The sequence below is a fragment of the Malus sylvestris genome, chromosome 12, assembly GCF_916048215.2.
Source record: "Malus sylvestris chromosome 12, drMalSylv7.2, whole genome shotgun sequence".
In the NCBI taxonomy this organism is placed as follows: Eukaryota; Viridiplantae; Streptophyta; class Magnoliopsida; order Rosales; family Rosaceae; genus Malus; species Malus sylvestris.
Window position 1 is genome coordinate 16,104,941 of NC_062271.1, and position 51,668 is coordinate 16,156,608.

General features: G+C 38.3%; 1 protein-coding gene and 1 pseudogene across 1 annotated transcript; both read left to right on the plus strand.

Moving 5' to 3' along the window:
* Positions 1-23,337: 23,337 nt before the first annotated feature.
* Positions 23,338-25,448, plus strand: LOC126591937 (expansin-A9-like). The gene is made up of 2 exons (XM_050257653.1): positions 23,338-23,596; positions 24,569-25,448. The coding sequence occupies exons 1-2, from the start codon at positions 23,353-23,355 to the stop codon at positions 25,195-25,197; spliced, it is 873 nt and encodes a 290-aa protein (XP_050113610.1). The 5' UTR covers positions 23,338-23,352; the 3' UTR covers positions 25,198-25,448.
* Positions 25,449-35,869: 10,421 nt separating this feature from the next.
* On the plus strand, positions 35,870-38,896 carry LOC126592185 (expansin-A4-like; annotated as a pseudogene).
* Positions 38,897-51,668: the final 12,772 nt, after the last annotated feature.

Sequence of the window (51,668 nt, forward strand, 5' to 3'; positions counted from 1 at the left end):
ATGTGTTTTGTATATAGTTTATATTTTGCATTATTATTTTTTATATTTTTTTAGTAGGCAAGAAAAAAAAAGAGCTGCCCTTGTGGTCTGATACAGTTTTGGTGGGAGCCGCTGGCCCTCCTCCTACATGGGGTACTCAGTATTCCCGATTCCATCTAAACCCTATTCCCTTCTTCCAGTTATTGGTTATCCACATGCGTCCCCTTAGTTCTCGACGTCCACTGCCACACTCCACCCTCTCTTCCTATCGTTTCAACCCCACCAACAGCCCCTTACCCTTCCTATGGAACCGCCCACCTTCAATGCTCCTAAATACATGGTGGTACAATATTACCTTTCATTCGGTCACCCAAATGACTCCCTTTGAAGCTGTCTATTGTTACCCTCCACTGCGAGTCACGTCTTATTTACATGGTTCACCAGTTCACCTTGTGAATGTTGTGCCGAAAATTGGTATGTTTTAAATTTATACTCGCAAGCGCACGAATCTATTGAAATATAAAGGAGTTTAAGTACGTGGTCGAATCCACAAAAGATTTATTAAAATGATGGAAAACCTAATCAAACCCGAATTAACTTAATACTAACTTAGTTGTAGAAAAGTAGTTGTGTTGAGCAAGCTAATCATGTGAACATGAAATTAGTGAAGAAAATAAATGAGAAAATTAACCAAGGTATCGGCCACTCCCATTAATCCATAAATTCCTAATTATTTATCTAACAATTCCTAGCTCACAAAGTAGCATTAATCATATTAAATTCTTCTTCGCTTAAAGATATAAATTCGAAGCATCACATGTAAACTAATCATTGAACTGCATAAGATCAAAGCATGCTAAGCATCCTATGTGAAGAATAATATTTGAATGATACATGATCCAAGTTTGATAAGAATTACAAAACCAAGCATGGTTCAACGAAGTTTGGCTTCAAAACTATCAAGAATGCATGACATTAAAAATGAAAAGAACAAAAACTTCCTTTAACCATTTGAAGCAAGAATCATAGGCATTAATAAGATCATCAAGGGAATTGAAGAGATAACGGAAAAACTTGTTTCATAATGGTTGTTTCCTCCTTAACTAAGGTTAAGGATAAGGAGTTTAGCCACTTATAGTAACAAAATACATAAACTAGAGTGTTTGTAAGACATGGAAAAAGAGATAAAACAAAGGACAAACTGAAATAGAATGGCTCTCCTCTCCCCCGTTTTCTGCAGCTCCTCTCCGTTATAAGAGAGCTGGAGCCTGGAAGTCCAAGTATTGCAATTATTTGGCAGCTACAACTTGCTTGTAGCGGGTGAATTTTTTCCTCCGTTTCTTTTACTTCCATCACTTCTTGTCTTCACGCATGATGAATTCCACCTCCTTTAACCATTTAGTGAACAACCACTGCAGGTTTATTACTCCCTCTCGTTGCTCCCAACTCTTCTTTCATCCATAGAGGCTAGAAGTCCAACTTATGCATTTATTGGGCAGCTGCTACAGTTTCCTTAGAACAAGCTTCAGTATTTTGAGCACACAGAACGCTACAGTGAATAGATTATCCCCACATTTGGATATGTTACATTAGACACAATTTGGAGAAACTTTCATGACAAAGTCGTTTTCATTTGAGCATTTTAAGTTGACATTTTGAGCCCCTGCGAATCTGAGCATCTGTCGGCGTGGGATGCACTGGGAATGCTACAGAGCTTAGATTGGCGCCAATTTTGAATATGTTGGAGTAGACATAATCTGAACCAACTTCCATGGATAAGTCATCTATATCCGAGCGATCTACATTGATGGTTTGAGGCCTGGGAGTTGACTGATGAACAGGAGCTGCTAATTCCAGCTTGCTGCCACAACTTGCATGCAGCCATGCATGTATCAATTACCTAAAATGAAAAGCACCTTCTATGAATTTGATATCGGAGCTTACAAGTGTGAATGAGAAGAAAGAGAAGTTTATTTATACTTGACATAAAATAAGACAAACTATCTTAAATTAACTGAACAGAGGACTAAAAATTCTAAACTTAGCTGAAGATGTGACATAAAATGTGCTCATCAGGGGACACCACCCTTCGTGACCGTGATGCCTTGCTCCGTCACCTTCGTGAGAACCTGCAGATGGCTCAAGACAGAATGCGCCACTATGCTAGAAATTGTTTTTGAGCGAGAATTCACGGTTGGCGATTGGGTCTTCCTCCTCTTACAACTATCGCCAATCCTCTAGCAGTCACACCAACTGCCCCAAACTGGCACCCACGTATTATGGTCCTTACAAGTTTATGCTTCTCTGTTATATTTGTCAATATTCCAACATTTCTGGATAAAGAGAGCATAACATGATCCATCAGGTTGAAGAGTTATATATATATATATATATATATATACACACACACACACAGAGAGCTTAAGAGGAGGGATCCCCATTTTTTGAAAAAAATGGGGATTAGGTGTGGGGCCCACTTCACATCTAATTTCAACGATCCGAACCGTTTATTTTGTTAGTCTCGATTCATAGATCATCATTGCAAAAATTCAATTCAATCCGAAACCATTTGCCTATTTAATTATCAATATCAAATTTCATATTTTCTTATATAACAAAGTATTCGTTCATTTCCTTGAACCCAATTAGATGTCTTAAACATTTCCAATTTAGCTAATATTTTGCAAGGATGATTTATGAATCGAGACTAACAAAATAGACGGTTCGGATCGTTGAAATTAAATGTGAAGTGGGCCCCACACCTAATCCCCATTTTTTTCAAAAAATGGGGATCCCTCCCCTTAAGCTCTTTGTGTATATATATATATATATATATGTATGTATGTATGTATGTATGTGTGTGTATATATATATATATATATATATGTATGTATGTATGTATATCAAATATTCTTCTAAGCAGCCTGTAATAATTAATTAAAATGAGAATCATAGAGCCAATGCTCTGAAAATCGAAAAAGATTTTTGTATCTAACAAAACTTAGAAGTAAATCTTGGATCTTGATCAGAAATAATATTCACTGGAACTCCATGATACTTCACAATCTTCGGGATGAACAACTTAGCCAATTTATTCAGAGGATACTTTTCCCTCACTGGGATGAAGTGTGCTGACTTGGTAAGCCGATCTACAATCACCCAAACGCCATCAAACCCATTCTGAGTACATGGAAGCGTATTCACAAAATCCATAGTTATATTTTCCCATTTCCACTGAGGAACAAGAAGTGGTTGTATTCGTCCAAAAGGCTTCTTTCTTTCTACTTTGACTTGCTGGCAAACAATACACCTACTTACATATTCTGCAATTTCCCTCTTCATACTCGGCCAATAATAAAATGGTCGAATGGTATGGTACATTTTAGTCTCTCCTGGATGCATCGCATAAGCCGAACAATGTGCTTCATCCAAAATTTCCTTCTTTAATTCCTCATTATTCGGCACATACATTTTGTTCTCCTGCATAAGCCTGCCATCTAATTCTTGAATCCTGAGGTCTTTCTTTTTCCCTTCAATTCTCAGTTGGATCATTTCCTGGATCTCTTCATCAACCATCTGAGCTTCAAGTACACGATCGACTAAAACTGGCTTGACTTGGAAACTAGCAAGAAAAGCTTCTCTTCGTTCTTCTAACTCCAACTTTACTCCAGTAGCTCTCAAATCTGTAAGAAGAGGAACACGAGAAGCATTCAAAGCATTAAGTCGACCTTGAGGTTTCCTACTCAGTGCATCAGCTACCACATTTGCACGACCCGGATGATACTCAATAGTGCAGTCATAATCACTAAATAACTCCATCCACCTTCGCTGACGAAGATTAAGATCATGCTGAGTAAAGAGATACTGAAAACTCTTATGATCTGTGAAGATCTTACACTTCGCACCATAGAGATAATGCCTCCAAATCTTCAAAGCAAAGACAATGGCTGCCAACTCAAGATCACGAGTAGGATAATTCCTTTCATGAATTTTCAATTGTCGAGAAGCATAGGCAATCACTTTATTATGCTGCATCAAAACACATCCCAAACCATTCAAGGATACATCACTGTAGACCCCATAATTACCGTTATCATCTGGGAGTGCTAAAACAGGGGTGTGAGTGAGATAATACTTCAGTTGCTGAAACTTTGCTCACAATTCTCGTCCCACTCGAACTTAACATCCTTCCTGGTTAACTTCGTTAGTGGCAAAGCAATCATAGAAAAATCTTGAACAAATCGTCGATAGTAACTTGCTAGACCAAGAAAACTCCGCACCTCAGTGACGATTCGTGGCTGTTCCCAATTCTCCATTGCTGCAATCTTTTGAGGATCTACTTGAATTCTTTGAGCGAATATAACATGTCCCAGAAATGTCACTTGATTTGTCCATGATGTGAAAATTAACTAGCACTCAAATTAAACCCTCTTTTTATCAATTGTAGCAAGTATGTAAGTAAGGATCGTTCTAGGCCGGGGATTAGGAGGGATTGCCAAATCACTTGAAAACTGACTCAAAAACTTAAAAACAAAGTTTAAAACACTAAACTAGACTCAAAGAACACAAATCTAAACTTTAAAACACGAAAACAAACCAAAAGACTCAAAACAGCAAACAAACACTCAAAACTGCCTTAAAACCACTTTCTGGGCAGTTTTGAGCACTAGGGAAGAATTTGGACGAAAATTGATTTTAACTTGACTCAAGACACCTAAAAACACAAACTAAATGGATTTCTAACTAATTTGACACTTGAAACTAAAGGGGGATTGATTTTGGACGAATTTTGAAAACAAAACAAAACTTTGTAAATTGAAAAGACTCTAAAACGAATTTGGTTTAAATGGATGGATGGAAGGCTAGCTAAGGGGTTCATCTCCACACATGTCACACTTGCATATAAAACGATTTCCAATTGCTTTTCAATAAACCATGAATTCCCAACGCCTCAAGTTAATTAGGTCCGCTTAAATTAACCTTCAGATTTTCCTAATGTTATTGAATTGGATGATTGCATACGACAACCCAAAGCATTCCCCACAAGTCCCTTACATGATTGCATAATAGAGATACAAGCAAGAATCATTAAGTTCTATGAAAATCATAAGCATTGACGAAGCACTTGTTACTATGATTGCATGAAACTTATGCCAAGAATTTACTTAACGCGATTGAGATCATCAACCTTTACTACTTGTGAATATAAGTTCATAACAATTAGGTGAAACTCCCTTATATCCTAGCATCAAATTCATGCATGCAAATTAAGTGTCGACCCTCAACCAACATACACAAATCAGTTTTAATTCTTGTAGATAAGTAAATTGAATTCACAACTTATGAAACGCAATTAGAAGTAATCAAATCATATCGCAAGCATAAACATGTATTTCGAATCCCCCCCTAGCCAAGGGGGGGTTTAGTTCCTCATGCGTACAAAACAAAGATAAATAAGTTTAAACATTAAAATCCAAAGAAAGAAAACACCTAGAATGCTCCAACTTGACAGCAAGTGCATCCAAGAATCCTCCTTCCTCCTTGCTGCGCAGAGAACTTGTGGACAGGTTTTTGGGGTTATTTGTGATGTAGAATGGATGGGGGATGTGTGGTGGTGTCTAGGGTTGATGGGTGGTGCGGCTAGGATGGTTTTTGGGCAGAAATTATGGAATATGGTGGTGCAAGGGTGCGGCAAAAGGTGAGTGTATGTTTCTGGCGTGAATGATGAATTGTGAGGGATGGTGTGTATGAATGGGTGCGGCACATCCTTTATATAGGCTCTAAAAACCCTAGGGGAATCAGATATGGACTTCTAGAATCCAAATCCACAAGGAAAAAGGCCTAGAAATCAGAAATTCAATGGGAAAAAGGATAAAAGGTGCGGCACTAAAGGATAGGGTAAGATAAGGCTTCTAGAAAGCCTTGCAAGGCAAGGAAATAGGGCATCTAGAAGGGATATGTGCGGCACCCTCTTAGGAATGTGGATAGGGCTTCTAGAAAGCCTCTAATGCAAGGATAAGGTGTCCTAAAGTGTTTGGGATTCCTCATTCTTCTTGGAAACCTTTTCCTTCTTCAACTTGGAATACTTCTTTCTTCTTGAAACTTGATGCCATTTGGATTTAACTTTCCTACTTCAAGTAGGAAACCTTGTTTGAGTAGGAAACTTCATTCGTCTAGGAATCCATCTTCAATTAGGAATCCATCATTGATTAGGAATCCTTCTTCAACTAGAACTCCTACTTTGACTTGGATTACATCTTCAATTAAGCACTTTCCTACTTCAACTAGGAAACCTTGCTCAAGTAGGAAACATCATCTTCAAATCTTCAATTCCGTCCATTCTCTTGGCTCCAAGCATATGTTGTCCATTCCAAGCTCTAAATTGCTCCAAAAGGCTCCAAAATACATCATTTTGCATACTTTGCCCTTAGAACCTGAAAACACATAAAACTAGCTTAAAAGACTACTTTACTAAGGAAAAACACTATAAATGCACAAGAACAAGCTAAACTAAGGCGCATAAATATGCTCCTATCAGTCCAAAATTGACATTTGTCAAACTTTGCATACTACCAATGTTCCCTTAAACATTGCAACACCAACCCAAAATGACTAGCATACTTTACTTTCAACTTAAGAGTATACCAGACCTCAACTTTTTCCTTGAAACATATAAGCACCTCTAAGCTGATCAAACAGTCATCAATGCGCGGTAATGGATAACGGTTCTTACTTGTTACCGGATTCAATTACCTAATATCCATACATATTCTTAAGGTCCTGTCTTTCTTCCTTATAAACAAAGTTGGGGTTTTCCAAGGTAACTTACTGGGTTGATTGAAACCTTTATCAACTAATTCCTGTGACTGAATTTTCAATTCTTTTAACTCTGTAGGAACCAATCTATAACATAAAATCTGTACTTGGAGACAATTCAATAATGAACACCACATCTCTGTCTAGTGGCAATCCATGTAAATCATTCTGGAAACACATTAGGAAAATGTCTACCACTCGTACGTCATCCACAAATCTAGGAGTACGATCCTGCAACACCATATGAGCTAGGTATCCTTGGCAACCTTTTGATAACAATCTCTTTGCTCTCACAACAAAAATAACGGCATGCATCACTCCACTTTGCTTACTCACAAAAGTAACCTCTGATAATCCAAGACAATGGAAAGTAACTGATTTCCTATAGCAATCCATATTGGCACGATTATAATGCAACCAATCTGTGCCTAAAATCACATCAAAATCCACATTGTCTAACAGGATAAGATTCGCTGGCATAACTACTTCTTCCACCATCACTGGACACCTTGAATAATCATAACCGACATAGAATGACTTACCTGTTTACTTGCTTAACGAATCCAACAAATAAGTTATGGATATTACGGTCTGCAGCCCGCAATAACAATAACTCACTGTTGTCTCGATAAGTAAGCAACAATTCTTAAGGGTGCAATATTATCATCTTGCTCTTCATTAGAAATACATATACACTCCTTGATCGTGCTTATTCACTACTTTCTTTGGCAACATCGTCAATAACATAAAATTTCTACATCACAATAAATTAAAACTCTAGCAAAGTAACCAAGAATGTTTAACGTGCCCATGATCAAGTCCGAAAGATTTTGAGTATCTTGTAGCTCTATGTCCCATTTGTCCACATGTAAAGCATCATCTGCTTTCCCGCCTACACTCTCCAAAGTGTATGCTATTGTACTTACGGCACAAAGGTACATTTCCTCTACCAGAGTCACCTCGCCTCTGTAATCTAGGATCTCCAGTAAATCTACCACCTCGCATCTGACTAATGGTACAAAAATCTCTGCTGACAAAACTAGAATTAACTCCACTTCTTTTGAAGTTCTAAGTCTTGCGAGGTTCTTGAGACACATGACCTTTACCTTGGTCATTTTTCCTTTGATTCTCATTCTTTTCCTTGTCTCAAATTGTAAACTCTTGTTTCTTACCGTCCATATATGCTGGAGGAATAAACCTTTTCTTAAACAACTTTTTAAACAATTCTCATTCAGCTGTTTCCTCCGGTGACATCGTATAAGACTCATATCTCCACCAGGATGCAATTTCAATACTCAGAAACCAGATAGTCATCTCGACCTACCTTTCAAAAGAAAGATTCCCTTAACTTGCAGAATTTGAAACGCCTTTTCCAATGATTAAGCCATCGATCTACTCCCTCCGGTCTTTCATATCCATAAAGTGATTCAGATTCAACTTATAACCATTCTCAAAATGAGTCATTTGGGAAGGACGGATAACAGACTGAATCACATTAGTAATAGTTTCCCATAACTAAGTTAAATCGGGGAAACTTAGCTCATCTGAACAAAGTGGCTATCTATAAGGCGGTAAAGTTCTGACAGAAGACACTAGGGAATTCTCAAGATGTCCAGGACTGCAACTTAGGCTCTGATACCAACTGACACATCCTGCCCCGAAGGAGGGCATGCTGGCCGTCACGTGAGAGTGATGTAACCATTTACACAGTTCGGAAGCTTTAAAGATACAATTACTAAGATATAACACCCGAGGGTGAATCCTACTTTTGTGAATTCTGTCAGAACACCGATGGATTCCTCGTGGCCACCAAAGCTCTGCTATCTTGAACCTAGAGGGGCGCAAAACAAAGTTGAGTGGGTCAGTAAAACAAAGTTTTTTCGAAAACATTTCATTTAACAACATTTCTAACCCTTCACTGTAAAACCTATATACTTTCCCAGAAAATAGTATATATATAACCATATATAATCTCAAAACTCAAATCACAAGTCTTTAACACTTTTCAAGAAAATATGCCATGCTATGCATCAAAACATAATAAAGATGCATCAATAACTAGGGGTGGGTTCGGTTTAAATCGGTTCGGTTTTTTGCCAAAACCGAAACCAAACCGAAATTTCGGTTCGGTTCGGTTCGGTTCAATTTTTTTTCGGTTCGGTTTTTTCCAGTTCGGTTTCGGTTCGGTTTCGGTTTTTTGTTTTTATTTTTTTTCAAAAAATGAAAAACATTGAAATTTTAAATTTTAACATATCCAACACAATCATAACATAAACATTCTAACTAGAATCAAAGACAATGAAAATAAACATTTAAAGTTGAACTAAAATCATCAATCAAGTCTTTCAAAGTCCAAACTAACAACCTCACAACACAAAAATCACACAAAAATCGTACAAATGACTTAGAAAAGTTAAATTGTATGATGTTGTTCAAAGATCAGTGTTGTTTGCTTGTAACTGCATGTTGACAACTTGATTAGTAAAGGTAATGCGTGGGTGGATTTATTGAGTGTGTGTTGGATTCTTTTCCATCACAAATTACCCAAGTAATCTACCCGAAATAAATGTTTATGGATTATGTTACATGTTATATGAGAGTAGATTTGGAAAAGAAAGCTGGCACAGAAGTAGACAGTGCTATGGAGATGGATGTAGGTACTTCGGGAAGAGGTTTGGTTCCGGAACCTTATATGGGGGAGAAATAATAGGTTAGGGTTTAGAGTTTTTATAGGCCTTTTTTTAATATTTTGAGCTTAAAGTTTGGCAACACATTGGGTTAGCACATTTTAACTTACAAATTGGGTTTAGAAAATAATACCCAAAACAAATAATTAAATAAAAAAATTAATTTAATTAATTCGGTTCGGTTCGGTTTGGTTCGGTTTCTAGATCACTAAAACCGAACCGAACCAAAAGAATTCGGTTCGGTTCGGTTTTTTTCAATTCGGTTAGGTTTTTTCGTTCGGTTCGGTTTTTTCGGTTTCGGTTCGGTTTGGTTTTCGGTTTTTTCGGTTTTCGGTTTTTTGAACCCACCCCTATCAATAATAGGTGAAATAAGGAATCAATCGGAGACCCTGCAGTTGGTCCTGTACGGTTAATTTTATAGCTCAATATCCAGTCCAACCGGAGTCACCACTATGACCTGTATGGCACTACTCTGCACATAAATCGGAACTACCTAAAGTAGTCTGTACGACAAGAATGGTGTAAGAATACGCTCAAGTGCTTCTCTCATCAACAACTGTATAATAATCTAAAGTCACCTACAGGTCAGAACCACCTCTAGTGGTCTGTACGACATGTCGGAATCACCAATGTGATCTGTACGACATGCACCTACTTGGATCCAAGGTGAGCGTGTGGTGCAGGGTGAATAATATAAGCACTAACACCATGGGTGCAGGTTATGAGCTCTCAACATAATTCACATCATCATTAAATCACATGAACAACATAAAACTCACCTGATACTCACCTGTGCGTCCACAGCACCATTTAACATATATGCATCAATTACTAACTTACATATTTCATATCTATGTATGCATGGCATTTTAAAACATACTTTCATTTAAATTCAATTTCTGGGAAAAATCAATAGTATATAGGTATATATAGAAAATAAATGCCCACTCACATGGAGTTCGCCCTACAACTCCCTAGCACAACACATCGAGGCGTCATGACGATCGACGACTAGAACAAACATCAAATCAAACCTCAGAAGTCATATCGCTAGAATATATAACTTATATAAAACACGTCACTATGCAGTTTGATCCGAAAGATCTGCAACTCAGATTTCCAATCCATAACTTCCAGAGCTCCACAATATATCCCTAGAACAACATCCTAAAATTTCCTTACCATCCAACGGTCGGATCTCCGTCAATTGTCAAAACCAAGTGACGGTTATCATTCTATTTTATGAACTTACAACTCCAATTCCGGAAGATCCGTAAATCGGATTCCCAATCCGTAAGTTCCTATAATCCTCAAATATTACGTATTACAACGTATCAAAGTTTGGTGACGATCCAACGGTCGGATCGTCAATTCACATTTTCACCTAACCACGAATCGTAACGAACTTAGGTTCAATTATTCAATTTACGTCAATCAATTATCAAACTGAACCTAGAACATTAAACAAATGCTAAGAATGACATTGGCGGGCCACTGACCACATGCCGCCGCGGGTGGCGGTTGGCCGCCCCGGCTCGCCAGAAAATCCAATCATCTCCAAAAATTACCAAAATTTACAAAAATGAAGATCCCAATGAGTAGAGTAAACTTTATACCTGAGGTCAAGGCCAATTTGGCTTGGAAACACTTCAATTTTGCCAAAACCGTGAAGAACCTTAGAAATGGGTGTGTTTCAATTCGACCTCGAAACGTGTTCCGACGCCTCCACCACTGATTGGGCTTTGTTCGTGGGTTCTAGGGGAGTCTAGTGGTGGTAGCAATTTGCTGGATTACCTTCACGATTGTCGGATTTTGCCATAGCACCCTCGGAACCCATATTTTCATTCTACTCGAATTCAAGCTCAAATCCCATAAAATTAGGTTGGGAATGGAAGAGGAAAGTACTAGGGGATGATTGGGAATGGTTTCTTAGTCCAATTTCGAAAGAAATCCGGTGGAAAACCACCGAAAAATATGAAGGAAAGGGAATGGGTGCACACGGGTCGCGGGTTGGGGGAACCCATTTTCTTCCTTCTCTTCTCTGCTTCTTGCCCTCTCTCCTTTCCTCCTTTCTTTATTCCGATTGGCCGGTCTCCTCTCTCTCTTCTCCCCATTCGCTGGACTCCCTATTAGACCCTCCTGTTCCTTTCCTTTCTCTTTTACCGATTGGGCATTCCTGCCCAGTCTCTTTTCTCTGTTACTTCTTCCTCTCACGCACACACACACACACACAAAACCTTCTTTCTTCTCATCCCAGCCATCCATTTATTTCTTCATTAAATTTGGCCCGTCCACTTTCATAAATGAAATTCCAGATTTTACTAAAATTATAATTCCTAAAATGCCCAAATTTCAAATGTTAAAATCTTTATCGTTGTAACTCCAAATCACGAACCGTCTGCGCCCACGCGTCCGTAGCGACTAGTACTACGAGGATATGTCAAGAAAACAATTCTTAGATGGCATGACACAACGATTAACCTCGAATAATGCGCGTGCCTAGAAGGGCATTTTTGTAAAATCCTTTATTAAAACTTTAAAAACTCTTAAAATCAGGGACGGGCTGTCACAAGTAGGCCATAAGTGACAAAAGTTTCCACACATTAAAATTACCAAAGCGCATTAACAATTTCATAATAATTAATTTACAAGTGTGAAAAACGTGAAAAAATAAGCAAACACTCGTAATTGCATACTATACGCTTATATAATGGGTACATCCAGTGGCGGATCTAGAATTTGAACCTTGGGGTTTCAAATGCTAAATACAAGTTTTTTTAGATAGGAACAAAGAACGAAGTGCATAAAAAAATCAATTTATTCAATTGGTGGGTTTATTGTGCACATGTCCACAAATATCGACATATGCTGAAGCAATCTTAAGAGTAATGTAGAGAGAATTTGTCAAGTGTTGTTAATGCAACATGTCAAAATATGCCTAGTATGCATTACATCAAATATTTACTAGGCACAAGAAGGACCCATACCAAACATTCGGAAGGTCCTTGAAAGACCTTCACATGTATATTTTTCATATTCGGGTAGTCTTGGGACCACATTGGTCCCTATTTCCATGTGCCTCTGGGTACATCGTCTTTTGGATTTTTTAAACCCTACAAATGCTCGTGAAAAGTGTTTTTAGGGGGGATTCAAAATTACAAATGTGCGTGGTTGCATCATCTACGCTTAGATTATAGTTATACCGTCGTTTAGATTTTTAAAACCCTCCAAACCTTGATGAATGGTGTTTTTTTTTATTTGAGTATAAAATTCATAATAATTAATGCAGAAGTGTGAAAAATGTAAAAAACATAAAAATAAAAATAATACAATCACTCGTAATGACAAAGCTTTGCAATTTTCATGAAGGGGTCAATTCCAAGATTTGACACCATAATCCATAAACCCTAGATACCGTCGATTGGCTTTTACGCTGTATTCTTCTTACTGGATTGCATTTTCATATTTTATTTTTTGAAAACATGATATTTTAGCAAATGCAGAAAAATAAATAGTTCGGATCGTTGATATCACGTTTCCATGTTTACAGTTAACTGCAATATTAGTTGAATTTTTTTTGGTTTAGAGACTTTATAAACTCTAAGCAATATTTTCACTAATCGTAAAAGCCTAAACGTGATACCAACAAACCGAACCATTTATCTTTCTGCACCTGCTAAAAGATCATATTTTCAAACAAAAAAAAAAAGCAAAATTCGATGAGACGAATGGAGTGTATTGTAAAAAAAACGACAATCAACAGTTATATTTAAAGGAAATGAACACAAATATGCCATTTTTTTGTTCTTGTGACCAAAATAGAACAAACCGTGTAACATCCCACATCACCTAGGGGAGTGGATCTTTTAAGCCTTATATGTATATTCCAACCTCTTCCTAGCATGAGGCCTTTTAGGAGCTCACTGGCTTCGGGTTCCGTAGGAACTCCGAAGTTAAGCGAGTTTGGGCGAGAGCATTCCCATAATGGGTGACCCACTAGGAATTTCTCGTGTGAGTTCTCAAAAACAAAACCATGAGGGCGTGGTCGAGGCCCAAAGCGGACAATATCGTGCTACGGCGAAGTAGAGCTTGGGATGTGGTGGGGGCCTGGGTCGGGATGTGACAATTTGGTATTAGAGCCAATCCCTGGCCGGAAGTGTGCCGACAAGAACATCGGGCCCTTAAGGGGGGTCGATTGTAACATCCCACATCGTCTAGGGGAGTGGATTCTCTAAGCCTTATACATATATTCTCACCTCTTCCTAGCATGAGGCCTTTATAGAGCTTACTGCATTCCAGATTTTTTAACAAGAGAATTTCTGCAGGGGAAGAATGTCAGGTAAAAACAGCAATAGCGAGAGAAGGCTTCTAGCCACTTTTCCACCTCCACCACCAGTAAAACAGGAATCTATTCTTGATTCCTCATCATCGGCCCTAGCCATTACCAACATATTTGTTTCCTTAGGATCTCCTTTAAGATCAACCGTTGGGGAATTCCGACCAAATTACCAAATGGCATTAGCCAGCCCATATGATCCATATTCATCAATGCCCTCACCTTCAACCCCAAAAACACCTAGCTTTGCTAAGACATCTCCATATGTTAAGAAACATCATATGGAACAACTTTTCTGCATCCCTCACCACATTAATAAAAGGCAATTGCCAGACAAAATAGCCAAAACCATACTACCCCCCAATTTCCATTATGTCCTAACTGAATCTTTCAAATCCTTACAATATTACCAAGCCATTCTTAGTGAGATCGAAGGTGTTTCCATTAAACCTATCTATAACACCACTCACCAAAACAAACTTCTTTACCATTCACTCCACATTGGCAAATTTCTTACCAAACAAGAATGGGGAATCCCCTTTTATCATACCAAACAACTTCACACCAAACATGGTTAATTCCCAACAACAAATACAGTTATTTTGACTACATTCAAGCATGGACCAATATATTTTTACACCAAACATTCGACTTTAGTCATTCTTGGTTCATCACATTTGATAAAAGTTTTAGGTTAAACTTCCCAGCTTGGTTTCCAAATTGGTGGTTAGCTCACGGCCCAATAACCAGTTTACTACCAGAAGATCTCATGCAATTCCTTTCATCTGGTTTCCAGAAGCATTTTGACAAAAGCCGTTTCGATGACAGAATCACTCTTCTTTCCTTGTTCATGGAAAAATACAAAGTCCCTTGGATTTATAAGTGGAATTATGAGTATGAAACAGGTGAAATTTACAGAGCCAGGTGGGTCAAATGGTGGGACAAATTCGACTATGGAAAAATTGTCAGTTTAGTCTCATCGGAATTTCCAACTACACTTGTTCTAACGATATCTCCACCAACAACATCAACACAGGCATTGCCAGAAATCCCAGAAAATACCCAGTCACTATCAGACATTAGTCTTTTATCATCCCTCAAAGGAAAATCCAAATCATCAAAAACTTCAAGTTCGAAGAAGAAAAGGAAATCCTCACAATTATTAAAAATGGCAGCTAAGCTTATAGCAAAAGCAGCATTGCTAAACAGTGAAGATGAAGATTCAAGTTCAAACTCATCAGATGCATCATCACAACATCCGACCAATCCAGCTAGCCAGAAGACCTCATGGGCGGATTATCAGGATTCCCAAGACCCATTTGATTTGTAATCAACATGTGAATAAATAGTTTTTACCATGTAATAATTGACAGAAAAAGACATCAAAAGCAGTAGCAGTCAGCATCGAAAGCAGTAGCCATCAGCAACAATAATTCCAGACAGTTTACTATTCATGAATAGTAAAATCACATTTTTCACTATTTATCAACAGTAGCCATCATTTCAGAAAAGAGGACGCGTGATTCCACAGTAATCTCACAACATCACTAGTCTCCACAACCTCGAGCACGATGGTTGGCTTGTTATGACGACCCTTGAATTGGCTAGCCCAAGTAGTAGGAAAATTCTTCCACTCCTAATGCATACAATCAAGACTTTCTATCAAGCTAGGGAAGCCTCTTTTGTCTGCCTTGCGTAGAAGCCTCTTCAAATCTTCATGATTTTGTGTGCGAAGGTGTTGGAAATGTGCCCTAAAACCAACCATATGATGATACTTTATGGACATTTCACATGTTAAACTAATCTAGTTTAATATCAAGGGAAAAGATTATTGTTTTAAGCCGTCTCATATAAATGTTATATGCTTAAACGATAAGTCCATGAAATATGTAATTAGGAGAATGTAATTTAAAGAAGTTAGATTCATGAGACAATTCTCTTTCGTATACATATCCTAAACGTTCCTGATCATAGGATTGCCAATTGGGCATTGACAGTCCGTCAAGATCAGTACGTGATATGTCTTCTCTCAGAGAGAGTGACTAGTCTCGAGTCATTGGTGTGATTGACACCAAGACAAGCATGTAGGTGCTCAATAGAGAATGAGTCCACTGAACACGATCAACGAGGAGTTCTCATACTCATGTCACATGAGAACTCATGGTTGGGATAATGCAAAGTAGTCATTTGACCTGAGGCATCATAGTTGTCTTGTGGTTAGGTCCTTGATCTTTGACTATGTCAAAGTCACTCTGTCAGAGGGTGTCCACGACATAGTTGGGGTTAAGCCACTTAGCCATGGAGGCAAGTGAATGCGCAACAAGGGATCTCTAACCTTCAAACCGTTTGAGGGTGAATACTCTATGATATGATTAAGAATCTATGGCCAGAGTATGAATAAGATTTAGGAAGTCGTTCCAAATCACATTCAAGGTAATCATATAAGTAAATGAATCACATTGGATAGTAGACATGATTAAACTATCAAACCAAACAATGTGGTCAAGAGTATTGTATTAGAGAAAGACCGTATTGCATTGTAATTCTAAACTGAATAGGTTCTCCACCTCTTCTGATTAGCTTGGGTAACCATGACATACTGCTAGGTGTCACTCATGGTTTGTTGAAGCCCTAAACGTGTATAATCACTAAAGGGAGAATTGAAAGTAAGTTTCAATTCACAATCGATCGTTAAGAGTAACAATCGCCCACTGCCTCGCTAAAAGGAACCTAATGGATCGTACACCGTGTAAGGTAGAGATTGAAGAAACAATGGAAATGAGTAAGAATAATTAAATGGTTTAATTATTTATGGCTAGGATTAATTAATATGTTAATTAATCAAACGAATAAGTACGTTATAGACCTAGGGTTAGTTTTGGGCCGCAAGGCCCAATGGGATTTGAATGTCAAGCCCATTAACTCAAGTTGTATGACAACTTGAATAAACAAAAGGCGTGAAAGCCCAATAAACCCTTAAGGTTGGCCAAATAGAGGACGGTAGTGAACTTGCTTTAATTGCAAGTTTGCCACTCCATTGTGAGGTGGTATAAAGGCAACTTTATAGCCATTTCATCCTTAGGGTTTTTTTTAGGGAAAGGATGAGAACACAATGCTCTCTTTTTCTCTCTAAGAGGCCGGCCCCCTTGGAGGAGATTAGCTAGCAATGTTTCATCCTCCAAGGTCACTCATCTCTTCTTCAAGTCCCTAGAGGTTCTCAATTTTTGGAACTTGGAGAATCCTTTCTAGCATCCTCCTCCAAGAAATCGATGGAACTAAGAAGCAAGGAATGAAGGCCCTCTCCTTGGGTGATTAGCCTTTGCTTATGCAAAGAGGAATCAACAAAGGTATAAAATATCTCAACTCACTATGTTCTTGAGTTGAGTCTTGGTTCACCTTTCTACTAGGCTTTGAATTTCATGGGTAATGTTTTGTTTTGAGTGCATACAAGCATGATTCCGCCTTTAAATGTTAATTGCATGCCATAGATGTTGCTCAAATGAACATGTTTTCCACAAAATTTCCTTCAGAAGGTAATTGGCTCCATATATGGCTTCAATTACCTTACAGAAGCACTTGAGGTTCTCAATAACAGTACTCTCCGCATGTCAACAATATTTGTCAGTTGAGTCTGTAGAGCACCCATTTGCTAGCATCTGAAATGTAGATGTGAGCTTCTGATGAGGTAATACACTTTGCCGGCCTACGACATCTATGTTCCTTGCAAATTCAGCTTTTTCGTTGTTCATTTCTGCATCTGCAGTTGCAAGGCTTGCTTAGTATTGTGCCATCTACATTGCCAAGCTACGCATTCTTCTATCACCCATTAATGAGATGTTGATGATTTTGAGGAAACAAAAACACTTTGAAAGGTTGAAGATTGGTGAATATGTTGTGTGATGGTTAGATATTCAACCTATACTTATATAGAGGATGATTGAAGGTTTGCGTGTTTCATGTGTGTAGGTTTGTGTTTCATGCGTTTCATGTGTTTTGTATGTATTTGGTATGTGTTTCATGTGTGTCATGTGTTTTACATGTTTGGTGTGTCATACATCTCTATCATGTGTTTTGTATGTGCTTTATATGTGTTCTGTGTGTCTTGTGTATTTCACGTATTTTGTGTTTATACATCTCTATTATGATTTTCATATTCTTCCATAGTGTTTCATGAGTTTCATGTATTGATTTAGTGATTTTTCAATATTTATCGGAATTTAAATATTTTTAGGTTAAATTGTTCATAAAATTAATTTAGAATAGTTCTACATAATTTTTTAAAAGTTAATTTTTAAAAAATTAGCCTAAATTCATTATTTAATAATCTGGGGCTAAAATTTTAGGCCAGGAGAGTTGGAGCAGTTAGGTTAAAACTTCAATCTTCTGGGTTAAAAATTTTAGGTTTTAGGCCAAGGGTTGGAGATGGCCTAACTTGGCTGTGAAGTTGTTGTTAAAAACAAAAAAAATATATGTTTATGTAATTACTAAATTGCTCATATTTATTTTATTTTATTTTGGTACAGTTTTGATGAGGGGGTTAAAATAGTAATTACATAAAGTTTTAGTTGACAACCATGGTTCTATTAATAGGTAGTTTTTTATTTTTTTATTTTTTATTTTTTATTTTTTATTAGTACAACAATATTTTTTACACTAAGGAGATGGAGTTCGGCTAAGCCATACAATGAGTAATTGAATTTGGTAACGAATTCACCATTTACGAGATTCGAACCTAAAATCTTTCACTTATAAGTAATAGAATTATCATGAGACCGTAATACTGAGTGACATTAATAGGTAGTTTAGATTTACAAAAGGCGGCCAAATGAACTTATCGTCATTTTCAGTAAGATGCATGTTAAATTATTAATTGAAACCAATGGAATTAAAATTATTGCGAGGAACAACTTGTTGCACTTTTTCCTTATTCGAAGAACCATCAATGTTAAATATTCGATCAACAACTGTTTCACCAAGATTTCGAATATTTTGTAAATAAATTATTTTAGTTTAAGGAAGATGATAAATTCAGGACCGGTTTTGAGTTTTTTGGTGCTCAGAGCAAATGCTCAAAATGTACATGTTTTAATATATGAAAATATATTTAAGGAGGGCTGGAAGTGGAACCTAGTCGAAGTTAGGGGAGGGGCCTCAACCCTCATGCCCATATTATATTAATGGGTAAACTGTCGGTTTACCCCCTGAACTTTCACCTCACTTTCGATTTCCCCCCTGAACTTTTCTATTGGAAAATTAAGGACTCAAACTAATTTTTTTAGCCAATTTGCCCCCTACCGTTAGTTTTTCATATATTCCATCCATATTTCCGTTAAGTGAGACCATGTGCATAACATGTGAGGATAGTTAAGTCATTTCAATTTAAAAATGATTAAAAACTGAAAATAAATAATAATAATAATTTTCCCTCTATTTTTTCCCGCTAATTCCTATCCTCAATTTTAATTTTCCCTCTCATTCCTATGCATGAGAAATAACATATGGTGTTATTGTCTTCATACGTAGCTAAGTTAATCTTTTTTTTGAAGCATGTACTACCATTTTTATTTTCTCTAACAAATTAATAATTTGACAAATGCTCATGGTGTTATTGTCTCCAAAGCAGTGCATTAATATAAGAAACATGTCCATAAAAAAGACTAGGGTTTCTTATATTAATGCACTGCTTTGGAGACAATAGCACCAATAACATTTGTCAAATTATTAATTTGTTAGAGAAAATAAAAATGGTAGACAATAACACCATATGTCATTTCTCATGCATAGGAATGAGAGGGAAAAATAAAATCGAGGATAGGAATTAGCGGGAAAAAATAGAGGGAAAGTTTTGCTTTTTTTTTTTATTATTTTCAGTTTTTTAATCATTTTTAAGAGTGAAATAACTTAACTACCCTCACATGTTGTGCACATGGTCTCACTTAACGGAAATATGGATGGAATATATGAAAAACTAACGGTAGGGGGCAAATTGGCTAAACAAAATTAGTTTGAGTCCTTAATTTTCCAATGGAAAAGTTCAGGGGGGAAATCGAAAGTGAGGTGAAAGTTCAGGGGGTAAACCGACAGTTTACTCTATATTAATTGAAGAAAAACATATGGAGGGAGCATAAAACCTAAGCCCCGACTCATTATTTTTAGAAAAAAAATTATTTTATTATTAATTTTTTTAACAAATGATATTATCTACATTAGGGGTGGGGGGTGAGTCAAACCTCACAATGGGACATCCATAATAATGTGGTTTAAATTCACTTTTAGCGAGAATCGAACCTAAGATCACTCACTTATAAATGAAGAGGATTACCACTAAACCGTAGCACTAAGTAGCTAGAATTTTTTTATTAAGAGATCCTTTTAAACTTCCGCAATTTCTTTATCCTGAGCATTTTTTTTTCTTTTCATATTACTAGAGAGTTGTTTTTTTTTTAAAAAAAAAAATTACCTACATGCTGTATAATAAAAAATTTCAATTTGTTGTAGATCTAATTTACTAAACAATTACAATGGCACAGAGAGAGTAGAGAGAAATGTGTAATTGTGAGGGGTGTGTTATTCCAACCTATTGTGCATTTATTTATAGTAGTAGGAAGATAAATTATTTACTCCAATAGGATTACAACTCTAATAGTCTAAGAGATATGACATAATTTATGTTGGATATTCTATATATGATATGATTTTGTTGACCCTAAAAACTACCAAGCCTACCTGGCGCGCAGGCCAGAGTAACTAATGAGCTAACTACGTCCTTCGGTTGATGCGGGGCGTGCCAACTCATCGACCGAAGAGTAAAAATATGTTGATGTTGTGTTGAGCGAACGGCTGACTTCTTGATCTTGCGACTGCAACCGACGAAGGAACACTCTCGGCCTTTGGGCTCTAAAGCCTGAAGACAAGGCTGCTGGTTCTGCAAAGTTCACAAATCGTCAGCGCCGGATTTGGTCACAGTGATTATATTCGTAAGAGTATAAGCACGCCAAATCGACACTAGAGTATAGGGGCACAGATACTCAAAACAGATATATGTCTTGACAGTAAATGTGGTTCGGCTATCAGAATGTCAAACTTTAAAGCTTACCTGTGAGTATCCAATCATAAAACAACTTGGTGTTCAATGTGCCGAGCCCTAGTAAACTGTAACACCTCACCTTGCCGAAAAGGCTAATGAGATGACCTCTGCCAATAAAGACCCGAAAATCTTTCTCAACCGAGACTTGGATAGATAACCAGTCGACCTCGACGCAGTACTGTTTATCTAAACTGAAGGTATCCCATGGTTGGCCGATTCTATGGCGATAATGTTGTTTATCCAAACTGAAGGTATCACTGGTTGCCTTCACAGTGCTGTTTATCCAAACTGAAGATGTGTTGGCGAAAAAGAAAATAAAAATCTCAAGGTTGTTGAGAGGTTTAGCGTGGAGCGAGAATTTGCGCAGGGCAGTTTGTGTGTTGAATTGGAGGGGCTTGAATGATGTCCTCATCCCTCTATTTATAGTAGCCAACCTGCTTCTGATTGAATCACAGCCATTCTCGAATTATAACTCATTTCCCCGATCCAACCTTATCTCGGCCAGTCCTACTCCTACTAGGACTTCGAACTCAACCCCTTATTAGGCCACATTCAATCCCAAACTTCAACATTCTTATCCTGTTGAAACTCCTTCTCGTAATGGGACTCACCCACATCCCATGGATTCCTAATGGGACACGGCAAGCTTTGACTATGCGGCCCATGAGCTGGATGACCCCCAACAACTCCTAAGCACGGCCTCTGGGCCGAGAATAATTCTAAACTCGGCCCAAACTAGTATGATATGTCATAAACAGGAAATAAACACGTTAATCAACATTTAATAATAATTTAATCATTAACAACTACATTATTTGATTTGAAAATTTGATCTCCGTACCATTACCCTCTTTGAAATTACTGGAGTCAGCCCATTAATTTTTTTTTATAATTTTATAAGGGTTTTTTGTTTTTTGGTAACATAATGGAGTGAATCACATTAAAAACTAGCTTAAAGGGTTATTACAGATAATTCGAATTGTAAGGACTCCCACCATAGTACACAGGACAACGCCCTACAGTGAAAACAGATATGCAGCAGCCCTATGTTAACGGTTAACTATGTTGTTGGGTGGCAAGTGTATATTTTGAATGCATAAAATTATTATTTTTCAATAACAATAGAGAAGAATTAGACGAGATTAGTTATTTGTCAACAACTTAAATCATTGTAGTCAGGGGAAGATTGAAATGTCTCTCTGAGTCTTCCTGGCACCCGAAAGAAGTGGATAACCGTGGTTTGCCACCAGTTGTCTTTTTTTTTTTAAATAAAAAAAAACAACTTAATCATTGTCATAGACAAGTATAATATTTTTAAACTAATATAACAAATTAAATAATATGTTACATTAGGTCGGATCCGCCTATAAAACGTATTCTATTTATTAGATTGGAAGTCTCAAATCCATATTTTATTAATTACCTTGACTTAAGATACCGTAAGGTACGTGTCTCAGAATTGCAACTTTCTTGATATTCCTTGGACTCACCCTAATTGATAACAAACCTCCCTAATGATCTATTAGTTCACATGCTCCTTCGACATATGTTCTCACTTATCCTTGTGGTCAATTACTCGTTCTTAGGTTGCCAGGAATACAGAATCATGTGTTACCAGACGTTAATTGATTTTTTGGCGTACAAGAGTCTTTTCGTGGTTAAGAAATTATATTATATTTCTAATGAGTTTGAAATGCAGAGTTGTATGTGTTATTTCTAATTAGGATGCCAGGAATACAGAATCATGTGTTACCAGACGTTAATTGATTTTTTGGCGTACAAAAGTCTTTTCGTGGTTAAGAAATTATATTATATTTCTAATGAGTTTGAAATGCAGAGTTGTATGTGTTATTGCTTTTGGGATATGTGGCTTCTTTTTCTTGCTCTAGATATTTCCCACATGGTTTTCTCCGAGTAAGGTTTGTTCTGATGATCACGTTTGGTATGTCTGCTCTATATAAGTTTTTTTTTATCGTTTTTGATCCAATTTGAATTGATCTATAAAAGGATTGTCTTGAAGACCACTTGCCTACGAATTATCTTGGAAGAGTTTAGTGCCAAATTTGCTTGCTAGAATTAACTATACCAATTTAAGCACAAAATGGTATTGGTTACAAACTGTTATCGGTCATTTAAATCAAGTGTGCTTTGCCATTTTAGTTTACCTATTCAGTTTGTTGACCCTTATTTGCTATAGAAAGGAAGGCACATTTAATGGGACCTAAACAGATGAAGATTTTGGTCCTAGTCTACTTCCTCCTATATAGCTATGGCATGCACGAATCAATTAACATCCTAAATACGATCACCCAACTAATTTAACCGAAATAAACGCTACAAAAAGAAATGGTCAAACTACAAAAATAACCTGCATCTTGTAATATACATACTCAACTGACGCCGAAAATTAATATCTAAAAAATAAAACGAAGGAGAGAAAGATAGCAATGGCCATGCCAATGTCCTCACCGAGTGCCAACGCCATGACAATGAAGGCATTGCCTTTGCGAGCCCTCCTGGGGCCAATCCTGCTATGTCTTCTTCTTCTCCCTGACCATGTTCATGTCTCTGCTGCCGACCGTGTGCTTCTTAAAGCCGAGCAGGATCACGATAGGGTTGGGCCAAAGTTCAAGCCTGGCCCTTGGAAGCATGCTCATGCCACATGCTACGAAGGAGGCTCTGGAACCTTTGGTATGAACCCTATCAACAAGGACGGAGCCATGAAGGGACCATAATGGTCCCGGGCCTACCTAACATTTTTTACACACAGAAAAAATTAGAGTTATTTTTCTGATTTCTAAAGACTTTTCAAGGTTTTAGAGTCTCAACTAGAATCTTTTCTTTATTTTCTTAACTAAGTTTTATTCGAGGCTGGTGGCTCTTATGCAGTTAACCAGCGTCACTGTGAGTTTTGAGGGACTCAGGGGATTAGAAGAGGGATAGAGAGAGGAAGTAGGCGAGAGAGCTGGTTTTATTTTTTTTTATTTTTGCTTTATTTTTTTATTTTATTCTTTGAAGTCTTTTAATACTATTACTTTTGCTTTTTCTTTTTTCTCAAAGGGATTTTTTTTGAATCTGAGTCATGATACTGGGCATGAGGTTGAGTTGAGAAAGAGGATGACAAGAACGACATCATACTACTTAACAACTCACCCATTCCCATGTATTATGAACCATCCTCTTACCCAGCCAATTTCTTACAAGGGAATCTATTGCTCACATGATGTAGCAAATTTATATGGAAATTGCTTGCCAAAGATTTTTCTCTATTAGCCGTTAGGAATGTTTGATAATGTTTTTGGAATGCTTAGCAATATTTTTGGAAGTGAGGATCCTCGCCAGATCCTCAAATCAAATCTGTTCGTCGTATATTATGTGGTCATAAATTATTGCAATTTTTTTAATTTAAAATTATATAAATAGTATATGACGAAAACTGTCTGCACGATGTACGATGAATAGATATGATTGGAGGATCTTGCAATCCTCACAAAGAGTATCCAGTGAGGGTCCTCTCTCTATTTTTGGACACCTAAAAGCTCTTTTTATAAGAGCAAAACGTGATTTTCAATTAAACACTTGCATTTTTAATAGAAATTTTGGCATGCTTCTAATAAAAAAACTAGCACTAATTAATTCATGAATTTTTTTTGAACCTACTAGGTGGAGCTTGTGGTTACCATGATGTTGTTAAAGAAGGTTATGGCCTCAAAACTGTAGCACTAAGCGATGCACTGTTCAACAAAGGGCAGTCGTGTGGTGCATGCTTCGAAATCAGATGTGTAGACTCACCCCAATGGTGCAAGCCCGGGCAGCCAGTTGTGTCAGTCACAGCAACAAACCACTGCCCTCCAAACTACAACCTCCCAAGTGACAATGGAGGATGGTGCAATTCGCCACGCGAGCATTTCGATATAGCCAAGCCCATCTTCCTCCAGATTGCTGAGTACAAGGCTGGCATTGTCCCAGTTGAATATCGAAGAGTGCCATGCAAAAAACAAGGAGGCATTCGGTTCACAATAACTGGGAATCCTTATTTCAATGAAGTGATGGTTTGGAATGTCGGAGGCTCTGGGGATGTAACAAGTGTCGAAGTGAAGGGTGACGGCAAGCTTCCATGGACGCCGTTGAAGCGAATGTGGGGTCAGAGGTGGACCACCGATGCTAAGCTTGTTGGGGAGTCATTGACATTTAGGGTTGGTGAGAGTGATGGAAGAACCATTACTTCAGTGAATATTGCCCCTAAGAATTGGCAGTTTGGTCAGACCTACGAGGGCAAGAACTTCGATTAGAGTAGAAACATGTTGGAAGCTTCATTTTGATGCTTTCGACTAGGAAATTAATGAACAAGCTCTAATGTTTCTTTCAATTCTTTACCTTTTGTTGATTGAATTAGTTTTGCTTGTTATGTTATATGTATAAGTTGCAATGAAATGGTTAAGCAAAGGGGTTGCCATGTTAGGTGGATAGAACATGGATATAGTTCTAGATGTACCATTAATTAGGTTAAATTTTAATTTGACGAAAAGTAATTTAGTTGTGACATCCTGTCTTTAGATTTCACTATTTAATTTTACATATTTTGTATTTATGCTAATTTATTTTATTTTTGTTAATTTTAGATTCTTACTTAGTTACAAAGTTGGAATTTTTGTAACGAGTCATTAAAAATCTATAGACTTTTTGGGTTAGTCTTAGAATTTTTGGGTAGATTCTAGGAATGCGTAAGCAAAAACCATTTGCAAAACAGAGTAGTAACGAAGGAGAAATATGCAAGTAAAGGCAAGGGCGAAATGGTCTTTTGGACCCTATGCTTCTGGAAGGCTCCAGGAAAACGGGAGAAAGGATCCCGTTGAGGAACCCACATGGACGGGAGGGGATTGGTTCGCCCTTCCCCCCTAATAACCCTTCTCCCTTTGACCTGTTTCCGGACCCATTTATGGGCAACGATTCCAACGCTGATTTTGGCGTTCTTTGATCGATTCACTCGACGCCACCACCTGGAAACGACTCACCGCCATCCCACGACCATTTTCCACCTAAGGTTTCCGTTTTTTGGCCGCCGTTCCCGACAGGACGAGTTCGTCGGTCTCCTGAATTCCTCGCTGGCAATCTTGCGATTCAGTTGACTCTGATGTCAACCACCACATCCAGTTCAAAGCCCACGACCCTAGGAGGTGATTTGTGGGCCCCAATGGTCTGATGGTGCAGTGGCGGTAGCAAAGTGGCGTCGAATCACTTTGGCCACCCACCACTTTCTTGACAATTTACGCCATCTTCTATCCCTATTAGACTTCGTCACAGGTATGAAAATCATTCCTTATACTGAGTTTTATTTGCTTGTAAAATTTGGTAGAAATCTTAATTGGTCGGAAACAAAGTTTATGAACTGCCAACCCAAGTGTGGACTTTGGCAGAATGGAATTTTGGACAGCGAGATGTCTTCAATGTCTTGGTTTGGTTCCAAGGTCCGTTTGTTGAAATATACGATGGTTCGATAATTTGATTTATAGAAAGTCGAACCGCTGTTTGACTTTCAAAATTGATGTCGATCTGGCCGTTGGATCGCTATGATACTTTACTATGTTGTTGTGGTTATTATTTGAGGACTTTAGAAATTTACATATTGGAAATCTGATGTAGATATCTTCTGGATTGAAGAATCTTAGATTATTGACATTTATATTTGACATTAATCCAACCGTTAGATCGTTACAAAATTATAATATGGCGTTGGGTGTAATATTTGAGAATATTAGAAATTTATGGATTGGGAATCCAAAGTACGAGTCTTCCCGGATTGAATTTCTAAATTTGTAGGACCGATTCTTGATAACCACTTAAAATTGTGATTAACTAAAGATCTGACATTCAAATCGTCACAAATTTTTAATATGTTGTCCTAGAAATACATAGAGACTTTTACAAAGTTACGAATCAAAGATCCGGTGGGTGAATCTACCGGATTGGATTACTAGGGTTGTTGATCGTTCCGTTGATCACGTTGACCAATGGTTGATTTTTGGTCCACATTTCCTGAATTGTTCTTTAATACAAAAATTAGTATTATTAAAGGCTAGGTAGAGCCTAGTGGGCCCATCTTGTCCATCGAGTTATACCAGTTAATGTATATCTTAGGTTGTGTGCCACTTATTGAACTACTAGAAGATATAAATGATATGTGTGATTGGTAGTACGAAAATATGAGCTAGAACCATGTTAGAATTATTTCGTAGAACTTGTATGTATGTGTGAGTAGATATTTGTTTGTGTTGTGGAATTGATAGTGTGTATGCTAATAATTATAATTCATGTCGACTTGATATGTGATGTGTGATGATATGACTGCACCATGTAGCAATGATACATGGATGGTCCTACCTGGTTAATTCGCATTGGGGGACGATACGCATTCTAGAGGTGACTCTGCCTGATTAATCCGCATTGGGAATTCACTCCTACCTTGTTACACTATTCCCATGGGTTGTTTCACCTAGTTCATCTGTATTGGGGAACCAATTATTGAAGGCATGTCCATGGTCCCACCTGGTTAATGTTGGGGGACCATGCGCACCCTAAGGGTGGTTCTGCCTGGTTAATCCACATAGGAGGATCACGTGCACCCTAATGGTGACTCTGCCTGGTTAATCCACGTTGGGGGTCACTGCCTAATTGGTTTACTTCTATAGGAGGTTCCGCATAGTTATCTGCATTGGGGAACCATACGCATTCGAGGGGCGACTTCGCCTAGTTAATTTGCATTAGGGAACCATATGCATTTGAGGGGGTGACTCTGTCTGGTTAATCAGCATTGGAGGGTTACTGCCTTCTTGGTCACGTTATATCTCTAGGTGGTCATGCCTGGTTATTCTACATTAGGGAACCATACACATTCTTGAGTGGTGTTTCGTTGAGTGATTCGGAATCCCTCTTTCCATTCAGCTCCATTGATTTGTTCTATAACTAGATCTTTAGAAATCTTTTACAGTTCCTCTGTATCACTTTAGCTTTAATTTTCAGCATGTTTATGAACAAAAGAATTGAGAATATGAATCAATAGGAAGATGGCCGTCTGGGTGATTACTTCGAGATTTTCAATTAGTTTATTTATAATTTTATAAAACATGGTTTTATAATGATGTTGATTGGTTGGTTGATTAATATAGTTAAAGATTAATATTATGCATCAATTTTTCAAGGAAATATTATACGATGTTGATTGTGGTTTGTTGATGGATAATGTGGTGATGTGTAAGGTCAATTAGATGACCATCCTGGTTGTCATATGATTCCTTGTGTGGTTTAGAATTGAGCGATTTATGCTCTTCGAGTTCCATCAAGTTATTTGAGATTTTTATGTTCTTTGCTAAGAAGTAGCATGTAAAATGTCAAAGTTTAACAAATGGTGAATTACCAATGGCTTGATCCCGTGTTAGGGTATGTAGGTAGTCTAGCATAAAGGTTAAATGCAGCCATATAAAGTAAACGAAAAGCTATTCTACAATTGGACCTTGAATGGTGTCTTGTTCATGTCTCGAAGACGAGGCACAATAGATGTACATGTACGAGATGACATCATGTATCGATCATGAATATATCTCGAAATTGGGGCGTGACATTAGTACTTCATTTTGTAGGATATATAAGTTATATATGAAAATTAATATTTAAAGGTTGAGATAACTTATTGTAAAACTTAAACACATGAGGTAGAAGCCAAGACGTCTCAGGTTAGCTCACATGTATGGTGATGGTCTCAAGTTAGCGTAATGGTGATGATGTATTATATAATTTAATATTTGTGTTGATTTTGATACTTATTTCTTAATCCCCTTTCAAAATAGATGTATAAAAAAAGAACATGACGTAGGAGTTAGGAGTTTCCAACCCCAATTTGAGAGAGATCAATCTTTTGGTGGGACTAAAATAGGAAAACTAAAAGTTTTAACGATAAGGACAAAATAAAGGGTAAAGTAAATAGTACCAGGATTGATTTTTTAGTGTAAAAATGTGATTTTTTGTTAAAGTAAACAGTACCAGAAACTTTTCGTTAAAATTCCCGACTAAAATATGGTCAAATGCTTTAATTACCAAAGTGCCCAAATATATACACCGAATTTGAAAGAAAACTTTTGTAGGGTTTGACTTGGACATGACATTATCATCCACTTAAAACTTGCAACATAGTAAGCTTCAAGTATGACTTATGCTATAAATTTACATTTAAAGTTCCCATAAATAATTTCCTCCTAATTAATAAACACCATTAATTTATGATTCTTTTTCTTCTGTTCTTTCCTCACCCTTCACATCTCTGATTTTTCCTTCACCGTGTATAGAAGTATTTTCTCTCCCAATGCACTACAAGAAAGTGGGTAATGATCACCATTGCCCCCAATACGAAAAAGCTACTAAAGCGGGGTGCGTTGTTGTCATAGGCATGACAATGTCTCCATTGTCACCATGTTTTGTGTTGGTGAGAACAGAATACGTGCCATTGCCCCAACATATATACAATTCCTAGCCGTAAACCAAGGCAGAAAATTGGTGCCGGCTGTTGGGGATGTAAACTTTTTTCTTGGGTGGGGGAGATATAAAAGCTTTTAAAATTATATGAGATTCTCATGATTTCTAAGATGCAACTTACAAATTACCGTTGTCCACAATAATTGTGTGGATATAGGTGATAAATAAAACTTACAACACGCTAATGAGTATTAGGGAGTCCTACATATAGAGACAAAAACATACAATATATTTCAAATAACTTCACTAATTTTTAAATATTTCAAGGAGATATATGAACACAAAAACAATTAAAACCCATCACAAAAGCATGAAAACAATTTTCTAAAATATTAGTCATACTCCTAGCAGTTCTGTTTATTAACAAAGCCCAGCCCACACAACTACAACAAAAATAATGTGTCATCAGTTCAACTCTTCTCGACTATTATTTTTTGGAGAATCAGTTTTAAATATATGTAGAATCAGTTTTGTATACTTTTTAGTATAACCAATTTGTATAGTTTTAGTAAAGTTGATTTGTATTTTTTTAACAAAACTACATACATGCCATCAGTCCAACTCATTCTCAGCTATTTTTACAAAATTAGTTTCAAATACATCTAGAATAAGTTTTGTTTACTTTTTAGTAACTGGCTTTTAGTATAGTCAGTTTGTATACTTTAAATAAAATTACATACATGCCATTATCTCAACTCATTCTCAGGCATTTTTGCATAATCAGTTTCAAATATATGTAGAATCAGTTTTGTATACTTTTTAATAGATCTAGTTTGTATAGTTTAGTAGAATCACTTAGTACATTGTCAACAAAACTATATACCTGCCATCAGTCCAACTCCTCTTCGACCATTTTTGCAGAAGCAATTCAATTACAGAATCAATTTTGTATATTTTTAGTAGAACCAGTTTGTATAGTTTTTAATTAATCAGTTTCAACTATATGCACGGTTGTGTGTGTGTGTTTGCAGAAGCAATTCAATTATAGAATCAATTTTGTATATTTTTAGTAGAACCAGTTTGTATAGTTTTTAATTAATCAGTTTCAACTATATGCACGGTTGTGTGTGTGTGTGTGTGTGTATTAGTAAAATCAATTAATATACTTTTTAGTAGATCGGTTTGTAATACTTTCTAATCAATTAATATACTTTTTAGTAGATCGGTTTGTAATACTTTTCAGTACAACCAATTTTGTATACTTTTTAGGTCCCATTTGGTATTGCTTTTTTTCACTAAAAACTACTTACCTTTAAAGTTAAGCAGTAAAAAAGTGTTTAGTTAAAGTAAAATACCTACTTATTTTAAAAGCAATGGGTTCCAAACATCAACTTTTAAAAGCAGTGTGCATGCTGCTTTTAAAAGTTGCTTTAATAAAAAGCAGAGTTGGGTATTTAATAATTATTTTCAATTGTTGGAATACCTTCATTAATTTTTTTTTTTTTAAATGACATTGTTTAGGCCACACACATTCTATTTCTTAGAGAATAAAGTAAACGCTACCACTACAAATACTAACCTTACACCATCATCGCCATTACAACCACCATTTTTGTCACCACCACCGCCATAACCACAACCTCCACCACTATCATCATTACCATCATTGTTACCACCGTCACCACCGCCACTGCCACCATTGCCACCATCACTACTACCACCATTGCTACCACCATTGATGCCGCCATCGCCACCATCACCATTACCATCATAACCACAACTGCCATTACCACCATCATTGCCGCCACTGCCGATGTGGAGCAAAAAATAATCAAGAAAATTATGGAGGCGACATGTGGACTTGTGGGTAAAAAGACAAAATTACCCTTGAGGCACACCAGGATTCCCATGTGCATGCAACAGACAATAACGGCTCAATCAAGGTCAAAGGTGATCAAAATGGTATTTATTCAAAACCTTCTCATCACTTCTCATCAAATCTTCACCCACAAGATAACTCCCAATTATTCTTTTCAAATTGGGATTAATTACCAAATTAATTGCACGATATTATTTGACATAATATCTTGCAAATTATATTCAAAATTCCACTATAAGTGACCGGTCCTTAATTCTCCAAATAAGGTCGGCCACACCCCTATATATAGCCCCACTTTTCTCCAAAAAGCTAAGTTCATTCTCTCCCTAAAATTCTTTAAACATTTTTTTCTCTCAAATTCTAACTTTGGCATCGAAGATTCTTCGGCAAAAGCCTCCCCCCCCATTCATTGTGGGTGTGTGAGGCTCTTGGCCTTGATCTTACGTGTTATTATTTTGCAAGTGCATTTTCGTCAAATGAGAAGAAGGCGGAAATTTGCATCCACAAATTGGTGCTTTCAATGAGAGTCTTGATTCACACGCTCGAAGAAGACTCGTATTCAAGGTTTTTCGTTTTCTTATTCATTTGTAGATTTTCCGTACGTTCTTATTCTTGAAATTTTTGTTTATAAAAATTCGTTGATAAGACGTAAAAGAAAAGTGCAATGACTAGAAATTCGGAAATCAGAACAAACGAAACTTCCAACATTCAAGAATTTGGACCACGACGATTTACGAGGCTTAACACAATGATAAGTGGAGCGGCATCACCCACACAGGGCACCACCATGGTAGCAGCCACGACAGCAACTCTCGGTGAACCCACTACCCCCGATAAGCATGCTATCTCACAGCAGCAGGCCCAAACCCGTGCCACAAGGCAGCTAGCCCATATTCAAGCCCACGGTGCTGCACTGCCAGCTGAGGCTTAGGAACCTAGAGCAATTGGAGCAGCCTAACACTCACGAGCCCAAGGCCAGCGCGAGCCCAAAGCCAGTGCGAGCCCAGAATGTTTCAAAGCTGAGCCCAGGCCCAAGCCACGCCGAGGAGAGCCCAGTGCCCATGCGCTCCGGCGGCCCAGCCCATGCCTGTAATCTAACCCGTTCTCACAACCCAATTGGAGATCCAACTCACTCTTGTGGCTTCCCAAGTGATCCATACCAGTCCAAGACCAGTTCAACTATTTTGGCTTCAGATTTCTGGACCGACGATTGAATTGGGGTTATTTTCACCCTATTTCACCCCATTGCAATGTGCCCCAAACGAGGTGTCCTGAAGTAGGACAAAGGTAGATCAAGAACCTCTCTAGCAACGTCCCGGTAAGCAACTACTTGACCAGGCACAAATTTAACGTTCTGGTAGTGTACATTCTTAACTGGGCCTCCGAGATAGTATATACTTTGGTCTTAGCGCATGGATGAGCGTGCATTTTTGGCTAGCACACAGATGAGCATACATTCACAATTGGGACCACACTCTGATAATCAACATGAGCAATCTTCTAGGTGAATTGTTCATTCGTGACTAGGCCCGTAAGGAGCATCATCCACCTCATATCGGAGTAGGCAACACGACAGACGGAGAGAAACAGTCATTCAATCTGACTCAAGTTCAATTGGTAGCCTGCGAGGAATTCACTCGTCTGCTAGGAACGTACCATATGCATCGTAACTGTGACATAGACGAGCCGAACACATAGAAGAGTAGCCTAGACCAGTAGGTCACGTCCAGGGACAACCGAGAGCTCGGTTACCCCAACAAAGGCAAATTCAGGAAGAAGTAGAGAGGTTCTTGATCGAGCGATTGCGTAATTTCCAATGCAACAAGGTCATTGACGAGGCATTACGACGAGACATGACTAGCATAAGCAGGTTACCCTTCACGGACATCGAGCACTAAGCCTTCACACAAATTCAACAGGCCACATTTCACATCCTTCAAAGGGGATAGAGACCCGGAAAGACACCTACAAGGCAAGGCGCAAGATTGGTTTCTCACCTTGCCGCCACAATCCATCTAGAGTGTCGATGAGCTTTATTTGGTTTTCACCAAGGAATATTCATCCTATTGCTTGATCAAGAAAAAGTTAGACAACTTGTTCAATGTCAAGAAGAACCTAAATGAGTCGCTTCACAACTATGTGAAAAGGTTCAAAGCAGAGAAGGCAAAGATAATCGGATGCAATGACTCGATAGCTAGTGCAGCCTTCCAAAAAATACTCCTAGCAGACCACCCGATGATCGGAGAATTGACCAAGAAAGAAGATCTAACTATGGCAAACTCTTTTGCTCTAGTGGAGAAGCATGCACTTTGGGGACAAGGTTCGCCGATGCACATTCAAGGCAAGTCTGAGCGATCTTGAATAAGAAGTCCCCTATTATTCTGAAGGAGATTCAAGGTCTGACCAGAAGATGACCTATTCACATGTTCGACGGTATCGGAAACAGTAATAAGCTCTACCCTCATACGAGAAGAGCTGGGTTCAAAAGCTTTCCTCGATAAGGAAACCAGTTACCATAAATTCAAAAGCTAACTCTGGAAACAATTTTTGCAACCCAGAAGCTCAAGTTATATATTCAGATGCATGTAGTCATCCTTATGATGCATTATTCCGCCCAATCCAGAGGCACGATGATAAAGGCGCAGACACTGGCGGATGTAAAGTTTTCTGGCGAACGCAACAACTCAACCCAAAATGCGCACCAAGGGCAAACGAACACTAGAAGAACACATTCAGAAGCAAGTTTTGTCCTTATTGCCCCAGAAGATTCTGCATAAAAGCAACATGTACCAGCAGTTGAGCACCACTTCTTGTTGTGCGTCACATGACCCCAGCCGACCTTTGCTCTATAATTCAGCTCAAAATTTGCCCAATACCGGCAATTGAGCATCTCTGTTGCATGTAACATGGCCCCAGCCCCACGGCTCCCTACTGCGCCTTCATGCCTAGCCTAGGTGATGCAATAGAGTGACCCAACGACCCTTCAAAGGCAATCGAGTACGCCTTAGCCACATCTGCTTCACTCGATAGAGACTTCTGGCATTTGCACGTCGACGACGCATCCAACTACAAGGGCTTGGGAGTAAGCGTGGTCCTTGTCACCTCAGACAGTTCGATGCTCGAACATGCAATGACTTTAGGCTTCAAAGCATCCAACAACGAAGCAGAGTATGAAACCCTACTAGCAGGCCTTCGAATGGCAAAAGACTTGATGGTGAAAAAGCTTACAATTCATTCTGATTCCCAGCTAATCACTAACCAGACTACTAGGGAATACATGGCAAAACATCCGAAGATGACACAGTCCCTAAAGAAGGTACGAAATCAACTTGAGTTGTTTCAGACTTGCACCCTCACTTAAGTTCCTCGCGTAGACAATGCCTACGAGGACACACTAGCTGGCCTAGGCTCTACCCTCAACCACCAACTCAAACGCTCTATTCTGGTGGAATATCTAGACAAGCCAAGCATAAAGGTGGAACCAGCAACCGAGGTGTCACAGGTTAGTACAACTCCAAACTGGCAAGTTCCATTATAGACTACTTGGTCAATGGAACACTCCCCATGGAAAGATTGAAGTCTAGAAAGCTTCAAACAAAGGTAATACACTATTACATGTAGAACGACATTCTCGTCCGAAGATCCTACACTGGACCATATCTTCGCTGCCTAGCATTTCCCAACAACCTAAAGGTTCTAAGCTCATCCCATGAAGACATTTGTGGAAATCATTCTGGAGGCCGATCCTTAGCACAGAATGCTCTTAACGCATACTACTATTGGCCTATTATGCATCAAGACATTAAGGAGTTAGTACAGAAGTACGACTGCTGCCAACGCTATAAGCCAGTACTAGCATTGTCTGCCAGCGAACTACACCCACAGACAAGTCCTTGGCCATGCATGCAGTAGACAATTAACTTGGTAAGGCCATTGCCGCCCGCTAATGGGGGCAGAGTCGTGATGATCGTGGCAATTAACTACTTCACCAAATGGGTAGAAGCAGAGCGCATGACAACCACAACTCAGATGGACATATAGCGCTTCATATAGAGGAACATCATTTGCCGATTTGGCATCCTTTAATCCATCGTCACAGACAGTGGCCTGCAATTCGTAGGCAAAGATTTGGCAAAATTCTTCCAAAAATATGGCATCAAGCAGCACATGTCCACGTCAAGGTATCTCCAAGCCAATAGGCAGGCCGAAGCATCTAACAAGATGATTCTCGACTGCCTCAAGAAATCCTTCTCTGACAAAAAGGGAAAATGACTGGACAGACTCCCTGAATGTCTATGGGTGTATTGCATAACCAAACGACAAGCAACTGGTGAGATTCTTTTCTCTTTGGCATTTGGTTTAGAAGCAATCATTTCTCCCAATGTCATCATGCCAAGTATCAATACTCTATTGCCAAGCATCGAGCGAAATCGAAAGAAGATGGCAAAAAACTTAGATTTGGTAGAGCAAGAACGCTAGAAGGTCATCACCTGCATCGTAGCCTACCAGCAGTAGCTCATCTCTAGCCACAACAAAAAGGCCAAGATCCGAAAGTTCCAGCCCGGAGATCTAGTGTTTAGAAAAGCCTCATCATTACTTGCAGAGAAGGCTCTAAAAAGATGGATCCCATATGGAAAGGTCCGTACATGATCAACAGAGTAGGCTGCAAGGGTAGTTATACCTTCACCACCATGAACGACAAAGAGATCGAAAAACAATGGAATGCCTACAATTTGAGGAAGCACCATGTGTGACATTTTGCTACATTAAACCCCAAATACTCAAGTAACTCGATGGCCACCACCTTGCAAGCTAAGGACTATCCAGTTGTTATGCAGTTCCTACCTTACAACTAAGTTTTCGTTCATTTCACTCATTTTTCAATGTGGAATTTAGAAGTAATTTACAACTTGGCTCGACTACATGCTTACAACAACTGATCACTCCAGCACTTCAAAAAAAGACTGCGCCCTTGTAAATGACTCATCACAGGAATTGCACCCCCTAGGGACCAACCATACTCTCTAGTGCGAGAGGGTAAACCAATTCCCCGATACCTATATGGGTTTGCTCTTCAATGCAGGAGGATAAAGTTTACACTCCGAATATCGAGACATGGATGAGTCGTGCTGCCTTGGTGTAATTAGGCGCACGATAGCTTGTGCTGGGATTCCTAGAAGTAGCCGCAATGATCTTCTTCAAGGCTTAGCTAACTGAAAGATTTTGGGTCTCTTGCCCAATTCGCGAGGAAACGAGCTTTAGAGACGGAGGAGGCACATTACGTAGTACGCCTTATGGACGGTTTCCTTGGAACACTAAAGTTGCTACCAAATGCACTAAGGTAGCTTACGGTTTCCAGAAGACTGCCTACGGCTTGCCCTTCGAGCAGTAAGCCACACTAAACTTATATAACCGCACGTTTTTATGAAAGGTTAAACAAGTTAGCGCACATATACAAAGTTTCATCCATTGTCGACATGCTACGCAGTCGATAAGCTTCACTTATGCCAAAGTGCGAAATGATCTACACTAATTCCTAAAGTATGATACTTGCTATGCAACCCACGAAATTGGTTACATAAAGGCAAGGAGTTCTCTCTAATATTTGTTTACGAAATTCCATGCAACCGCGTACTTTTGATATGAGTGATTAGCGAATTTCATAACCCAAAAATCTTTAGTATGTTGTGATGTAGGCCACACAACTCAAAGGATTGAAGAAAGCCAAGGTTAACAGCCAAGTGGTCTCGCGGACTCGTCTGCTTCTATAAGTAAGGTGTCCGGCTGCCGACCTTATGGCTAACAACTATGTAAAAGTTATATACCAACACCTGCGGCAGCATAAGCTACGTGGGTTTGTCTGCTTATAGAAAAGCAACACGTCTGCCGCTAGTTTAAAGGTCAAAAGTTGGGCATAAATAAAAGAAGCGAAGATAAAGAAAAGTGAAGGAAGCAAGTTTATTAAATTTTCTAGCAAAATTGATAAACAAACAGCAAAGGTCGAAGAAGTTCAAGCAAAGCAAAAAGCAACAAGGAAAACAAAGAAAATCCTAAAGGGTACCTAGAAGACTACTTTTTAACAGCTTGGACATCCCACGACTACTCGGTCGCTGCACCTTCAGTAGCCGCGACGATCTTAGTAGCAGCATCATCCAACGCTTCACCCCCGACTTCCTCAGCCTGGGCACCAACTTCTCCGACTACTTCATCGATGGAAGCCTAAAAAATAAAAGCAAGCAAGTCTTCTGGAGAAATAGAAAAGGTCTCGAAGTCTTTTCCAGCCAACTCAAAGTCAGACGGCTTACCAAAGAGATTACCTACATAACCTAGCTTGTAGAAATCGGCCCGACTCTGAACTAGCAAAGCCTCGAGTCCAGCCTTCTCACTTTTCAGCTACTCGTTCTCCTCGGGCAGACCAACACGGACACGTTGCAGCTCATCCACTTCATTCTTCAGATTTTCATTGATCTTCAGTGCACTTTGGAGTTCCAACACTTGAGGTTCAAGCCCATCGATGACCTTATTGAAGTGGATCGCTTGATTATAAGCAGCATTCAACTCTTCATCCTTTGCGTAAGCAGTAGAACAAAGCTAAAAAACGGCACCCTCAATATTTTGAATTTGAGGTATGTAACATTGCTGAGTACCAATTGCCCACCAAATTGGAATCAACCTAGTGATAATGGAGGATGGTGCAATCCGCCACGCGAGCATTTTGATATAGCCAAACCTGTGTTCCTTAACATTGCTGAGTATAAGGCGGGCATTATTCCAGTCACGTACCGCAAGTGATTAAATGCACATGCATGTATTGAATAGATTGAATGTTTGATGATCAATACATAAAAATGGATTTATCACGAATACTAATGTTGTGAGACTAGCCATCTAAATCACACATTACTAAGATATAAATTTCAACTGTCCATATTGAAAAGCATGATAACATAACATGTACGTATATTAATTGCATAACGAGAATATTTCCCGTTGTAAAAAGATTTTAACGATTGCTAGAAATTGTTTTGTAGGGTTCCATGTCAAAAGAAAGGAGGCATGCGATTCACAATAATTGGGAACCCTTATTTCAATGAAGTGTTGGTATGGAACGTGGGAGGAGTTGGGGACATCATCAGCGTGCAGGTGCAGGGCTCCGACAAGCTCAAATGGACAGCAATGAGTCGGATGTGGGGTCAGCGGTGGGTTACTGGTGCCAAGATGGTCTGTGAGTCACGGACCTTCCGAGTTGAAGCAAGTGATAGAAGACACTCAACTTTGTGGCATGTTGCCCCAAAGACTAGGCAGTTTGGCTAGACTTTTGAAGGGAAGAACTTCCGATTGATCAAAAGCACATCATAAGCTTCGATGCTTCATGCATGTTGAACTCCTCCATGCCATAAACTAGGTTGGCTTGTCATTACAAATGTATATATATACTGGCCATGGAATTCTTGCCCCACTATGTAATAATAAAAGCAAGGCACTCGTATATACACAATTTCGTAAATTTTCCTTCTTTGATATTTTTCTTGAGTGGTACTACTCTCACCCGCCTCTCATATTTCTTGACCCACCGTGTATTCATTTGTCACGAACATTTTCACTAGTAGGTGTTGGCAATAAAATAAAACATGTGGTTAGAATCACTCTTTTATCTTTTTATTTTTTTGGTCAGACATGTTGTTAAGTCAATTGAAGATGATTATTTCTCAATATACTTTTCTCCCATGCTTTTCTTCATTCATGGTTCAATATTTTGGTGTCCTAGGCATAGAGGAACCACACCAATCTATCATGATTCCTCACATTTGTTCCTTGTGATATAGCGGAACCATGGCAATTACACTATCAAAAAATACCATTTACTCGACCACATTGAGCACCTATATAAAGGGGTTTGAACCTCCTGTTTTGGGGTTGGACAATTGAAAGGAGAGAGTGTTCATGTAATAAGGGGTGGCGAACCCCAGCAAGCAACACGGGTTTGCTGCAGGTAGGCCTGTGGCATAGGACAAAGACTAACATCATAAGGTTGTTGCCAAGTTAGGCTAGGGACACGTAGACAGGTCTAAGAAGAGCTGCAAGCCTTCTCAGTTTGGGCTGGGGGCTTTAGGCCCGAGTAACCCCAATGGCGAAGCCAGGAATTATTCGCAAGAAGGGCGAAATTTAGAAAGGGGTAAAAGGCTCCAAAAGAATTTAGACAATCATTCAAGGTCTCAATCCAGGGTTTGCAAGAAGGTTAGTTGATATTTCATTCAATTGAGTTAGCTTATTTTGTTGAGAATATTTGGACTATTCGGAATATTCAAATGAGGATTTGTGCACTAACCGTATTATTTGAAGGAGGATATAAGTATCGCTTCTTATAAGATTGTTCCATTGCGTAAATGTATAATGAGAAAGGTCCTAAAAGGAGTTAGGCTTTAGTCAGGAGGCGGGCTGGAGCCTAATGCCTAGTGCCTCAGCAGAACCTTGATTTATTATATTCATATAAATAAATGCCTATTTATAATAATAATAATAATAATAATAATATATAAAAATATTGAAAATTCTCCTTAGTACTTTGGTAAATCTAATAGTATGAGATAAAAATTCAAGTGATTACGAGTTTGTGGTGTTTTACGAAATATTTTTTGAATATCGTATGAATTTATTTTATATTTTATATGTGTGACTTGAAAATTATATAAAACAAAAGAATATAGTGAGTATATTTATATGATAGTGTGTACCATAAAAATAAAAAGAAATATAATTACAAAATGGGTAATGTTAGAGAGATTAATTTTTTTAAACCTAATTTGCAAACCAAATGATGTGGTTGAAGATGATTGGATTATTAACTAAGTATCGATTAATGTGCTTATTTCTTATTGATGACATATCATTTGATTTGCAAATTTGATTTATAAATTTACTCTCCCTAGCATTATCCTTACAAAATACAGTAATATAGTCTTTCTTTCTTTCTATTTTGTCGATTAGTATATCATTTTCTTTCAATTAGAGTGTTATCAAGATTCTATGTGATGTTCTCCTGGTTATGGCAAAATGAATGGCAGTAGCGACTACCACATGTAAAATGTAAACAAAACTCAAAGCACTCAAACAGTGTCGTGTAATTAAATTATAAAAAATAGGGTTTTAACTTTTTGTCTTCTTCTCGATGGTGGGTATGCAGACTTTGCAATCTGTTACAGCACCAAGCTTTGCAACTGCAAACATGGTTGTCTTATTGAAGCCGAGATTCACATCAAACCGAAAACAAGAAGCCGTCGCGCGCAAGGCCTGCATAGCAGCAACAGAAAACAGGGCTGCTACCTGCAAGTTTTTCGACGGACCAGAGGGGCAGAAAACAGAGCTCGCTCCTATGCTTCATTTCCGGCGAGAAGAGCGGCGGTCGCCCCTCCTTGCCCCTATGTAGCTTCGCCAGTATGTAACCGTACCAGGCCGAAGGTCTGTGTGTCCGTGTAGACACAACAAAACCCATAGGGTTGTTACCATGGTCCAGACGTTGCAACGATGTCGTCTTCGTGGTGTGGTTGACACGGCTGGGCTGCAGGCCAGCGCAGTGGTGCAGTGGCTATGCTGCATTATATTCCCAAATTTTGTTTTTTTTTTCCCGACATGTGTAAGGTTTGAAAACCCCTAAATTGCTTCTCATTTATTTATATGATTTGACTCACAAATTCCACATAACAATATACTTGCGCAATGCATGAAACATATATATATATATATATATATATATATATATATATATATATATATATCGGAAGGAAAATATAAATATAGGGGGTTCATGCATCATGGGGAATGTTTTCATGCTTCATGGACGTTTCAAAAATCTTACTTTATTTTAAGCGTACCTGATTGGCAGAAAACAAATAAAAGCCTTTGAATGTTGTAGAAGAAAACCTCCTTCTACGATCCTTCAATTCCTTAGCTTATGGCAATAGCGTGTGGATAATGTGTTGTAAACCTATTTAACTGAACTATTCTAAGGGAATAGAGAGGGGGAGGCCGGCGGCAATAAGAAAGAGAAGAGAGAGATTTAATTGTGAGGTGTGTGTTGTATCATCCCATTGTGCCTTTATTTATAGTAGTAGGATAGGTTAAATCCTTACCATTTTAGGATTACAACTCCAATAGGATATTAACTGACACACCCCGACCGAGGTCAAGGCATGCTGGCCATCACATGAGAGTGACGTAGCCATGTGCACAGTGCGGAAGCGGTAAAGCTAGCAATTATACGAATAATTAAAAACCAGATTACTAGTGTGCACTACTAAACAGAAAGTGATCGGAGTTACACAATAAACACTCCTAATCAGAGCATAAAGTTTAGGTGTAGTCCAGTAGGACAAGTACTAGTTACACAGTACCAGGAAAGTCATACTATTAATCAAATAGGTCAGAACTGTCGAAGATCCCGAGCCACCAACAGCAATCTTACTTAGAACCCGGAGGGGCGCAAAACAGAAAACGTGAGTGGGCAAAAACAAATTTCACAAAATCATTTCATTTATCAACATATCTAGCCCCTCGCTGTAAAACATGTATAATTTTCCCAGAATCAAGATACAAATATATACATAAATGAATATAAACATATATCAAATCAAATCATGCTTTACGTAATCATATTCACATGTATGTAAGCCATGCCAAGACATAACAGAGTAAGCAATTCAGGTAAGAATAAATTCATAGAAATATTATATGATAGCCGGAACCACTGAGGTAGTATGTACGGCTGAATTCATAGCTCAAACTCAATCTAGCCGGAGTCACTTCTATGACCTATATGGCAATATACTACACATAAGTTGGAACCACTGAAATGGTCTATACGACAAGGTTGGGTGTGATATAGTTATGCTCAATGCCACAACTTCATGCTAGCTGTGCGATAAATAGTTAGTCACCAAGGAGTCGGAACCACCTATATTGGTCTGTACGACAAGACTGTGCACCTAAATTAGATCCAATGTGAGCATATGGTGCGGGAGATGACATAATATACAGGCATGTGCCAACTCTCTCCGGCTAAATCGCAATCACCCGGGGTGCAGGTTTATGAGCTCATCGTTTCTCAATCATATCTCATATAGACAATCAACATGTTAATCTCATTTATTGAATGGCTGCACCTAACCTCTCATTAGACTGCCTACGTACCCTAAACAGGGATCAAGCCGTTCGTAGTTCACCTAGACCAAACATAACTTACCTGCACTTACATGTGCCTCCATAGCACCACAATTACATATATATGCAACCATGAAATGCATATTCAGAATATAAAGGCATTTGGCATATTATTTCAAAGCATACTTTCATTTAAAACACATTTCTGGGAAATATATGCGAATTAACTATAAAAACGTTATTTTAAAGCACATATACAAAACTAGCTAATAACTTCTCATACATTGCTCAATTTTGGTATTTAAATATACCAACGTGACCTACATAACCTCACGAACATCGTGATATTTTTAGAAAAAATTTCCTATAGCTCACGTGCATCATCTTCAACCTCCAGACGTCGGAATAGTGCCACCGGCGTCTGATTCTGGGCAGACCTACAACTGCCCATTTCTTTCTTGTTTTTGCACCATTTTCTATGAAATCTTCACCCAAATGTCACAAATTTCAAGAGGAAGAATGTTATACCTCTTTGAAGCCTCAAATCCTTCGAAAACACGTTGGAAAAATCTCACCAAAATCAGCCACTTTCGAACCTCGTGATCCCGACGTCCAAAACCTTCAAACAAAGCACTTCGAGCTTCCTTGGGACCTCACTAAGCTCGCTATAAGCTTGGATTGTCCTAAAATACAACCATTCGAAAGTTCATGAATAGTGCTTAACTCGGAGCTTGAGTTTTCAACGTGAAATCGAACGAGTTCTTACCTGATATTGGTACCTTTGTACTCGTATAGTCCGCACAAACTCAATGGTACCAATTTCTTCTTCGATCTGTGATGATTTGGCTTGGTTCGACCTTGTCCGTACGGAGGAGAGGGAAGAGAGAGAGAGAGACTGTGAGTCTGAGAGAGAGTACGGGAGAAAGGAAAAAGAAAAGGGTATGGGTATGAGTGTGTGGTTCCAAAGTGTACACCAATCACAACCAAAAATTTTCTTACTTCCAATTGGGCCCATATTAGTAGGGACTTAATACATTGGTCCTCAACCATAACCACACCTAATCCCATGATGCCGCAAACGCTCGAGGGCATTTTAGTATTTTCACATCAATGATAACAAAATAATGTACATTTTCGAGACGGGTTGTGACAATCTCCCCAACTTATAAAATTTCATCCTCAAAATTACATACAACCAATACATCCACTAATAATCATAAAACAAGCGTGGATACATCTCCCTCATCCGCTCCTCTGTCTCCCAAGTAGCTTATTCCATTGAATGATTTCTCCATAACACTTTAACCAGACGAACTGTCTTGTTTCTCAGTTCTTTATCCTTCCAATCCAATAGAGTCACTGGTTCCTCATCATAAGTCAAATCCGGATTAATTTCCAAAGGTTGAGGAGGAATCACCTGTGAAGGATCTGAAACGTAATGTCGAAGCATTGAAACATGAAATAAATTATGCACCTTGGATAACTCTGGAGGCAACTCAAGCCTGTAAGCAACCTCACCGACTCGTTCGGTGATCATATATGGTCCAATGTACCTAGGACTCTGTTGGAAGTATGCCCACAAAGCCACTCATTTGATGTAATAGCTTTTTGGAATACTTATTGTGTTAAACTATTATATGTTTAATGGAGGGCAATCTTATTGTTAATCACTATTTATTTGTATCATGTGTTTAAGCAATAAGGGAATCCAAGGAATGTATTTGTTCTAAGAGATAAGTGATCTAATGAGTTAGATTATCGAGACCTTTCTCTTATGTTCATTCCTAAAACGTTCCTAGCCATAGGATTGCTAATTGGGCATTGACAATCCGCTAAGGCTAGTATGTGTTATGTTGACTCAATCGTGAGTATAACTAGTCTCAAGTCATTTGGTGTTGGACACTAAGACAAACACATAGGTGCTCGAAAGAGTACTCGAGTACACTGAACTACGATCAAAAGAGAGTTCGAACATACATGTCATGTATGAACTCTAAGGTTGCAAAATGCAAAGTAGTCCTTTGACCTGAGGCATCATCGATGTCTAATGGTTAGGTCCTTGATCTTTGATCCTGTCAACGGCATTCCTTTGGAGTGTCCACGGCATTGTTGGGGTCAAGCTATCTAGTCATGTAGGCATATGAATGTACAACAAGGGATCTCTAACTTTCCATGGTGGAGGGAGAATACTCTAAGATATGATTCTAAAGTCTTTGGCCAAAGCAAATGAATATGACTTAGGAAGTTTGTTCCAAATCATATTCAAGGGAATCATATAGGAAAGTATCACATTGGATAGTAGACATGAAACCAACTATCACTTAAACAATGTGATTAAGAGTATTGTATTAGAGAAGGACCGTATTGCATTGTAATTGTAACTGGATAGGTTCTCCAACCAATTCTACTTAGCTTGGGTAACCATGATATGCTGCTAGGCGTCACTCATGGTTTGTGGAAGCCCTAATGGTTAGCAAACACTAATCAACAAAAAGGGAGAATTGAAATGTGGTTTCAATTCACAATCGATCGTTAAGAGTAACATCGCCCACTGCCTCGCTAATTGGAACCTAATGGATCGTACACCGAGTAAGGATGTATGTGAAGAAATTATATGAAATGGATTAGCAATTAAATGGTTTAATTGAAGAATGGTCAAGATTAATTAATTAGTTAATTAATTATACGAAAGGTTCGTATTGGGCTTATATGTTGGTTTTGGGTTACGGGGCCCAAAAGCGTTTTGGTCCAAAAGGCCCATTATGTTTAAGTTGTATGACAACTAAAACAAAATGGGCAAATAGCCCAATAACAATAAGGAGGGCCGGCCATTAGGGTGAATTGCAAGTTTGCTTAATTGCAAGCTTGCCACTCACCAAAGAAATGAAGTATAAAAGGAATTTTATAGCTTTATTTTCATTAAGGTGTTTTCTAATTGAAATTGGGTGAAACGTTCTCTCCATTTTCTTCCAAGAGGGCAGCCACTAAAGGAAGGGACATCTAGCAATCTCTTCTTCCTTAAGTCATCCATATCATCTTCATAAAATACATCCTTGGTGTAGAGAATTAGAGACATCAAGCTTTTGGTGTTTTGGAGAACAAATCCTTATTTCTCAAATCTTCAAAGGAGCACCAAAGGGAGGATAACACAAGGAGGATTCAAGGAGCTTGGAGGTGACTTGAAGGCCCTCCACTTGGGTGAATCCCTTGTGTAAACAAGGATGATGTTCAAGGGTAAAGAAACTCTAAATCTTTACTTCTCTTTAATGTTGTTAAAGAGTTTATTTTGGTTCACCATATACTAGGCTTTGAAAGTCATGGGTTTTATGAATTGTTTTTGGATGCATGCCTACTTTAAAGTGTTAATTGCTAGCATATGTATTCAAATGTTCATACTTGTTCTTAGTTAGGACAAAATTTTTCCTTCAAGTGGTATCAGAGCCTAGGCCTAGTTTATGGTGAATCCTTTTGGGTTTTGTGATGTTCATGTTTTGTGATTTAAATGTTGTAAATGTTACAAGCTTTGTTCTTGCTTTTGAATATATAAATTTTGCTAGAAAATTTAGCATCTCAAATGTTGTAGATGTATTTCATTTAAGCATGAATATTGGAACTAAAATTTGGTGCCATGTGTTTTGGGAAATTCGGCCAAATCCAAAGGGTGATTTTTAGGGTTCATGTTTGGCTTGTTAAAATGGTTTTAAAGTGACTTATGGAACCCCTAAGTACCCTAGGATATAAGCCCTCTTTTGAGTGGTGAAAAATTGAGTTTTGATGAGTGAAAACATTCATGGGGCTATTATGAGTTTTCATGAGTGTTCTTCAATGTTCTTGAAGTTCTTGCCAAGAACATAAAGTTTTGAAGTTTTGATTCAAAAGTTTTATGTTTTTCATAAAGTTTTGGTTTATATTTGATGGGTGATGATTATTGATGAAGGATAATAAATATATTAATTGTTAGACAAAATTTCATTATTGTTTGACAAAAATTTCTTACAAACTTATCCTTATCACATTTACATCACCTAATAAAATCAACTTGCAAAACTTTTAGAAAATTTTCATTTATCTTATCTCCTTGGCCGGCCACCCCATCAAGTGGGGTATTTTTGGGTCTTTTGTGCAATTACATAAAGTTTTGATACTTTTGTGTATTTGCATTTTGGCCCAAAAGTTTACGTTTTTACGTTAAGGCCCAAAAACTCTAAAGGACAAATTGTTTTGATCCTTTAATGATGGTTTTGCATTATTAAAATTTTGGGATCTAGTTGTAATTACATGAAGTTGTGGACTATTGTGTTTTTACAAAGTGACCCCAAAAGTTTTTGTATTTGCATTATGGCCCAATTGTTGTGGTCATAGTTTCCTATTGGCCCAAAAGGATGAGAACAAAATTGTTTTGTCTCTTTAATGAGAATTGGATTTTCATTTCATATTAGTTCCATTTAAATCAATTCAATGGATCCAAAAACCAATTGTTTAAAGTAGTTTTCTTAGTTAATATGATTGATTAAGAAAAGGGTGATTATGAACCAAAGGCCACGATAATTGAGCTATGTGATTGGCCGATAAACATTATGAATGTTTGGGTTTTAGTAGTGTAGATTTGAATGTAATTTGATTAATTCAAGTTGTTGTAAATGGACATAAGTCCATTATTTGATTTGTGTTGTAAAAGGGCATAAGCCCTTATTATTATTTCATGTATTCCTTTTGTTTATTTGTATGCAAAATGGAATAGTTGGGTCCAACGCCCAATAGGAAATAACGGTTTAATTGGATTAAACGCGTAACTAAAATCAACAACTATCTACCTTAAACCCAAGGTCCAACACAAGGCTCGTGTTGGATCAAATCGAACGGTTCATAATCATCCTAAAAACCTAATATGACTATATAGTCCATATGAGGATGCAATGCGTTCGTTAGTAGTTCCATATAGTCTCGCTTGTTTCAACGAAACAGTGGGAGTATTATATGCTACTAATTCATATTAACTTGGACCAATGGTTGTGATAGGCCCAAGTTCTTTTAATGTGATTAAAATGTTTTGATGTAGCCCAAAACTATTCCCTCAAAATGAAGATTTAAGTTGATAAGCGAGAGATGTTTAGAACATCTCTTCGTAGGCCTTCCACCGTGGTGGGCTCCAAGCGTTTGTGACTCATACACCGGCTTCACCCTATCATGGGGGAGTACAAAGTATGCGCTTACATCCAGGAGGAGTCCATAAACATACGATGAGGTGAGTGTAGGCAACGAGGATAGCCGATATCATATCATTGTGAGGCTATTCTTGAACCCCTTCACACACTAAGCATGGTGGGAATAACTTAAACTAAGTGCAATGGTGCCGATATCGTATCATCGTGAGGCAACATTCTCTAGAGGCCAAACGGATGGGTAATTACAAAAGTTGTAAATGAATAATGCGTTATTCTCTCATCATTATTTTTGCTAACCAATATCGTATCATCGTGAGGTGGGCTTGGTAATGGTGAGTCTCCCATAACCCGCTAAGAGTTCAATATAACTCTCGAATTCTATTGAGGGATGTGGAATTTGCCAAAAATAGTGGGTGGTACTATTTGATTTAAAGACCCAATCAAATAGTTTTAAACAAACAATCTAATACGATTTCTGTTATGTTATGTAGTGAACGACATGCCTAAAATTATACCCACCATTATACTTGACAAAAGGGGCCTTAAGGGCCAACGTTTCCTTGCTTGGTATCGCCATATTGAGAATGTCTCAAAAGTGAAAGACATATTGTATGTGCTTAAGCAATCCCCTCCTCATGTACCTCCTACGAAACTAGCTTCAAAGGAGGAGTGTCAAAATTATATTAGACACTATGAGGATGACTTACAAGCCAAATGCTTAATCCTTACTTCACTTAGTGAGGAGCTTATGAAGCTACATAAGCACATGGACACTTCTTGTGCCATGGTTGAAAGTTTGCATAAGATGCATGACATTGAGACTAGTAATGTACGATTCTCAAATGTTTGTAGTCTAATGAATGCCAAGATGGCAAAGGGGGCATCGGTTCATAAACATGGACAAAAGATGGAAAAGATATTTAAAGATCTTAAAAGTTTAGGAACTTCCATCGATGGGAAAATGGCCCAAGACTTTTTCCTTGCATCTCTCTCGGATGATTTCACTAAGTTTATTGTAAACTATAAAGTGAATAGATTCGATCATTCTTTGAAAGAGATGATTGACATGTGCTGTAGATTTGAAAAAGGTTTCAAAATGGACAGTGGGAGTGAGAATGCAAACATAAGGAAAAGGTTGCATAAGAAGAAGGCAAAGAAATCCAAAGGAACATGCTTTCATTGTGGAAAGGATGAACGTTGGAAGAAGAAATACAGGGTGCGCATTGCGAGCCTTATGACACGAACTTTTGAAGAGACTATTTCTGTCATAGAGAGTTCTTTTACAGTGGGCTCCAATTCCTGGATATTTGATTCAGGCGCTAGTCAACATATCTGTAATACGATGCAGGGACTAGTAGGGAGCAAGTCACTGAGCAATGGGGAGATGATTGTGCGAGTTGGGAACGGCACTAAAATCTCAGTAAAAGCAATAGGCACCTATATGCTTAACCTACCCTCTGGGGAAGTCCTGGAACTTAAAAATTGTTTATATTTTCCTTCATGTATAAAGAATTTGATTTCCATCTCTAAGCTTTTACGAGATGGGCACTCAGTATTGTTTGACAAAATGAGTTGCACTTTATACTTGAATGGTCGTATTATCTCTCATGGTAATATGATAGAGGGACTTTTTCACCTAGAGACGAATAGTGGGTTGCACTGTATTGAAAGCGGGAATACCTCAAAACCCAAAAGGGCTAGAGAAGGTGTTAACCAAGAAAAGATGTGGCATCTTAAACTTGGACATGTGAACCTTGATAAGATTCGCAAGATGTCGAAAGACGGATATTTCCGCCCATTAGGTAATGACCAGATGGGTACTTGTGAATGTTGCTTGAAAGGGAAAATGACCAAATCTCCATTTACTGGAAAAGGAGAGCGTGCCACTGAAATTCTAGGGTTAATCCACACTGACGTTTGTGGACCTATGTCTACTACGTCGAGAGGAGGCTTCTCCTACTATATCACATTCACCGACGATCACTCTCGGTTTGGCTATGTGTATCTTATGAAGTGCAAGTCAGAATCCTTTGAAAGGTTCAAAGAATTCAAGAATGAAGTTGAGAAGCAAACTGGGAAACAGATAAAGACCCTAAGATCAGATCGAGGGGGTGAATATCTGAGTAATGAGTTCCTAGATTATCTCAAAGAGTGTGGAATAATATCACAGTGGACTCCTCCAGGAACTCCTCAACTTAATGGAGTTTCTGAAAGGAGAAATCGAACCTTGATGAACATGGTTCGTTCTATGATGAGTTCCGCTGATCTACCAGTAACATTCTGGGGATATGCTCTATATACAGCAGCTTACTTGCTTAATAGAGTACCTTCCAAGTCAGTTCCACAAACGCCCTATGAGATATGGCATGGAAGAAAGCCAAGTCTTAAACATGTTAAGATTTGGGGTTGTGAAGCATATGTCAAGAAGCTTGAAGCTACTAAGCTTGAAGCGAGATCAGTAAGATGTTATTTTGTGGGATATCCTAAAGAAACTATGGGATATGAGTTCTACCATCCTGACGACCAGAAAGTCTTTGTCGCCAGAAATGCTATGTTTCTTGAAGAACAATTTGTTCTCAAAGGAACTATAAGCAAACAGATGGAAATTAATGAGATTAATAATGAACCACAAATGAGCACTCGACATATTGACAATCCTGTTCCTAAACCCCTAGCTCCACGTAGATCTGAACGGGTTAGTAAGCCACCTGAAAGGTATGGCTTAGACAATGACTTTGATGAATTGTGCCTTCTAGGTGACAATGAAACAAAGGAGGACCCTAGAGACTACACTGAAGCAATGTCCGACATTGATTCAAAGAGATGGCAAGAGGCCATGAAATCCGAGATGGATTCCATGTATCAAAATCAGGTCTGGACTCTTGTAGACCCTCCAGAAGGTATTGTACCTGTTGGAAACAAATGGGTCTTCAAGAGGAAGATAGGCGTTGATGGGAATGTGGAGACTTATAAGGCTAGACTAGTAGCCAAGGGTTATAGGCAAAGAGAAGGGATTGACTATGAAGAAACCTTCTCTCCTGTAGCCATGATTAAGTCCATTTGGATTTTGCTTGCGATAGCTGCGTACCATGATTATGAGATATGGCAAATGGACGTGAAGACGGCCTTTCTGAACGGCTACCTAGAGGAAGAGCTCTATATGACTCAACCCGAAGGTTTCGTGTCCAAGTCTGAAAAGACTAAGGTATGCAAGCTCCAAAGGTCCATTTATGGACTTAAGCAAGCCTCCAGGAGCTGGAACATTCGTTTCGACACTGAAATCAAAACGTTTGGTTTTACTCAAAACGAAGACGACAATTGTGTTTATCAAAAGGTCGTTGGGGATGCAGTAGTATTCCTAGTGTTATATGTAGATGACATATTACTATTCGGGAATGACACTGCAATACTTTCTTCTGTAAAAGTGTGGTTGTCCAAAACCTTCCACATGAAAGATTTGGGAGATGCATCTTATGTACTTGGGATAAAGCTCTATCGTGATAGATCCAGAAAATTAATTGGATTATCCCAATCTATGTACATTGATAAGGTGCTAAGTAGGTTCCAGATGGAACAATCTAAGAAAGGTTTTCTTCCTGTTGGACATGGAATTCACCTTTCTAAATCCATGGAACCTAAAACTCCTGAAGAGATACGGCAAATGAGTTGTGTTCCTTATGCTTCAGCCATAGGAAGTCTTATGTATGCCATGATATGCACAAGGCCAGATATTGCATATGCTGTGAGCATTACTAGTCGATATCAATCTAACCCAGGATCAGAACACTGGGGAGCTGTCAAGACGGTCCTTAAGTACTTAAGAAGAACTAAGGACATGTTCCTCGTGTATGGAGGAGCATCAGAGTTGCGAGTGGAAGGCTATACAGACGCAGATTTCCAATCTGACGTCGATGATAGAAGTTCCAACTCCGGATATGTATTCACTCTGAATGGTGGGGCTGTCAGTTGGAAAAGCAAGAAGCAAAGTGTAATTGCTGATTCCACGACAGAGGCTGAATATGTCGCTGCAGCTGAAGCCGGCAAAGAAGCGTTCTGGATGAAGAAGTTCATCGCTGAACTTGGGGTGGTTCCAACC

What these genes read in the sequence shown, in the direction of transcription:
- LOC126591937 (XM_050257653.1), top strand. Translation starts at nt 23,353, where the DNA reads ATGGCCATGCCAATGTCCTCACCGAGTGCCAACGCCATGACAATGAAG. An exon ending in AGGAGGCTCTGGAACCTTTG is followed by an intron (nt 23,597 to 24,568) that starts GTATGAACCCTA and finishes TGAACCTACTAG; the next exon opens with GTGGAGCTTGTGGTTACCAT.